General features: G+C 38.1%; 1 protein-coding gene across 1 annotated transcript; it reads left to right on the top strand.

Annotated features, from left to right (window-relative positions):
- Positions 1–4560: 4560 nt before the first annotated feature.
- Positions 4561–32567, top strand: ADAM12 (ADAM metallopeptidase domain 12; the record flags this gene model as incomplete). Its single annotated transcript, XM_009574778.1, has 11 exons — positions 4561–4650; positions 6058–6253; positions 13648–13756; positions 13865–14063; positions 16542–16619; positions 18786–18894; positions 21976–22111; positions 22750–22858; positions 23325–23507; positions 29850–29977; positions 31195–32567. Coding segments are annotated over 11 exons (1398 nt in total), but the record flags the coding sequence as incomplete, so codon positions are not given.
- Positions 32568–56125: the final 23558 nt, after the last annotated feature.

Here is a 56125-nt window from a genome sequence, read left to right as displayed (position 1 = left end):
TATTAATATAAATATTAATAGTTACATAAACGTTAATATTGCCTAGGGTTTTTTTCATTGCAGCGAGCTTCAGTTTTTAGGTACAAGACCTTTCCCTCCTTCACTATGAGATTTTTCTTTTCCGCTAGCCAATTACCTTACTAACAGAAACAGCCTTTACTGCCTCCCAAAAAGATTGCTGCTACTTCAAAGATCATTCCATTTGGTTTAGTGAATGTGTCAGAGGACTGCTCAGATCAGGAGGAGATAGGCAAAACCTGGGGGTCAAATAAGATCCGAGCCAACATCCTTATCCCTTTGGCTTCCCATGCTCATTGGCTGGGGAGCCAATTGAATTTCTCTCAGATTATCTCAATTAAATACATCATCAGATGAGAGTTTTGTTTCATGTTTTAAATATGGTTCTGCAGACAAAATAGGTCGGGGCAGTTAAAACAGCAAGATACTGCTGTATCCTGCCTATACAGTGTATTGGATTTACACAAGCCATAAGGATTTCCTGACAGTTCACTCATTCTTCAGGGTAACAAGGTTGGAGGAAGCAGGCTTATCTTCTTGTTTAAAGTCAATAGAGTGCAAGCAGCTTGCAAATGTCTTTCTAACCCAGTTATCTTTCTCATTTTCACTTTTGAATGTTAGCGATACCTTTTCAAGTCAAAGCCACTTAACGTCAGCAAGCACTGACTTGATTTGCCTCTTCTTTTTATGTTTTTCCTTTTTAATTATATTGGAAAACTGCAGCTTGGGCCCAATTAAATTAATTTGGAATTTACTGCTATAATCTGAGTGGTACCGGAAAACCCGTTAGATTAGTTAATAATTCACTGCCCAGTCATTTATACCAGCTGTTTTGTCAATAGTGTTGCAATATTTTATGGCATGGAAAGCTGTACAATAATACATGTTAGTTGTATTTTATCAGTGATCGGAATTAAATATCAGTCTGAATATGTAGATGTAGGCGGTTGGTAGGGATATTTCTCCTTTAAGCAAAATATTGGCCCCGCGTTGAGGTCTGTGCTTACTGACATTCCTTACCAGCAGGACAGCAATGGATTCATAAGGATGGAGAGTCGTGACTGTAGCACACCTCCCACCCTTCAGACAACTCTGGAAACTCTAATGCAGTGGGGACTGTTTGACCACCTCCATCCACACTCGTGTGGTCTCATGTGCATCAGGCGCTGGTCATTTTCTTGAGAATAATGGGTGCTGGCGTGCCCACCACCAGGCCAAGAGTGTAAGACCTGACCAAGGATGATATTAACAATTAAGCTCCAACTTCATTTTGGATTATATTACCAAAAATGTCTGACATGCTACAGTGTCTCTGGAAGGAGGGTTAATGTAGATTACACATGGAAAGATAGAGGAAGGGGAAAATAAAAATAAAAAAAAAAATCCTTGGTCCCCGAGAACTGAAAGGTGACAAATGTGGCTAATTTTATAACGGGCTGCAAGGGGGTTCAGAAAACTACAAATTGGTAAATCAGAAGTCAGACAAATTACTTCCAAATTAAGAGCTAGTAATTAAGAGCTAGTGCCTGAACAGCTGTGACATGCCAGGGACGAGTCAACACAGCTTTTGTGCCAGGAAATCTTGTCTTACAAACCTATCACAGTGCTCTGAAGGACTTAACAAGTCGATGCTGTTATTGCAGCCTGTTAGGAGTTCAGAGAGGCTTTAGACAAAAGCCTTTCACCAAAGCCTCTTTAGGAGACTAAGCAGCTGTAGGATGAGAGAATATTGCATGGACAAAAAAGTGTGCTAAAAGATAAGAAGTACAACCAGGTATAAATCATCCACTTTATGCAGTGGAAGGAGATCTGCTGTGATGTATCCATGAGATGTGTCCTGGGGACTACACAATTCAGCATATGCATAAACAGCCTGGGAAGGGGAATAGTCTTGAATTTGCTGATGATATTAGTTAGGATGGTAGAGATGAAAGCTGGCTGTGAAGAACTGCAGAGGAACCTTCTGAGACAGCTGGACTGGGCATTAAGATGACAAATGGGATTCAGTCTGGAGCGATGCACATTCCAAACATCACATAGGAGATGATGGACTCCGAGCTGACTCTGACCATAGAGGAACAAGACTTCATATTGCAATAAATAGTCTCGTGAAAACGTCAGGTCAGTGCTCAAGAGTGGTCTAAAAGGTAAATAGGCTGTTAGAAATTACTAGGGAAGAAATAGGAAAACAAAACAAAGCACCAGTCGGCCTCTCTAAATCTGCAGCATGCTGCGTCTGAAACTGCGTGTGCGGTTTTTCCTACCCCTCCCTGATCTCAAGAAGGATAAAGCAGAATGAAAAAGGTTGAAAGAAAAGCAATAAGGTCGTTCAAAGTTTTGAAGGGACTCTGGCTGGAAAAGGAGAAAAAGAAGGAAAATGCGGCAGAAGCTGATAAAATCGTGAATGAAATAGAGTGAGTAGGGAGCAATTGCCCCCCAAAAAGACGTTATATAACGTTAGAAAGTGGCAGGTTTCAAACGAGCAGAAGGAGCTGCTCCCCAGACTGTGTCGATTACTTGCGAGTTCCTTTCCACTGAATGTTAGAGGTGCTAAAAATATCCGTGGAGCCGAGGGAAAGCCAGGAGACGAGGAAGGTATCATGTATGTGTGTTCACGTTCTTGCCCTTAAGCATTTTCTGCTGGCTGCTGTCAGGGGGACACAAGGCTAGAAGGGTGATAGGCTGACCCAGTGTGGTCTAGCTTGTGTTCTTAGAAAGGTGGGGTTGAAAACAAGATGTTCTGTCTACAGCATCCAACATCATGTAGGCGATGCCAGAATTGCTGTTGTGTTAGTCTGAGATGCTCTGATAAGCCAAGGAGACCTACACCGAGAAACCCAACTCCCATCATTGCTGTTGTTGCTAATAATAACTAATAATAATAAACTACAACACAGCAGTAATTTCGGGTGGCAGCCTCCGAAAGCCTTGTGAGCCTTTTCTGTTTGCTTGCCTGTTTATGTTAAAACCATTCCTGACAATTTAATAGCCCAGGCACAGAAACTATTTACCAAGCTCATTCACTTCAATGAGTAATAAGTGAGTGAGCAATTGGAAATTTCAAAGGCTGCAGTAACATCACTCAAAGAGCTGACAGCAGTAATTTCGGGTGGCAGCCTCCGAAAGCCTTGTGAGCCTTTTCTGTTTGCTTGCCTGTTTATGTTAAAACCATTCCTGACAATTTAATAGCCCAGGCACAGAAACTATTTACCAAGCTCATTCACTTCAATGAGTAATAAGTGAGTGAGCAATTGGAAATTTCAAAGGCTGCAGTAACATCACTCAAAGAGCTGTGTCTTTATCCCTTTGCTTTCCATGGCTGGCTGGTGTAGGGCCAGATGATGGGGTATAGGAGCTGGCTGTTTCAGAAGTACCTTAATTGGCCTGACATTGCTTTCCTCCACTCTACCTTTTCTCAGATTGCTATTGAGGTGAATTTATAAAATGTGTTTCTGTGCAGAGGAACGGTACTGCTTAAATACAGCAGCTGCACAGAAATATTTGGGTAGCCTGCTGCCTTCCGGCATGATCAAAAATAGGTGCAGGAAGTTGTTCCACTGCTTCAGAGCAGCACAGTTAGCTTTGTATATTCAGGCAGATACTATCTAAGAAAACAGTGAAATGCCGAGAATCGTTTTGCTCTTTATTTGCGAGTGCAGTGGTAGCCCTATCTTCCAGTTGGAAAGCTTTACAAAAGCCAATAAAGTAACAAGAGGCTGTGAACATCATTCTAACCCATTTATTTTTCCTGTGTTCCCTATATTGTTAGTGATCCCTTGTTAAGTCAAACTGACTTAACACAGCTGAAGAGCAATTTTATCTATTTTTGTTGGAGAGCTGAGATTCCAGCGCAGCTGATGTAACTTGCAGCTTGTGAGCATAATCTTGGAAAAACGAATCAATTCTTTTCTGAAACTTCTTACCTAGTTCATTCTATGGAGAATAAACTTTGCAAAAGCCCACACATGACACCACCTAATCCGTAAGTGTGAAATTGGGATGTATCAGTTAGTGGTAATTCATACTTTTCTCAAAGCTCTCTTACTGGCATACCCTGATAAGAGATTACACGGAATAGCGTCATCGTCTTTCTTTGTGGCAGCCACCGCTCTCCGTGCAATCCAGAAGTCTGGTGAGCAACTATCACAAAATAGAGGGCTGTCGTGGTGATGCTCAGTAACTGTAACACAGGTCCTGGATCCTCGCAGGAGGCAATGGAATCATTCCACTGATTTTTGTGGAAATAAAACACCGTACTACTGTATCAGGATTGGTATCAGCATACTTGAGTTGTTTGTGATATTTGGGATTGGATCCATAGCTAGAATAAACCAGCCATCCTCAATGGTTTCTCTGGTTTTACTACAACTATTAAGCTTGTTGAATCTAAGGACAGACAAGACTGTTTGGATCAAGTAGTAGAATTTCATGCACAATTCATTATTTCATGCATAGCTTTTCTTGGCAGAGCTATAGGCAGCCTCTTGATTTACAGCTCATTATGACTGAAAGTTGTCTGCTCTAAATTTATCCTCCATCTAGGAATGTACAAACCGGTGCTGTAACGCAACTACCTGTACTTTGAAACCGGGAGCGGTGTGTGCACATGGACTTTGCTGCGAAGACTGCCAGGTGAACCAACAGAAACATTTCTTATCTGTGTGGGGTGGGAAGAATTCCATAATCTTCTCAACTGCAGAGCAGTAAGCAAGGGTGCAGAACAAGCAAATTGGTATCATTAAGCATTAAGACACTGGCGTTTCATGTAAGCAATTCAAAAAATTCTCAAACTGTAACAGTTATTGAAGGAGCAGATCAACAGACTTTTTTAATGGTGTCTGTGCTATTTGTAGCCACTTCATTTGCTCGTGCAAAACCTCTTCTTTTTTCATGAACTTTTATATGCTTTGATTTTTTTCATGCTTATATGGATGTTGTGCTCTGGCAAGCAGTCATTAAATGGTGGACCCTCTTTTTATGGGAAGACTCTTAAAATATTAATTCTGTCAACAGCATATATATTTTTAATGGCAGATCATCAGCTCTTGTGGACTCCTAACGTACTTGCCTCAGGCATTTGCCTTCCTGAATTCTCAGACCATCTCTTGCATAAGGGCTAATAAAGCATTCAGCAAGTTTCCATTGTGTCTGTGGCAACCATCTGCCTAAAAGCTCAGTAGCAGCAAGCTATCAAAACAGCTAGCAAATGCTTTTTAGCAAAATCAATCTTCATGTCTCTTCGCTTTTTACTGAAGGCACTGTAGTGATGCAGTTAAAATGCAGTGCTGCTCCCAGAGCACACCCATCTTTTGTGGTTGTTGTTGATAAGTGAATGTTCAGATTGGCACGTTCCACCGTTGCCTACTAGTTGCCTTCAGCTCTGAAAAAAGGTAGTAATCCAGGGAAACCAGGACAGGACAGGAACAGTTACACGGACTAGTTGTATAATTAAGTTGAAGAAGATCTTGATGCCAATGACAGAGCAACATTTCCATGAGGAAACGCACCTCCACCCCAGGAAGCCGTCAGGCAGCTGAATCCAGAGTCAGGTGGGCCGGTGGCTTTGTGAGCCATAACATAACACATAACGTAATGGTACGTGATCGGCTGGCTGCCCTGCTCACTGCATGTGGATGAAAAGGTTTCTGGTCTGACTTGGTCAGTGCTACAGAGCATCCTTCCCAGTACAGCCCAAACTGTTTCTGTGCCATGTTTAGGCATGATTGCAGGAGCCACACTGAAAAATTTGGTTCTAAAAAATTTGAAAGACTAACGAAAGGCTGGATTTACCTTCCGACCTGAGCCACGTGAGTCATGGTTGCAGCTGCAACTTCAGTTTGGCCCACCTTCCTGCCAAACCCTTCGCAACCTGTGTCAAATAAATATACTTAAAGAGCTGTGTAATCCTTATACTGTCCTTTACAGTCAGTTGGTGTAGAGCCAGTGGAAAAAGCTGTTCGTGTGCTGCATGGGTTATACCGCTGCATAACTCTTATTGATTGGAATTATAGCAGTTAAGGGGTTTTGTTTGTTTTGCAGTTAAAACCAGCGGGGATTTCTTGCAGAGAGTCAAGTAATTCCTGTGATCTGCCAGAGTTCTGCACAGGAGCCAGCCCTCACTGCCCAGCTAACGTGTACCTGCACGACGGGCACGCGTGCCACAGGGTGGACGGCTATTGCTACAACGGCATATGCCAGACCCACGAGCAGCAGTGTATCACCCTCTGGGGCCAAGGTGAGTTTGAGAACCAGGAGATCTCTTTATGAGATAGACTTGGGAAAAAAAAAGCGTGTGATTATAGAAGGATTTGGAGGAATTTTGTACAGTACCAATCTGTATCTATTCTTTTCTGAAATGGAGAACTGAATAATGAGGGAATCATTCTGTGTTTCATTTTATCCTTGATTTGCAGTTGTGTTCATTTCTCGCAGCAGAAGGTAGAGAGCAACAGTAACTGGGTTCGTTCTGCAACACTGCTGCAAATGGCTATGTGAACTTAGACAAATCATTTAATACTGACTTTGATATGGCCTTATGTCATCCTACAAAGTGCTGAATGCTCTTGACAGGTTGAAATCACATCCCTTTTCAGGCTGGTATGTAAGCTTCCTTCTGTGCTCTAAATTGCTCATCTGCAAAACATATACATCTGTCTACATCCCAAAACAGAGTTCAATATTTGACATAAACATAAGATTTTTGTATCGTTGTGTGTATTTTATTAATTGGTGTTACCCTGTAAATCTGCCTTCTGACAGTACTCTTAGCAGAGTATGAACTAAAGCAGAAGGAGATTTTATTCTCCCATGGGAATTTACTTACTTTTTGCAAAAAATCTAATAGCATGAGTTCTTGGGTTATCCTAAACAGATGATATCCCAGGAAAGCTGTTCAGCTTTCTGTTACGTCCTGTGGCCCTTCCACTGAAACATGAGTATTAACTCAGCATTTTGCCGTTATGTCCAGCATCGCTGGGGACAAGTCGTGTCTCCTTCAGCATCTCCTTTGCCCCCTCGCTCACATGGAAAAAACACTTTGAAGTCTCCTGAAGAGAAGCATTATTTAGAGCTAGATTTAACTGTTTCTTTTAAACTAACATTTTCCACTCCCTTAGCCTCTTTCAATTCAGTATCTCTCTGCCTTTAACTCTGTTTCAAAACCTATATATCAATGTAATGACACACAGATGTTTCCCTTGGTCAAAACCCTCATCAGAAGTCTATTGAAGAATTTATCTGTTATCTTCACAAGGACTTGGACTATTCAAAACTTTTGTTTTAAAGAGATCTGAAGAAATAAAGCCACTGATGCAGATAGGTTAGCTTGGTCATGTGGGTATAAGAACATGTAGAGGAGTTCCAGTTCAAAATTAAACTCCCCACGTGGAACAAACCATGCATCTGATATACTCCTCCGAATCCCACTCGCATCGTAGAGTTAACATGAGCTCATATAGGCATGTACAATTATAGCCTCCAGTCTTAGTCATACTGGGAGTTTTAATCCCCTGGATACAGAGACATTTTCTCTTGTATAAAGCAAAATCTCCTTATGAACCAGTTTCCCATGCCATGGAAAGTTACTCGGTAGGACTGTTAATAATTTCAGTCACTGAGAAAAATTCAGCTAAAGGTCAGGGAGCTGAATTGCTGCAGCTCCCTTGCCAGGTCTGTTTCCTAATGTAGCATGTCCTCCAAACCCCCCGGGCTCCCCTAATTCTGTCTTGTTTTTCTTCTTGGAGGAATATTCAATATGGGCACTGCTGTGCATGGAGTCTCCAGTGGTCAAGGCTATGGGGGTCTGCTTATGAGAAAGATGACTTTGTTAAAAACAAAGCTCAAACAGACTTTAACTGGAATACCCTTATTTGTCTTGGGAATACCCAAGGATAAAGATTTTGAAAGGGAGGATGGGACATTACCAAACCTGAACTGAAAGGCTTGATTCTGATCACATTGTTGGAAATATAAATTAGAAATAATGCCAGTAAAGTAAGCCTTCAAGCAGTTTAGCAGATAGGGTTCAAGCAAAAACCAAGGCCTATATTCTGGATTTAAAGACTAGGGATGTGAATATCCACCACTTGATCACATCTGGTTGGAGTATGAGCTGGCAGATGCAGGGTGGAACGGGAAGAGGGCTAGGTGGGCCACGTAGTTGGAAAAATACCATGGGACAGATAAAAAAACTTTCCTTCCAGCCTTGCTTGCAGCAGAAAGAGAGACTTGGCATTCTAAGATGTTGTCTCTGGGCATCGTATCAAAAAGATGCATTTGAACCTTTTACCAGACTGTTGCAATTGATTAAAATTGTTTTTAACAACTGCGTGTGTTGGAGTGGAGTGAAGGAGTAGTTGTGTGGGTTTTTTAAAAAAAATTCTATACCGTAAAGAGAAAACAGATCATCGTTCATTGACATTAATTCCTTTTTTTCTTCTTCCCAGTAGGAGAAAGCCATGCAGAACAAAATACAATAACTTTTCTTAAAATAATACTGAATTCCTTCTCAATGTCTTCTTTTGTATATCTTTTTTATTCATCAGATTACAGATGTCCAGTAGCCCAATGATAAACATCAATCTTAATATTTTTAGATCTAGCTAAAGAAAAATGATGAGCACTGTCAGAGCTTTTTACGTTAGGCTGAGCAATAGCTTTGCCTAATTAGCAAATCCTCTTTCCTGTTTCCAGAAAGAAGTACTTGCATTTCTTTGGGGTTTTTTGTTACTTTCAACAGATAAATTCAAATCAAATCGAGGAATATATTTTGCTATTTGCTATCTGCAATAGCATGGAAAGCTTGGTGTGAAAGAGGGGAGGAGCCCCTGGGGACAGTCTTGGAAACTAGCCATAAATTCCTCTTAAAGACCAAATTCATTCCCGGAACACACAAATTTCTCTTTCTCTCTCACCTTAATTCATGTCATTTTTCTCTTTAAGAAGCAACATGCATTAATTGCTTGTGACCTTTTTTGTTTCATATTCAAAAATATCGAATTGCACTGATCTGGCCTGCTGATAGCGTGGCTGAAAGACACATCGATAGTAATGCGTCTGTGTAATGTCTGGTCTCCATTGGCATTTTCTGGGAGCAACTAGATACACAGATAAAGCTACTTAAGAGAGAGAAATTATTGATTACCAAGAAATAGATGATTCTCAGCTTTAGACTCACGACTTTTTCTACATTGACGAGAAAATTATTCTTTAGGAAAGGAAAGGAAATGTTTGTCAGTGTGTTTTCCTACTTTTCCCCCAGAGGGAAAAAAGCAATGATTTGGGGGAGTCAATTGCAGGCATTGACTTAATAATTAGAACATACTTAAATTTGTTGCATAGACATGGCCATTTGTTTAGGCAGGAACAATCTTAATTTTGATGTCAATATTTGTTACAAAGGCCTGTCACTGGTGTAAGAGCTTTGCAGTTCTTTCCAGGTACAACCCTATAGGCAAAATAGATGGAATTCCCATCTAAGTTAGCTGACCAAACCATTGCTAACTGTTTTTTGCAAAAATACTAATTTATCCAAGCACTGTAAAGATTTGAATTCAGTAAAATCAAACTGTTTGAACATCACAGATTTATGGCCAGGCCTTTTCTTTTGGAGATGTGAAAGGCATTAAGCCCTATTCTTAGAGGTGCTGAGAGCTAGCATACTCCTTAAATGCAAAAAGTAACAGCTCAACCCCGTCTCGCTCTTGCACAGACTTAACAACAGGGATCACCGAGATGAAGAGAGAGGCCAAGGGGAGCTTGTGGAAAGTTTGCTTTGCATCATCAGTGCAGTAAAACAGACTTAAGGAGATATAAAATCCAGGTGCAAATCACATGACAGAGAACTGTATTTTTATGCTTATATTTATTTATACAGTTGTTCGTGGTGCTAGTTGGCATAGCCTGAGCAACAGAACTCCAGTCTGTTACTCAGAGGTTGGGGTTTTTTTTCCCCCTCCACACCCATAAACACTGTATAATGTTTTTTTAAATAAGTCTTGAGACAATGTTGGGAACTGAATTGAAATTTTCCACTGTCAGCCTGATAACGGGTGTTTCTCTGTTCTTGGAATCAGCACCATGGTCAGAAATTTCTCTCTTCTCTTTCGGGAGACCATGACAGTATTTTCTCCTTGCAGCAGGTCTCGCACTGATCTGAAATGATACAACATTTCTGTATTACTTCCAAAAGCATAGAACATCTCTTTTTTTGCAACCGAATAGGGAAGAAGTGGGGTCATCAATATACACATTTGGAGAAAAAAAAAGTCTCCAGGCTGATAACTGCAGTGATGAGCTTTGACCTTCTGCAGTTTCAAACGGCTGATTTAATCCCTTGAATAAGGCTTGGCGTGGAAAGGCTGGCAGGACCTTAATTACAGGGTCATGATACTATAATTATCAATAGCAAAGTGAAATAAACTCTGCTCATCCAGCTTAAAGCACTTAATAACCACTGGAAATCTTTCACAAATCATTTTGCCTTTGCCTGTAGAGGTAGCAAAATAGAGAAAGACAGGACTTTCTGCTTCAGTTTATGTGGTACAATCATGATAAATGGGTTTCCTCCAGAAACACAATATTACAATTCTCCTCCTTAAGCATCCTCTGAAAACCTCCTTTTAACTTGGTAGCTCCATCTGTTCAGCTTCTTACACTCTGATATGTTTTCATCTATAAAAAGTCCAAATATTGTGAGAAACCAGTCAGGAGAGAGAACAGCATCTGAATCCCAAGCAACAACGTGTTTTGGTTTGATACCAAAGACAGAAATTGAAGCTAGATTTTGGTTTCCAAGCCGCAGATGATCATTGGGTACCAGGTGTTTTCATGCACAGACTACTCCGAGCCTGGCAGGGGAGCATTTTTTTGTGCTCCATGAGATCTGTTTTCTTGTCAAGTATTATTGGTTGGCGTTAAAGCTCACCGCAAGCCCTGCAAGGATGCTGCAGATGTGTTCTTCTTCCTGCAGGCTGCTTTCCATCATGTGTAGCACACTTGACTTCTACATTCAAAAAAACCAACCAAACAAAAAAATCTTTCACCAGGTGAAAGAGGAAGATAAATAGCTTAAACTCTCTTGGTACTTCAGTGAGCCCTTTCCCCCCTTAACACCATGGGTTTTTAATAAGTCTTTGTTAGGTCACTTACAGTCAAAGCACGGGACATGAGCATTCATTTTGCTTTTGGCAGCTTTTGGAGCCACACACCACGCTGGGGAAAGTGTGTCTGTGCTCTGGGCTGCTGCTGACACATCTCCAAGGAAGCCTCCAGCCATTGCAATGACACGCCGTTGCTGAACTGGTTGGGGCACAGGGCTCCCAGCCAAGAAAAAACCAAGACCCATAGCAATTGCATATGATCATGGTAGATGGGGGGGAGGGCTTATTCCTTTGGCGAAGTAGGTCTGAGCAAGACGGTCTTTGCAGATGTGGGAGAAAAAGCAGTTTTACTTGGCCTCTTGCTTAAAGCATGTTTTTTTCATTCCCTTCCCTTCCCTTCCAAAGCTGGCACAGTATATGCACATGTTAATGTTTGTATCAAGCTGAATAGTTAATGTGCCTGCCCTGGAAAGACGAGGAGGAATCTACAGGCTGCAAATGGAAATTTTACTTTTGCTTTTTGCACAGTGCCTTGTCTGGATGCTTTTGTTGATTTTTTGATTATTGCTTGTGGTTTAATGAAAAGAAGTGAAAGAATCCTGTGTGAGTCCCTTTTAATAGTTCCAGATTTGAGAAATATTCTGAACTCAGCAAGCTTGATCGTAATCTTCCGAAGAATTTCAAGCTCTTGTCCTGCTCTCCAGGGAACCAGCAGCTCATATTCTGTTCCTTCTGTGCCTTTCTTTCTGAGTTTTGCAGTTTCAGTATGTAAAAATGTTAGAAGGAAAAGAGGGTGCCATCTTAAGCCTCACCAAGTTTTAATACTTTGTCCTTAATAGCATTAGATTGCTGTTCAGCAGTATACAGTATTAGTCAAGCTTCTGACTGTGAAATGCAGATAATTAATTGAGGCTTTAATCTTTGAGTTATTAGTGAAAAGATCCACACTAACTGGAAGTTTTACAATCATACTTGTATTTTCTTCTCCAGGAATTTGACCCCTTTTTTTTTTTTAAACCTTCTTCCTCTTTGAAGGCTTTCAAATGAAATCTTCAGGATGGTTTAAATAAATGATATGTTTTACCCACAGTTAGAGGTATACACACTTGGAAGTGGCTCAAAACATTTAAAAAAAATGTAACGTTAACTCAGGTATTCTGTCTTTGCTAAAAATCAGGGAACACTGCAGAAATGGTATATTCTCAGCCTTTAGGCTGTCACATCATTTGTTGCCAGTTCTTTTTGTTTTAGTTTGGCTGATCTGTCAAAAGTACAAAAATATATCTAGCAGATAGCTGTTAAGAGTTTTAGCCAGTGTATCTCCTTACGACCTCGTCTCCTCAAAGCAAGGCTGTCCATTGGAGTAGTTGAAATGTGGGCGATGACTTGATTGTGCTATTAATTATCTTCATGGAAAGAAAATGGGGGTAGTAAAGGGCCCTAGCAAAGGGCCTCTTAATCTTACAAAGAGCAGCTGGAAATAAAAGCCACACTTCACATTAGAACAAATGAATTGAATTCTAATACATGGACTAATTAATCATTGCAACAGTCAAACCAGGGAAGTAGATCCTCCACTTCTTAGACATTTCAGATGAACGCATGTATCTTCCCCTAGAAGATATACGATACTTGGTCGTAATCTGGGAAAAAATGGACGGGAGATTGTCTGTATAAGACATTAGAATAGATGTTCTAATAGTACCTTTTAACTTCTAAAATGTAGGGATGAGTAATCTGTCTGCACTAACATTTCCAGTACTACTCCCATCAGGGAAGTTCCTTTGCTGTTAGGACATGTCTCCATCATAAAAGGCTACGGTAGATAAGAACCAGATGCTGCCTTGTCTTCCCAGATTCCTCTTCTACCACCATGGTAGAAAAGACCCTTCTTTCAAGTCAGTCTTTCCTCGCAGGAATGAATTTACTGAGGATTAAGGTGGGGATGGGTTCTCTTCCTCTCCCCAGTACATTAGCTTGAGCTAACAGCAGCATATTCTCTTTGCCATGTCATGTGTTCGTGTTTTTAGTCACATAGCACTCTAGTTTGCAACTGGATTTTTTCTGGTTTCTTGTTGTTCTGAATTGCACCGAAAAAGGCCTTTCTTGAAAAGTATTTTCTTTGGCTTCAGCTCTTGGGCTCTCGCTAGAATCATGTGGACTCCTGTAAAAAGAAGGGAGTTAACTTACCAGCTGGCCTTTGTCTTTCTTCACCAAAGTAGATTTGGCATTTGCTAAAAGTTTTTGTGTCCTTGGAGGATTCACAAGAGGGATATCATCTAGAGAAATTCTGAAAGAGAATGAGTTCTGCATTGTCTATTGCTCAGCATTGCCAAGACAGACAAATAACAGTGGAAAACCCGCACATTCAGGCTCTTCAATTAGCATGCTGATCCAGCACAACTCTTTTGTTGTGCTTCATCAATATGCAGATCACATCTTACCTTCCCCTAAAGCATCAGTGGAATGAGAAGAAAATTATTAAAAACACCTTGTATGAGATGAAAGTTCTGATTAGGTTTTGTTTCAGGTGCGAAACCTGCTCCTGGGATCTGCTTTGAGAGAGTCAATTCTGCAGGTGATCCGTACGGCAACTGTGGCAAAGACTCCAAGAGCTCCTTTGCTAAATGTGAACCCAGGTAGGGTCTCTCCCTACGAACGCAGGAACAGATGCGAGGGATGGTGGGAGAGGGCTTATAACATTTAAAATTATTTAACTAATTTTTGGTTTTGTTTACTTCCTTCAGAGATGCTAAATGTGGAAAAATTCAGTGTCAAGGGGGAGCAAATCGACCTGTAATTGGTACCAATGCTGTTTCCATAGAAACTAATATCCCACTTCAGGAAGGTGGCAAGATTCTGTGCCGTGGTACCCACGTGTATTTGGGTGATGATATGCCCGATCCTGGTCTTGTGCTGTCAGGAACCAAGTGTGAAGATGGAAAAGTAAGGTTCTGAAATACTCCCAAACAAGGAGAACATCACTACCCTCATGCTGCAAAGTATTTTGGACTAAACTGACTGGGTTTTGCTTTGGGATTTTTTTTTTGTCCAGAAAAGAATTGTTTCTCATGCTCACACTGAGTCAGATTTTTACTCCCTTCTCCTTTTGGCCACTGTTCTGGATTACAGATTTGCAGATGCAATGCAAGTTGCTTAGGTTTATAACTGATTTTTTGAGGACAGTCCCAAGTATCTGTCCGTGTAGGCTAGAGGTTTTCTGCAAAATAAGTACAGCAAAATACATTACAGGATCATTAATGAATTTCTGAGGAGTTCAATGTATTCACTTTCCCAGTGTCTAATGGCATTGCAAAATTGTCATTAACTTCACTTTAGGTTTCAAAATGTATTATATCAACTGATTATGGTTCCCCCTCCCCCCCCCCCCCTTTTTTTTTTTCTTGCAGGAAAATCTATCTCTCTATGCACTGATAGAAAAATAAAAATATAAACCCATTGATGTTCAGCCACCAGAACCGATTTTTGCAATTGTATTTTGCAAACTTTGTGAATTATCCAATGTGAATGTAGTCCAAATTTCATATAGCTGTCTCATTCTTACTTTTTCTTTTGTGAGAAAAGGAACAGAAAAAGATGGGAGACAGCCGTGAGTTTACAGGGGGGGAGGAATGGAAAGGAGTCCAGGAACTATTGAAATGAAGAAAGTTTCCATACCCTCAGTGGATTACTTGCAAAAAGAAAAAAAAAAGTGCTTTGATAATTTGTGGTAAATTCAAGTAAGCCTCTGGATTTCTGAATGCTTTTGATTTATGTTGGATTATCACACTGCGTTGGGAACAGGTTTAAAATACATCCCTAGTGAAACTACAGTTCTGTTACAGGAAAACAACCCTTACAACATTTCTAAGTCAATCTGTTATAAAATGTCTTTTCAAAGAAAATTCAACGCTGGGAAAGCACTCCATTATGTTTTACTAATGAGTATTTAATCTTTCTAATCTATCTAATCATACACATACATACTATAGAATACACAGGCTAATACTTATGAAATTGTATGTTTTACTTTGAGGACATTAGTGCGTTTGTATTATGGATTAAGAATATGAATTTAAATATTCTTGAGTTTTCTAAGCTGAAGATACACAATTTGAAATGCAGCCATTTTAATGTGATCAAAATTCTGTGTGCTACTGCACTATGAATATTTGAATTGTGAATACTGCTGTAATCAGACCATATTCTCTACATGCGTGCATGTTGATGCTAATTCACTCCAATTTCCTTTCCATTTTTCCTTCTCCCCAGGGGATAAGTGCCCTGATTAAGCATCCCTGTCGTCTCCTTCAACATTATTCCCTGCTTAATGCTAATTATTGTGACTGACTTTTAGTACTACTGAACTGAACTGCAGTTAAACATGAGCAAAATTGTGCAGTGATTTTTTTTTTCTTTTTTTTTTTTTTTTTGTCAACATGGCATAGTAACAGTTATTCCAGTCCTAATTTCTTCTTTTTTCAGTTGTGAGTAGGATAACTTCTCATTACTAACATTTTCATCAGTCATTTGATTGTTTGATGGTATTGTTAAATAGTACTAATCTTGCTTTACCTCAATTTTCAGCTATATTGGCAGAGTAAAGTTTATCCGTAATGACTGGAAAACAAAAAAAATTGAATTTTATTACTTTGCATAGGCTATTTGTTTACTTCCATTTCCTATAAGATTATTATTACACTTTAAATATGGTTGGGTTATATTTGACACCAAAAAAACTGTTTCGCTTGGGAAAACTCTTAGAAAGGTCTCCGTTTTGCTGAACAACAATGATGAGCGCATATATATCAATGACCTCAGTTAAATATTCAGGCTGTCCTGGGTCCAAGTTCTGTACTAGCACGATAAAGTATTGCACTGCTGGTATAAACAGAACTTGCTAATTTACACCATGAGGTGACCTGAACCTTTCCTTGAGGAATCATCTGCTGCTGTGAAGACATGAATGCAGCCAGATCAGGAAAAATCCTGCTCAGTGCATTCCCAGTCCTGAAAAAAATGCACATTACTGTTTTTTAAATTGGCTTAAAAAACCCCCAAACCCCAGCGGCTCACCACTAGTTCCACTTCAGTGAAACTGTGAGTGTTTATTTGCACAAGCTCAGCATATCAACCAAATAGGAACTATGTCTGAAATTCAGTATGGGCTAGGATGCCGATCGAGAGAGAATTCAACCTCTACACATTTGGACCTAAAAGAAAGGCATAAGAAGACGACGACACCTAATTCTGGTGTCCTTATCTTTTTGTCAATGTAACGTTGTCAATGCAGCGTGTGTATTGGGAAATCTTTAACTGCTAAAAGAACCATTGATGGATGAGCAGAATACAGAGAGGGACGTGATGCCTTGTGAGCACCAGCAGTGCTGTCCCTATTAAAACTCCTTTTCTCTTATTTTGCAGATTTGCCTCAATCGCCAGTGCCAGAATACAAGTGTTTTTGGTGTACACAAATGTGCAACAAAGTGCCATGGACGTGGAGTAAGCATTATAGGAACACTTTTTTTACAATCAGTCAATAAACAATGGGCAAGAAATCATTTTACGTAATAGTTTTGGGATCTATGATTGTTTGTAATATATCAGTCAAAGTCACTACAATACTTTTTTATTATGTATTTCCATTTTCAGTGTCCCTTATATGAACTGCAAGAAATGAAATCATTTTTATTTAACGAAGAAATATTTATCAAGTAGTAATTATCTTGTTCTTAATTAGCAGTCTGTGATAAAAAGGAATTTTGTCATCTTCAAAGAATTTTAAGTCTAACCTTCCTTCATGAAGAAGTCCCATTAACATTTCAAAAAATACAGTTTCTATATGGATACAGAGAAGTTAAAATATGTATTTGAATTAAGAGTCAAATGGAAAGGCATTTCCAAAAGTATTAAAATAAAGAAAAACCATATTGGTGAGTTTCATGGTATGAAAGTGGTGCAGGATGAAAAATTTGATGATATCAGTTAATAATATCAAAGTGTTTTGAAACCTAATTTATATTATGAAAATGTTAATTATGTCAAGCTATGCCTTATTAACCTTGGTTTGGCAATGATCTGTTTGTTTCTGTGAAAAGCTGTGGCAACCACATTGGAAGAGCCATAGGAAATTCTCTGTCCTTTCTTGAGAAGGGATTTTAATTCGCTTTAACTCATTTTATCATCCGGCATTTGAAAAACTGTGCGGTGTTGGTGGTGCTGCATGTTATCCTTGTGCTGGAACGAGCATCAGCTTAGACTGGCATCTTTATATCTGTACAATGGAGAACCTCTGGTGACTCCTGAGTAGCAAAAAATGACCTTGTGGAATTGTAGATGGGAACTCCTGTAGTGCTTTAATTTAAAAAATAATGCTTAACGAATTATATTTTTAATTATCTTACTGTATTTGAAAAGTAAATCTTTTTTTTTTTTTTTTGCATTTTACATGAGACCATAGCCGGTCTGAGCTATGTGAATGATATTTTAATACTCTGCAGACACAGCCAGTATAGTCTTTCTGAAAGCCTGCCGGCTGACCTTGCCAGAAAAATGCATATTTGCAAACTTCTGTGAACTAACTAGTGTCTTACTGAGAAACCCGTTTATTAACCTATTGTGGGGTTTCTCCATGGTGGTGATAGATCAGTGATGATTGGTGTTAGCGCAGAATTTAGGACCATATTGACAACTAGCCCTAAGGCCAAAAACTTTATTTAAAAATCAGTTTGAGCATCTACATGTGACTGTGCCATCTCTCTCCTGTGCAACAAAATTTTTGGCCTGTCTGTCGATACAGCACGGAGCTTTAGCCTCTGTATTAGTCACCTAGCCACTGCTTGGGTGGTAGCAAAAGGAAATCAAAAGCAGCCCTTCTTCTGATGGGTGTTTGGGACTGTGGGACCTCCTGAGGAAAAAGCCATGAGTCTACCGGCTCCTTCTGCTCTGTGCAGTGGGAACAGGCTGATGTTAATGATGGACTCCAGTCCTTTGGAGCTCTCTTATTCTGCAGGGAGCATTTGGTAAATCAGGTCTTGCTGGTTGTTCGTTATTAAAACCACCAGAACACTGAGGACCGTATCTTTATAGACAGCGCAGGTGTGGTATCAAAGGGAGGGTTTCCTCAGCCCTGATTCCAGTTTCACATGTTCTTCCAGCGACGGATTCATCTTACAGCTGGGGGATCTGAGCAGTGGAAAAATGCGTATGCAGGCTAGTGCAAGCCCTTGATGGATAGGAGTGTTCAAGTGGGCTGACAAAGCTTTACAGCATTAACAGCGTAGAGAGACTCTTGTTCCTATGAAGGCAGAAGGAACAGAAGTTAGAAAGCAGACGACGTTGCTGCTGGAGGCAAAGAGAGAATAAGACTTGAGTTGTGTGATTATCCTTATATTATTGAAGTTGTCAGCTGGTGCAACTCAAACAATTACCTGCCAAATAAATAATGCTTTTTTAGGATCCCTGTTGCTTCATGGTGTCTCGCACTCAGAGTTGCTCTATGCCATCTCAGTTGTGCCCATAGGCAGATACCAGCACATCTCTTTTCTTCTCTGAGCTTTATTTCTTTTAGATGTGTCGCTATCTGATTAGGAGGCCTTATCAGCTGCTGCTGTTCTCAGGTGTATAAGGTAATCCTTTCCACATTAGGTCTTTTGTCTTCTTTTGCAGGTCTGCAACAATAAAAAGAACTGTCACTGCGAGGCTGACTGGGCCCCCCCGTACTGCGACAAGCCAGGGTTTGGTGGCAGCGTGGACAGCGGACCGATTAGGCAAGCAGGTTAGTAGTAATGCATGCTTTGCTTGTTGTTTCCATGATAGAGAGTGGAAACACAAAGTGTCGTCTTGTAAGCAATGAGCTTACAAGATTGGGAAATACGTCAGTAAATCAAATAATAGCTTAATCCAAACGCATTGACACCAACGTGAAAATTTCGTGAAGCAAAACCAAGGCTAGCTGAGTGCATCAATTTTCTGGCATAACTAAAGGCACAGTGGTCCTGGTGGGTTCTTTTCTTTGCCTTGCTTTACCTTTCGGTTTTTTTCAAGATACATGGTCAAGTTTAGTAGCTCACTGCAATAAGTAAGAAATGGTATTGATTTAAGCCGAGGATGAGGAGCTAACTCCCACACTTGAGCTAATCCTGTTGCCATGGTAGATGAATATTGCCGTACTCTTGGATTCACCTTGAGATACGCCAAGCTCCAGTGTCCTCCACTGAGTGCATCGGGATAGAACTACCTTGTTGTACACATAACCTGCTTCTGTAGTTGTGTGCCTAATGAAGAGCAGATGTTGCAATGATTATAAATGCAAAATTACTGCATAATCAAAAATCAAAAATATATTTGATATTGTGCTTCTAAGGAGGATCTTTTGTATTGTGGAAAAGAGCAGATTTCTGACCGTATCAGATTAAAACTACATTTTATAGATAGCTTACACACATTTACCAGAAGTTGCCCTCACCTATGATAGTAGTAGGAGACGTGCATTTTCTGTAATTTGTACTTCAATTTCCCCTTGTTCAGTCTGCAGAACATTGGCTATAGTATCTTACTTCACCTTTGGCCAACCTCAGAAAGAATTATTTCTACGTATTGTGAACTTTATAGGATTTGATAATCATCACGTGCCAATTTTTCTCCAGAGCACTGTAATTTTAGTGACTTCCAGTTTCTGATTTATGTCTGAGCAAGGGAAAAGACAAGCAGTATACTCACATATACATATATAAACTAAAACTTACTGGAAAATTATCTGCATGTTTTCATACGAATAATGCTATTCAAAACCAAAATGGATTGTATTCTCTACGTGCCAGATCCTGCAGTGAATTGTAATCCTGGATTTATGACACCATGGTCATTTCCACGACAAAGCTTCACATTATGATTTCACTGTTGAAAGATCTTTTTTTTTAAGTACCTACAAGTCGGTAAGATAGCGAAGAAACCGTGCTCAGGCCATGAACAAGTGTGATTACCTGTGTGTGAAATGTTTTCTTTTAAGATTTGCTCTAAAGCATTATAGTCTTTTTTCAGCTTACCTGAAAGCTAAGTATCCATGGAGCTACAAAATATATTACAATAATGTGCTGCATAGACAACACTAACTGGAGAAGACAAATATAGGACATCTTTGCTAATTCTTGCATTTTGTGTTTTGGAAGCCAACACTTCAATTTAACAGAAAATTGTTTTAACAATAGTTTAATGTAGTGTGGTAGTTTCACCATTTTTCTTTAAAGACAGTGCTACATTCGGTAATACTGGGAATAAACAAATATGGAAATTGCTAGAGGACCTAATTTTCTATCGCTGACACTTGGATTTAAATATGAACACTTGATGGGGTGGTTTAGATTATGATCCAGAAAGTTTGCACATCTCTAAATCAAATTACAGAAGGATTAGCTCAATAAAATAGTTTCATCTTAGTCAAACAAGGCACATGGTCTCATTAGTATTTAGTAACTGATTTTACCCCCCTGACTTAGAATTAACGTATGTGTTTGACACGCTGTATTTTTCTTACAAAGAAGCCTTAAATATTTGTTAGGTAGAGAAGTTAATTAATTTAAATTGCATAATCTTAGCGTATTAATTTCATTACTCTTTTAGAGATGGTGAGGGATTTATTATTCTGCAGTGCTCTAAGGTAAAAAGCATAGCCCTTCGTGCCCCATCAAGCCCCACCTATAGTTTGTTCAGCCGGTGTTGCTGACTCTGTTCACCAGCATCCGAGTGAGCTTAGGCCAGTAGACGAGAGCCAGCTGGCTGAAAATCAATCAGGATAAGACTGGGACAGTGATGATAGGTTACCAGAGCAAAGATTAAAGATGCTTCTCCTACTGTGGGAGTCTGCGTTTTTTAGGTCAGCAGTCCTGAAGAATCACGTCGTCTCCTCCGGGCAATGATCATATCACATATCCATAACCATCAGAGCTGCTGCTTACCTCTTCCTAAAAATAAGGTTTTCTTTCAGCTGCAAGTCGTCTACTCAGGGTTCATCTCACTGTTGTGCCTCACTTAGGTCCCAGCAAGGTACTTAAGGCAGCTTAAAGCACTCTGAAAACTGGAACAGGCAGAGAAGGCTGCAGCCCCTCGCTGAGCAGAGCATCCCTCTGAGCACACACCACCGATGCTGAGGGCTTTCCTTCGGCTCCTCGCTTGCCTCAATTCGACTTGACAGCCATCGGGGCTGGACCACAGTACTCCAGATTTCAGACTGTTTGCCCAGCGTTAAAGCACAATGAAACCCTTAAAATTATAGGTTATAAAGGAGCTAAGGTTACCGCTTATGTTTGAAAGACAGAATATTTAAAAGTTCTCACTTTACCAAACCATGATCTAGGCATTTCTGTCCCTTTTCTCACCCTCAGGCTCTGTCTCCCTCCCACCCTGGCAGCCCCTGAAGAAGGTACCAGTCGGCATTGCCACAGCCATCACCCTCTGGGTGTCTGGATGAGGCCGACAGCCCATCCACCTTATGGCCCCATTTGCAGGTGACAACCTAAGCAGGACCTGAACATAGGTGCACAGAGAGTACATGGAGATGTTCATGTTTGGACCCAGATATCTGACTAGAATAGAATAGAATAGTTCAGTTGGAAGGGTCCTGCAACGTTATATTTTAACCAATTTTTCCCCAATGTTAAATACCTTTAAAACAGACCAAAACTCAAGCATCAGTCTAAAAGAAATAAGAGTTTATTAGTCTTTAATTCATAGTTTATTCACTTCACCTGCATTGCAGTTAGAAGCACAAGCCGGGCAGCAATGTCCTGCTCCAATCCACATAACACATTTCAGTAAATATGCCTCTTGAAAGAAGTTAACTCAATGTGTTTTGTTGCAGATAATAAGAGTTTAACCATAGGAGTGTTGATAACTATTCTGTGCCTTATCTTTGCTGGATCAATCATGTATCTGAAAAGGAAGACTTTCATGAGATGGTTGTTTACAAGTAAAAAAACAACAATAGAGAAACTAAGGTATGACCATTTTCCCTAATTATACTTTAATAGATATTAGTAGGAAGTAGCTGTAAACATGGCAGCTCTCATCTTGACATTCATCACAGAACGGTGTGAATACGTTAGAAAGAGCCAGCCTTAACGAAAATATTCACCAAGTATTAACCGCGGTGTTTTTCCTGGTTTAGTTTAACTTTATTGATTGTCAGTAAATAATGTAGGTTTTGGTTTAACTATATACCTCTTTTCTTCTGTGGTAAAAAATAAAGAAGTGAAGGAAGTATTACCTCTATTTTCATTTGCTTGAAACAGTTTCATTACATTGCATGGCTTTTTATCTAAACTCAGTCGAGGGAGCTGCAACTTTCATATTTGAGGTCATTACTGTTTAAATGCTAGATTCATTAGAATAGTCTCTTGGGTGTTACAAAGCTGCATTTCCACAGATTGCAGAAGCTAATTTAACAGACTATTGGTTTCCAAAAAATCAATATTTATTTTTATTCTTGCAGGAGCACTAGACAATTTTTACTTTCCTTGTTTACTATGAAAAGTCAGAAAGTCCTTGCAAAATCTCATTCTGAAAAGAGGCTACTGTTTAAAAAAATGTTATAAAATAGAATGTTGTGTTCAATAAATATATGTTTGTATTGCAGGTCTGTGACTCCAGCAAGACCTTCAAGTTCATCTGAGCCTAATCATGTTCATACCACATCTCTCAGTAAAAATCTCATCATGAAGCCACAAAATACAAACATACAAAAAGTGAGTCCCTAAATAGTAAAAAAAAAAAAAAAAAAAAAAAAGAAGAAAAAAGTATACTATATATTTTGGATCTCATTTAAGTAATTTATTATAACACAATTATTACATGATCTTAATATCATGTAGAACTAACAATATGTAAAATGGGAGAAGATGTAGGCTTCAAAATATGTTTATGGCTTCCAAGTTTTAGACAGGTGGAGATGTCAAGTGCAGAAAAGAAAGAGTTTAGTCTCCAGGATAGAGCCAGCCAGCTTACACCAGAACACTACAGCTAAACGGTGAAGGATTAGCACTTGAGAAGGACTCTGGAAGCTGTTAATTGCTTCTCTGGTTGCAGAGGTGTTGAAGGTAGATGAAAGCAGAGTAGAAGAGAAAAGCAAGTGAATAACATTTTAAAGTAGTAATGCTTATGTCAACTCTGGATGTTTATAACTTTTTTGTTGGGGTGGGGCTGTTTTTATAGAGAGATGGTCCGAGACGACCACTGCCATATCAGATCATTGACATTAGTAACCCCGTGAAGACACACGATTTGCCACAATTAAAAACACCGCAGCGGGTCCTTCCGCCCCTTCCCCAGCTGCCATGCCATCACGCTGTGCCTGAAAGACCCTTGCCAGCTAACCCTTCGCTGAGGTTTGCCCAGGTAACTGCTGGTTTTCTTTTAGCTTCTCTTCTATTTAATGTTTAGAGTGTGAATATCTGCATGTGGTGAATAGGAATGAAGTGTTTTCTCATCTTTCATATTGGCCTTTTTCCACAGTATTTCCTTTATACTTTGTACAAGTTTAGAAATGTGTGTAGATAATTTCACAAAGATATCTTAAGTTCCCATTTTGCTCATGGAGATTATATTGGTTTATGCCAACTCAGGCTGTGATCCTAAAATTTAGGATCCTGAACTCTCTTTTCACCGCTCAAAAGACACAACAGAATAAACAAGCTCCATATTTCAGGCAAACACAGGCTCATCTTGCTAGCTGCCCAACCAGAGGGGAAACTGTACCGGTTGTTAGCAACTGCCAAATACAGTGATATAGTTTAGGAAGTCAGGCTGCAGATGTCTTGAGCAAGAGCAAAAGGTATATTAGCTTGATGCGCTTCTGTTCTGCCGAGGGGTGTATGAATTGCTTTTTTTTTTTTTCCCAGAGCGCAGATCTGAAAAGCAGACTTGTAATTACCCACACTATTTCATGTAGACGTACCTCTCATTGCAATGTTTAAATAGAGCTGGTAACCCTTTTTTTTGTAATAAGATGCATCTCAAGGCGATGTTCAGGGTAGATGAAGTTGTCTGTGCAGTTGTCTGTATTAAATTGACCCTTTTCTTGTCACTGGCCTCTCTCTTTTGGTTGCATTTGTAGCGTGACTGTGTCTAAGCAAAGGAATCAGGCACCCAGCTATCTCTGTTTTGTAGACATGGTGCTATTCTGGATACAGTACCAGATTAAAATGAAGCGAATGTTGTCATCACCAAGCTATCTTAAATGAGTATCCCATTGATTTGCACATACTGCAAACCCGTACTGAAATAGCTGGGTCTTGAGTGACTGTCCCTATCCGTAACCTCGCCAGGATGTCCAAGGACAGAGCACCGTCTTCATGCAGCAACCTTGTGAGCTGCATTGAGACACCTTCCCAATGATTTACAGGAGGATATGGCTATGAGAAACTGTTGCTGCAGTGCAGTGCTTTGAAAAGTGTCGTAAAGAGAACACAGGAACCAAGAGGGATGAGACAGTGCTGAGCTGCCATGGCAGTGTGCTTACGTATTGTGACAGCAGAAAAACTGTATCTAGTTTTGATTTTGTCCAAGTCTGAACATTGAATCATTCGGGTTAAACCAACTTTTATAAGTTTATTAATTGCTTTGGAAGTATTTAAGCTTTTCTTTTCTTCCCTTTTCCATCTTGCTGGCCATTTATTTTCCATCTCAGGGGAATGGGAAATACCGATTATTTCTAAAATCAATTTTATAGGAAATCTGAAGTATTATTTGTTTGTGTTTCTTTTGTCTTTAGCTCCAATGGTTGTGTTGTTTATTTTCTCGTATTCCTTTAAAAGTTCTGCATATTTCACAGTGGTCAAAGTTAAGATTTTAAGTACAAGTGCTTTTCTGTTTCAATCAAATAGTTCCTTTAAAAAAAAAAAAAAAAAAAGAAATGTCTTCTTTTTCTTCTTATCTAGCAACTTACAAGCTTACACTGTCTCCCGCTAGCAGAAGACAGATGGAGAAAAGGCTTTCCAAGAAAAAGCAGTCATTTCTCATTCTGATGGTGCATCTGTATCGCCCCAGCCTGTCATCGCACATCAAAGCCGCCCAATGCACCACTACAATTCATGTTCCTAAGTGCCCTCCCCTTCAAATCCCACATAAAGGGCAAGGTAGAATACCAGATCTCTAGTACTATCATTACCAAAGATGACAGATCTGAAACTGCCAAAAAGCTTTTCAGTTTGGCAGTTCAAATTAATTGTGACGGTTACTCCATCAAGCAAAACATCGCTGTTTTCCATTTTCAGTTGCTGCATGAAACAGAAGTAGGACAAACAGGGGATCAACTCAAGGCAACCTAGTGAATAAGCAAGAGTGGCTTCTTTCAAAATTATGTCCATAACCTCAATTCCAGGTTGTCAGAAATAGCCACTTTTTATATCTTAGGGACACAGAAAACACTGTATGGGAAGAAAACCTTTTCTTCTGAAGTTAACGATTTTACTCCCTCAAAGCTTGGAAGAAGTAAATTAACTTGAGAATAGTTTTGGTCTAGTTTATATAGATACTACTTAATGTATTGCTTCAGCACTCTCTTGGAACTGCATCCATCAGGTCATCAAGAGGAAGCATTTTAAAAATCATTGCTACATTCATAATATCATCCAGATGCGCCGTACTGCAGTATAGTGCTGAAGAAGAGTATCTGAAACCATTCACTGTTTCTATGGCTTCGCAGCTGCCTCCTTCTGCTTCTCCCTTCTGAGAGGTATATTTAAGCACGAGCTACTTTCCTGCTGCTCTGGGCTTACAGCAGTGAATAGCTGAGGCACAACATACTAAGCAGACTCTAAGACAACTCTTTTCCCCTCTAGTGGCTGTTGAGACTAGATTATTATTTTGCTATAAAATTTCCTTTCAGATGCAAGTAAAATGGTAAAAAAACCCACAACAAAACCTAAACAAAAAAAAAAAAACCCACACTTAGCAAATGAACTGCTGCCAAGTTTAATATTTAACAATCTTTTAACTGATAAACAGCTTTTTCTTCTTTCAGATGCTCTCGCAAGGCAAACATACTTTATTTATGGGCCAGATTCACAGTCAATATAAATCAGCACAGCACCATTGAAATCAAGGAAACGGTGCAGGTCTATACTAACCGTGGGTTCAGTCCGTGCATTCCGATTTGAGCTCTTCCACATGGTCTTGTTACTGTTTGTTAGCATTCAGTTGCTGCCTCAGATACTGTCATCATCTTATTACCAAAATATATCTCACATTTTACAGGTCATCCTTACTACTGGAAATATAGCTTTGTATTTTTGCTTTTCCCCTAGTAAAATTGAGCTGGGCTCACCTTGTGCTCATTCTGCCACAGTTATTCCTGTGAATACCTCTCCTATGACGCCTTTGACTGGCTTTAGACACTGAGGGCTAACACAAATTAAGTTCCCATCTAAACAGATTGAGGAAGACACCCCTTCTCACCCAGTGCATTTCAGGCAAGAACCTTATTTAAAAATCAGTGAAAAAAATTAAAGCTTCATGCACCTGATGTCTTTGTAGCTGCTCAATATGAGAATTACATTTTTCTTCCTAGCAGAGCTGTAAAAAGAGATCATCACAATATTTAAAACAATACTTCCCCAAATAGAGACAGAATGCATTAAGTTGTTGAGATAAAACTGGACAAATACATGCATCCATAAACTCTTTGTATTAAAGAGCTGAAGCTCTGTAGGGGAAAAAAATAGGCTGGGAGAAAGGAGAGAGAGATGAAGCAGGGAAGCACAGCCATGGTGGTACTGTGAGCTGTGCTACGGACTTGCCAGGACATCAAAGGCTACAGCAAGTTTCCACACATCTTAACATACAAAGCTGTATCAATTTGGATTCTCCTGTGGCACATAAAGAATACAGAAGACCATCCTATAATCAGTTTGGGGGAGGGGGTTTATTGCTTAAAGTATTTTTTCCTCTGCTTCTAAGGATGTATGTTTTCCTGGTGGCATTTTCTGGTGCTGGCGTCTCCTTTCTATGAAGTGCTCCTCCATTTTACTTCATCTCAGCCATTACACATTCTCCATCTCCATTTTTATCTAAATTCCCTCCCTTCTTTTTTTTTCTTCTTTCTTTTACCCCTTCTTACTAGCTTGCCATATTAGACTCTCTGTCAAGCCACTTTGCTGCTTCCTCCTTAAGGATATTAACTCAAGGATGACATTTTTACAAGCTCGGGGAAAAGAAAAAAGAAGTGAGGTGTTGGCCTTGTGTACCCGTCAGAGTTATATTTATAGTATGATTGCTGTTTCGACATACTTCCTCACGTGGATGTTTCTTCTGGAATAAGGGGGCCTAAAGAATTAGTTTAGCTTAGGCATCAAAGATTATCTTAATGCTTAGCTGTGAGCAGATGCTCACTCCACAGCTGAAGAACTGTTCTAGACCAGCACATATGGATTAGCCATTTCAGCTAGCTTCCCCTGCAAAAAGAGGGGGGGGAGAGGCAACTGATAGGGTCCCATTAATACCTAGCTGCTCCGAGCTTCTCGGAAAGTCAATCCTTCCCTACTATCAGGTGTGGCAGGCGGTGATTAGACATAGGACACAGCTAATGAACACAACCAAATAAACAGGGGCAGTTCTCTCTTTTTGTTCATTCATCCTTACCAGATCTTAAGCTCTTCAGACCTTTGTTTCTCTAGACTGTTGAACCTGGATTGGTTCCTCTTCCCAACTGGTACCTAAGCATTCTGCCAATTGAAGATTAAATACAAATCATGCAATAACAATTAGGGACTGATCGAGCAAACAGCTGAATACTCATGTGATCAGACTAATTCACATGATTAATCCTGTAAAAGTCCTTGAGGGAAAAGGCCACTTCTATGAAGGCAGTCAAGGGAATAAAGCCTTTATGGTGTTCGAAGACGCATTTGTCGTTTGCTGTCTTTATAATGCTGCTGTCTGTGCGTTGGTTACAACTCTTTTTTTTAAATGCTGTCACACTCGAGCTGATGATGCATATACTCTCCCATGTAATATACATTATGACTTTTAACAAAATTATTACAGAAGCAACTTAAATTTATATTTTACTGTAGCGATAATTCAGTTATTTAAAAAGTATCAGTTTCTGCTGTGATCTAACTTGTTCCAAACTGGTATATTTCACTTCAAAACACACACATTGAGATTTCATCGTGTAAGAAATGTAGTGCACAAAGTAAACTTCAGCTAAGAAATCCTGATGGTAAGATTTCTTCTCTTAATAGTTTTAAGGTTCTAGTTCTGTATCATGGGAAATGATCATGTTTTGAAGAACTTCCTTTGCTACTGTTTAATTAAACGCTGTGACTTTCAACAGGATAGCCCTATGAGGTAAAGCTACATCAAGTATTTACAAGCATGCCATTTATTTCATCATTTTCCAGGCCTGATTATCTCAAGAATATTTGCAATTATTTTTACCCCCAAAGACAGAGCTCACAGACAAACTTCTTACAGCAAGATATGTTTATCTTGATTTAGAGGAAGTTCTTGTGGAAGATAGTCAAGACTAATTTTTATACTGACTATGAGATTTGGCTATAACAATAAGTTAAAATAAGAAATTTTTTTCATGTTGCTATTTCTGATTCACTCAAGAACTAGTACGTGTTATATCAAGAGTGAAAAAGAAGAGGGACGTTATAAAGTCCCTCTTTTTAATAAGACATTATTAAAAAGAAGAGGGACAGCTTTAAAATGTAGTTTGTGGTAAATCTGAAATGACTGTATATGAGGTTTACTTAAGCTCCCATATTTTCTTCCTTATCAAAATGCCTACTGACAGAAAACCTGCACTTCCTTCTTGAAAGAGCAAACATTTGCCATGAAAAGTAAGAAAACAAAGGGATGCTCAAAACGAATACTGAAAAGTTGTACTTTATTCATGAGCAATTCATGCCTCTGATTGCTTGTTTTGATTACATCTTTCAGGGGATCTTTAACCAGATTACGCTTGTAAGCTCTTCTTGTTTCTTTTTGGTCAACTTTACTAATGATAGTTATGGCAAACTAATAATAAAGACCAAAATCAGTTAGAAAAAGCATGACTATGCTGTTCAAATAGTAGAAGGATCTGAAGTGAAGTTTTGGATATATTGGAGAGTTTTTGTGTGCCCTGAGCAAGTCACTTAATCTATCCCAGTTCTTCATAATGAAGACCACAAATAGACATGTTACCATGTTTGCAGTGTTTCAAGGACCACACAGAAGAGACATTAGCTCATGCCTGACAGCAGATGACTTCTGTTCTTTATTAATGAATCATTTAATTCCACAGAATGAAAGCACAGCAGCATCTCTAAAAAAAATTCCACAGATGCTACCAATTCAAACTGGACTTGAGCAGTTTGGTTTTGTAGTCATCTGAATTTGCATTTTAAAGTCATTTCTAGTATTTCCATCTTTCTGTATAATTACTTTTACAATGTTATGTATTCAATCTATGTTGTTTTTGTTTACCACCAATTAATCATTAACTCCAGTATAGATGCACCCAGTATTTCCAGAGTAAAGAATCAAAAGAAACCAAATCATTAAAATATAGTATTAAATCTTTGTTTTAAAATATAAGTGCCTGTTTATTAATAAGTTATGGCTTACTCATTTAAATATATGTGGTCACAACTACTCCAAACTTATCTTCAATTTATCTCGGTTGTTCTTGTATTAAGTATGTTATGTCAATTCCAAAGACTAATATGACCTTATGCTTTATAATAGGAAAACTCCAAACCCAACCCTCCTCGGAAGCCTCTACCAGCAGACCCTCTGAACAAAGCGCGCTATAACAGTGCATGCACAGCAGTGCCTGGACACACAAAAGCTCTGCCTCACGTTACTCCCGTAAGGTTGGTTCTCCTAATCAAAATGGCTTGATTTATAGCACTTCGTTCAATGACAGGTCTAAAATGTCTTGAGTGACTATGCTCTGCTGTAACTATTGCTGCCAGCTACGCAACAACCATTTTCTATTTGCTTATATCAAAGCACGCAGTATCAGACTGATTCTCTCTGGGAGTACATCAGCACAATTGCACTGACTTCCACAGAAGTATGAGAATTTATACTACATATGAAGGTTTGACTGTAAGCATCTGACCGTGTATTTACAAAAACTGCCCAATAAATACAGTTCCTTCTGAAAGAAAGGAGTTAATAAGCACCAATTTCAAGAGAAGCAAAGCTCTTGCAGAAAAAAATTGCCTACTCAGACCACCTACAGAATTAGGCTGAGAACTGAATGCTGTTAAGATCAACCACCAATAAAAGCAATTTTCCATTCACACATTTCACAATGGAACATCAATTTATATCATCTGAAAATAATACCCAAAACTTTCAGAAAGCATACAAATTGTACAAAAAAAGGGATGTTGAAAAAACATAATCTGGAAGTGAAATAACTATGCCCAATATTAATGGGCGTAGTCAATGATATTTTCTTACCCAATATTCTTGAGCTTCCTACAAATAAAAAGTGAGCTCCATGGAAGATAAAAGTAGTATTTTCAGCGACAAGAATTCCACTAGCGAGGCACTTAACATTGCTCAGAAAAATTAAAAATAGAATCAAGTTAGTTTCCTAATATTTCTAGCAAAAAGACTGCAAGAGTGAACTTTGGTTAAGCTCCTGGCTGTCCATTCTACTAAGATATTCTGAAAGTAATAATATTTCAAGCTGACTGCTACAACTTTTTGAAACCAGCTGCCACTCTACAGCATTAAGTAGCATTTTTGAACAGATGCAAAATTGATGAGCACCCAAAGAAATAAAGAGTTTAAAGAACAACTGAGATAGCTTATCCCACTGACCAAGCAGCAATTAACACCTGAACCAAAAAAAAGGAGTCTGTTGGTACCACTTACGCTTCTTGATGGGACTTGTCTATATGGTAACGTCTGATCTCCTCCCAGTACGAGAGTCCTACGCTACGTGTCTGACGTTAGCTTCGATAACTCTCTCTAAGAGGTTTTGCCATTCATCTTCATGCCACAAGCATGATGCTGGCAGTGAGAACTAACAAAAGTTTAAATAACAATTTGCTATTTTCTTTCTTTCCGACAGACCTGCTCCTAAGCATCCACCACAGGTATCCAGGTCCAGCAACACTGCTGATGTGAAATGACTAGAAAATCTGACACCTTTATTTTAAAAAGTGAAGACAGAAGTTTGCACTATCTTTAAACTCCAGCTGGAGTTCATTTTTATGACAATACTTAGAATTTTTAATGTTTAAAACAGCATTATTTTTAAGAATTCTGAGCTACTGCCTTTGGTGCTGTGCTGTGCTATGGTGCTCTGTATACTTGCTCAGGTACTTGTAAATTATTAATTTATGTTGAATATTTATTACAGTGCAGTGCACTGTAGTAGATATTTTTACCATAGCTGAGTTTTCCTAAAAAGGAAGCCTTTTTTGTAATATTTCATTGAACTTGAATAATTCTGCTCTATTGGTCCTATGTAGAGTGTTTAGTTTTGATCTATTCTTTAAGGAGTGCTGATACTCATGGATAAATCAAATGTATAAACAACTCAATCTCAATGGTTCATAGGAAACTTTTGAATAAATATGTCAGGGTAAAAAAATCTCTTCTGGAACATGATGAAATGCCCGATATCTGCACACAGATGTGTAACACATGTATTTAACCAAAGTATCACTCAGTGTTAGCAGTTGTACTGTAATTTCAGTTTTCACATCACTGTTTGAAATCGTCGAGAAATCTGTGCTGAAAGAGGATGTATTCACTTTGGACAAGTTCTCTTACTGAAGAAGTACTGTATATCATAAAACTGTATTTTTTTTAACCTCATTTGCCTCGGACACAATATGGTTAGTACATATTAATGCAGATATCGGGCCTTCCAGTGTCATTACCTTTTTGATGCTTTGGTAATTAAATTCAACTATACTGTGTAAGGTGGTACCATCTCACTATGTTGCATAGCTGTCCTGGTTAGACTGACAAAATATTACACGCAGGGGGTGGGGGAAAGCCCAGCATTACAAAGAATTACATTTTAAGAATCAACTATTATACTTATTTCTTTTGCCTCATCGCTCTGCTTATCAACTGTATTTTGCATATTTACTACTGTTTTGTATTTAACTTCTAGAATATTGTTCTGGGTTTCTTAATTTTCAAATCAAAATGCATATTTTAATACATAGACTTTGGTTATAGTAAGACATGGAAAAAAAAATTTAATGTCTTTGCTATGCGGTAGCATTACATCTCATCTCTTCTGTACCTTCTCAGTAGCACTGTATTCTCAGTTGAATACAGTTGTTTCACCTATGCTGTAATAAAACCAATTTTCAAATATCAGTTGAAATAGAGGGAGAAGGAACTATTACCTTATATAGGTTAGTTTCTTCATTGCTTGTAGTTTTTGTTTCTTTAAGCAAAAATAAAAGCATTGATAGAAACTTGGATCTCATTTCAGTAAGTGTAATTGTATTTAATTTTCCCAGTTATTCCCCATTGTAGCAATATAGCACTCATGTTTACGGATAAACTAAATAAACCATAGTTTAGTTTGTTGATGAATAGCAAAATAAAACACAAGTAAATGCTTCACAAAAGCATTTCAATTCTTAAAGCAACCCTGATAGTAACAACAGTGCCTTATGAACGGAGAATCACTACAAGAGTATCCTAGGCTTGGCAATGCAGTTGAAACCAAAATGATGCTTTTTATGTATATTAGATATTTTGTATTTAAAACACTAACTTCTTCCTGTCAACAGTAGCTTTATCTCTAAAATGGGGGGGTGAAGGGGGCATCTCAATTTGAAGTAGAGACATGATCTCAGTTTGCTTGTTTGAATACTTGTCATTTTTAGAATGACAAGTCATCATGCTGTATCAAAATGTGTCTGATAACCACTGAAAATCATAAGATGAAACTGTAAGTAGTGGAAGAAGAAGGTGAAATTAAATGGCTAAAAAGTTTGTAATATCTGTTTGCATCAGCAGTTCTAACATCTGAATTTAATGGCACCAGCTCAGGTAAGACTTAGCACATGTACAAACTTAAAGCTTTAAAGTAAGCTTTAGGTTTAAAATAAACGTGACCCAGCTATGCAGTCTTACGGAAATAGAAATATCCATACAGGGCACCCAATCCTATCCCTGTAATTGCAAGCAGCCATCTCACCAACACTGAGTCCAGAACAGTCCACAGACCTGTGGACCCGAGCACAGCAAAGCTGGAATGCTTCTCAGGTGATGCTGAGAACCTGTTGGACATACAGGTGAGTGCCTCTTCCCTTCTTCCCCACCACACACACAAACGCTTCTTCATGTATGGAGGAAGACAGTGGAAGAATGATGATAAGGACACTGCGTAGGTGTCCCCAGTCCCAGCACAGCAGAATTTTTAGATTAAAATAACCTGGATGGTCTTGCCCACTGGCTTGTATCCCTCAGAGAGCCCCATACCTGGCTGTTAGCGTATTCCTGAGCTGAAGAACAGCACAAGGATCAACACACGCTGCCTGGTATCACATATGCTGTTGCTAGAGGAAGAAAGTCCAGCCATTCATCGTGGATGAGGTGTGAGAGGACATCCCTGGTTTCTGCAGCTGAGCAGCAGGAGCCCAGCGGCACTAGGGCATCATTAATGTAGTGCCTTTTACTGGCTTTAACAATTCAACAAGAGAGACAGAGCGCACACGCAATCTGGGAAAAAATATATTTGTGAACAAGGTGTGAACTAACTGCTAAAAACTGATCACTAAGCAGAAAAATTTATTAACACTTTTCTAAAACAAGCAGCTGAAGCATGTGTATCCAGTGACAAGGAACGTAGTTTTACACTTGAGTGCATGGTTATATGTACATACTATCTAATGAAGTTACTATCTTATGTTAGACACAGCTAAAGGTAGAGATTTCTAGCCGTTTGGAAAAAAAATCATAATTCCTATCTGAAACAAGGGCAAACAAACCCGAACATCCTGTAAAAATGACTACCATTACTTGAAACCAACACAAGGTTATTTACTGGCATACTACAAGCTGATTTTTTTTCATAGCAAAATGGATGAGTAGGTGCAATGTATACAACAGTCATATAATCTGGAATCTCTCCAATTAGCAGATATGCAAATAGATTTATACATATTCAGACGCAAAATACTACAGGCAGAAAAAGATCTGTAGCTTTTAGAGGGGGAAGAAAGCCAAACCCAAGCTATCAAATACTTCTTTTGTTTTGGTGCAATTTTTTTCCCCAGGATGTGAGTAGTAGCTGGCTGTGTGATGTTTTCATACCAAATTAGTGTCTTTATGATTAGACATGCAGATGTCATGTAAAATTCCATTGTGAAAACCAGATGAACGGTTTTACATTCTTAAGGACAGTGTAAGCAAACAAATTACCATGGGATACACCAGGGTGTGAAATTCAACATTTGCTACTCTGTGGTAGCTGCTCAGTGTATGGACCTCTAGTATCTGGTTATAAAGAAGTGCTGTCAGCACAGGCTTTAAGTCCTGTCATAATATATTCATCTATCTTTATGCTCAGCAATCTAACTTTTAAATCACCTTTACGAATTAAGAAACATCATCCTTTAAACCCTCAGGTTTTTATACTGTTCAATTTATCTTTGTGGGAGAGATCTTCTGAACAGACCATGCTGATATCTACTTTTCCATTCTGTCTTCTTCTTCCATACACATATTTCAGCCTCCTGCCTACCCAACATGAGACACAGATCTAGGCAAGTCCCCTTTCCAGAGGCAAGGCAAGAACACAGTGTGCTCTCCCTAAAGCATTGCATGACAATGCTGCTATTATGCTAATCGATAGAACAGTAAGTACAAAACACCATCAAAGAAAATGAATAAATATGCAGCAAACAAAAAGAAAATTGCGTATTTACCCTCTTTCTCCCCATCAAATCTCTCAGCTTCAGTATTCCTAGATTTTTTTAAGAGCTATCAATTATCAGAGTAGCAAAAGTTTTTTCAATTTCATGGAGTATTTTTAGAGCCTTTTCAAAAGCTCAGAAAAGAAACAGATACATAGCTTTTTTCTTAGTTTCAATTCTTATTTCTTTTGATCATTTGAGTATACAATACTAATTCTTCCAATCCAATAACAGTATTTTTTAACTTAACTATAAATTACCATGTAGCAGTAAACAAATTCATTCTTTATCTTACAAGCATTCTCCAAAATACAATTTTCTAAACTCAGTAATGCTAAAACTCATCCTGCACACAGACCATCTTTCCAGATAACTATACCACACATTACCAAAAATTAAAAATGCCCCATACATTACAGGCAGCTGCCCTTTTCATATAATACTTTTAAGAGAGAAGCATTAAAAATTTAGAGCATATTGAGATAAAGTTTTGAACGCTTGGAATTCAGTTAACTCAGAAATTGAATACCCAACATCACCATCACAACAAAGATTTGTTTCTTTTCCATTATCCTCTTTTTTTTTTTTTTTTTTTTTTTTTTTTTCTGAAGCAATATGCAGGTATTGTGTGTATGTACAAACGAACAATAAATTTTTAATCTTTACTACATGTCTAAACTTTACATATCTAAATTTATATCCTTTAATGTAGTTATGAGTACAAAACTTTCTGGTGCATAGCATGAGCACAGGAATAATTTTACATATTTTTAAATCTAACATTACAAAGTGTTTCCTGTGATTGTAAATAATCAAACTAAGAGAAGGAACAGAAACATTTTAAAAGCACTTTAAGGCAGGCTATCTAAAAATACAAAGCATATTTTTCATTTGAAAAGGTGCTACTGTTAAAAAAAAAAATTTAGGAGTGGTGCGTAATTAACAGTTTAATAGGTCACTACAGACTGTTTGTGGTATGAACGCAGGTAAACCAGCATACCATTTTTGTGAACCATTCATTTACAATCATTCAGTTAAACTTCAGTTTGCTAAACTTTTCACAGCCTATGCTATACAGCAGTTTTTTACCAATGCAGCAGGTTTTAACTTACGTGTGCATTTCTAGTAGAACCTTCCACTTGAAGGTGCTTCAAGCAAACACAATCTGGTAACTCGACAGCTGAACTATCTGCTCATTCTTAAGTACTATCTCTCAATAAATACATTCTTAATTATATTTGGTGTTTTGCCTATGTAATTACCCAAACGGTTAAGAAAATGCCAGAATTTCCTCAACATAAAATAAAACGTGCTAAGAGAAAAGGGCATCTTTCTGCATGTAAGTTCTCACTGCTTCAAGTATACATATCAAATTAAAAAAAAATACTATGCAATAGATTGCCACCTTCTTGTACGTACCTTTCATTGGCATGTCACTGATATTTATATGTGCAGATATTCCCAGGACATTTTTCTTCAATTAAACAGCACTGAAAAAGGAGGGGATTTGCTAAATAGAAGAACATCAGTTAAACCAAGAAAAGCATCCCATTGAGAAAAAAGCCATTACCTGCATTGGCTATCCTGCAAACTGAAACCACAGAAAGAGCTGGGCCCAGAAAGAGCATGTATAGAGACACAGAACATAAAGTGACTACCACTAAGCAGAAAGTCTCACACAGCAGCCTTTGTTCAAGTGATTACAGAGCAGAAATTTAGTACTGCAGAAGTAGCTTACCTGCTTCTCCACAGGCCAGAATTAGCTTTGGGCAAGTACACTAGACAGGTCACTTTTCAAGATTTTAAGTATATGCATTGAATGGCCTCGCATTAGCTGTGGTTTTGGCAAATTTGCAGGAGCAGGGGAATCATTACCCGCAGACCCTTTTCATTGTAGAAAATGTAAGCAATGTGTACATACTACTACTTTTATTTCACACTATTTCCGTGTGAATGACCCTGTGGGGAAAAAATAAATACCTGATTAAGCTATATATTAGATAATGCTTTATTTGGAGGAAAGGACCGTATTTTTTTTTAAAAAAAAGCAACTTCTTTAATTTTGCATTTTTCAACACTTGACTTTGCAATCTTGATGTTTCTTGGTAGAAAAACATCCAAGACTACTTTTTAAACCCTGCAAACACAGGAATCATACCTTGTGGCATGCCAGACTCTACCTGATCACCCTTGTTTGTAATAAGCAGCAGCAATAGATGGCCTTCCACAAGCAGCACTGGGTAGAAGACAAAGCATGTATTTGATTATCAGTGTCACAAATGCTTGCTGCCAGCAAACGGACCACAGAAATCCTGCATCTTTGTTCCATCACAGCCAGAATGACTTTCTGACTCCCTCCAGATCCCCGTGACACAGTCCAAGTCTCTTTGCCTGCCATTCCCAAATTTGTCCCTGCTCTGAACGAATTGCACTCCTTTCTCCCCGTCCAGGTTTCTGTGAAAACTTCCTAAACTACTATAGTTTGAAGTCTGCATCACATAAAGAAGAATTAACAGAAAACTAGGCGCCACCATTTGCTGTGGTTTCTTTGGAAGGTTTTGGTTGTTGTTTTTAAAATGCTGAGTTAACAGAGTTTTCCTTGCAGATACTATCCCGAAGTAGAAGGAATGCTAGAAATATTTTCTGATTTAAAAATGACCTAAAGAAAAAGGAGTAGATGAAAGCATATCCTAGAAATATGGTCCCTTTTCCTTTTTCTAAAGCCATCTATACTTAAGAAGCAGATGGTAAAGTACTATCACAGGCAGATACTAGTATATTCCCCAGTAAAGTAAAATGTTTCCACAAGAATTTTAGAAGCTTTCTTCTTGTAAAGTGTTCAAGTAACTTATGGAATTTTTTGTAATTGTATTTAAATTTCTACTTTCAATTTTCAATAGTCTTTTTCTTTGAATGTATTTGTTTTTCTGGCAACATATCCACATCATGGCTTAAAACAATGATGTCTTGAGGACTGGTAGGATAAGCACCTTTGGGAAGAACATAACAAATAAGAAGTAAAGAGAAAGCCACATGGCATGTTTCATTATCATGAAAGGTAACAAATATTGACTAGACTTTATCAAAATATGAAAGTAACAACTTCTTAGAGCAAACTGTGTATTTTGACATACAGCTACCCTATACAAAAAAAAGTTTGCGCAAGTTATTCCTTGGGTGCCGGGTAGCATGGCCATTTCAAAACAAAGCAAGGACCTGAGGGCACTACAACATTTCATTTTACAAACTGGAAAGAATTACAATGTATTAAAAAAATGTTTTAAATGCTATTCTATGCATATTTCATGCTATAATGCGCAGACAGCCATCAAATAACAGCTGTGGTTAAGGTGAGTTAACTTATATAATTTCTATGCCCTGTTCTCAAAGTTTACAGCGTCCTATTACCTTCTACGTGGTCCTCCCACTGTGAAAATTTAATGCTATTCGTATTAAAACACAAATATTCCTCACTAGTCTACAGGAATTAACCACTATTTCTCTCTTTCTGTGGAATCCTACATGGCCTCCTACTAAAAATGTGTTGATATAAAAGTATCTTCTCTAAAGTTTTGTTCAATGACTCTTTCAGGGTAGGCTACATATAATAATACCCTACATACAATAACGCAACAATTTAAAGTAAATTAAGGCGTTCTTTAATACCAGGCTAAGTCAATTGCAAAACTAAAGGGTTTACATCTTTAAAGGGAAAAGTATCTTTTTCTGAGTAGAATTGAACAGTGGCAATTCATTTTTACCTTCCCATCGGTGTCATTGTCACACAGATCCAAAAAGACTTCAGATCATTTATATCAGATTATTTTACTATAAAGTTACAAATTACTTTTTAATTCGGAAAGTCAAAAGCTGAAGTATATTTTTTTACAAAGATACATCAGGTTAGTTGTAGCCTAATACACTTTCTGAAAAAATATTAGATGCCCTAACACCTTGAACATATTCTTCCCTTCTAGAGCCGAAGCTAAATTTGCTGCACAAGCATTGTGCTCGTAATTTGAAGTAAAGAAGCTTCTCCTTGGAAAATTTAAAGATGAGTATTAACAAGGTTGGGTAAGAAATGCTAATTTTTTGTTTATTAAAGGGACAGTCATGAAAGTAAAAAAGATCTTGAAGAAGAGAGGGAAGCAGTAGAGAAGAAAAAAAATAATTCGGCATTTAATTTCCAGCAGCTTAAAGACAGTTTGCAATACCCTCAGGGGAATGCCAAAAAGCATGTTTGTTTATTTGAATTTCTTGCTTTACATCTAACTCTGCATGCAAGAGGTTTTTGGTTTTGTTATAAGAAAACAGTGACTGTAAATCCCATAGATATACTTAAATACCAGAGAACATGCTGAAGAGGAGGCTGAGCTCCACAATTTAATGAGTGCCAAGGACCCAGAAATACTAGAGGTGAAACAGGCAAGTTACAGCACGTAACTGAGGTCCAGTATTCATATTTTCACTTTCTTGGTGGAAAAACCCCACCCTCTTTCAGTTATCTGAGTCACCCATCTCTGAGCTAGAAGATAGAGAAATAGCAGTTTTTCTCTTAGTTTTTCCTTCTTGTCTTCTAACAAATTGACCAAGCTCCAAACAAACAAAAATCATAAAAAATGGAGAACGAAATACGTTTTAAAAAATAAACCCAGAGCCAGAAAATCAATATTTAGAAATTGTTCATATCTGCCTGTGAAAACTTCCAGTCTTTCAGGAGTCCTTTACAATACTGAAAGACAAAAACAATAGCATATTCCTTTTAGAAATAAAAAAGAGAGAAAGCTATGTTTACTTTAGCTATCTCATTTTTAACAGCAGTTTCTCCTCCACTTTCCAGCAGCATCAGAACAAGTTTTCCTTGATTATTTAATACTGACACCTGTAAGTTTTAAGAAGAGCACTTCAGAGGAGTTGCATTATGTTACCTGTCACATGCCAGCATGCATTCATACTGTGCATCCCAATCATGACTACGGACTTGAAGGAGAACCATAATAATCAATACTTTGCAGAATCATCAACATTAGAAATAAGATCCTAAAAAATACCTGAGAAAACAATCTCAACAGCTAGCTGTTGCAGCTGCACTCCTGGGAAATTTCTCCAAGGAACACATACTGAAACAATAACCTTAAGTCCTGTTTGAAAGGTATAATCTACATCCTCTACCAATCTAATCCGGGGTGCTGGTGACGGGCATTAAAGTATGGACTGAGGTTTTAACAAAGCATAAAGTACCAAAGCACTTTAATACCCCTGTTGCTACTTACAGCCCACACAAGGATGCAATGCAGAGTCATTAGATTGGTACAGAAACCGTTAATTTGATGTTGGCAGTAAGTAAAGCCTAGTAACTTGGAAACTGCATCAAACAGATGGTCTGAAAGAATTTTTAGGCAATGCCCAAGTAGTCTGCATGAGACTTACATATTTATATAAAAACATAGGTCAGGAACAGCTGCAAAAATTAATCAAACTCCTCCTTGTTTATCACTAGCATAATTTTGAAGTGCTTTAGGAATGTACAAAAAAATCTATTCATTCAATGAATACATTCAGTGCTTACAATTCTTTTCCCTAAAAATGTATTTTGGAAAAATTTTGGACTATTCCTTCCTTTCCAATTATTTTCAACCTATTACCTTAAATTACTAACCTAAATTAAAGAAAAATAACAGCTCTGAAGACAGAAAATCCTCTGGATTTACTAGAGCAGAGAGATTACATAAAATTCCACTATTCTCAAGCATTCAATAAGACATAACAAACTACAGGACAATAGCTTTAGTGGTTCGTATGTTTTTAACCTTCGGAAGATTGCATTTCCACAAGCGCAGGTATCCCTACCCATCGCCTGAGGGAGCGCACATGCTGCAAGCCGCAGGTGAGCCCAGGGAAACCTCTGTCTTAGCAATGCCCATGTAGCCCATGTGCGCACCTGAGCAGCCCTGCGATAAGCACATTCACTGAATTTTGCTATTCAGTTCTCTTCAAGATAGTCTGTACGATCTTGGCCCTTCCATATCCAGCATACCCTTTCTTCACATATTCCCTCTCTAACATTTTGGGGTCTTTTTCTGTCATTCATGCCTTCTTTTTGTTGTATCCTCTTTGTGCTCTGTTGTCTTTTTGACAGAACTTACATCTCCCCTAGCCAATTTTATCTAGATCCGCTGGATGAATGAGCTTCTTTTTCCCATCTTATTTCAGCCAGGCCTGTCTTTTGAGCATTATCTTTGTTTTTCCAAGGCATGCGGATTTAAGTCATTCCCACGGCAGCACTGTGCCTGGCTCAGATGGGCACACTTGGTATTTCTGTAAGTGAGGAGGGCCCCAGGTCCCTGGAAGCACACTGTGGGTACAGCTCATTTGCTATGCCAGGCCAGAGTAAAAAGCCAAACTCCAGATTTACTCCTTGAGTAATTTCCAGTGTCAGCTTTCAACTCCAGAGTACAGCAGCACAAATTTTGCTGGGGCACAATTCTCTTGCCAGACCATTTTTTTTCAGCCATTCAAGCTGATCCCAAACCTAAAGGTGATTACAAAGGAAGATCTTATACAAGCCTCTCTAAGGAATCTCTTCTTTTTTTCCATGCCCCCCTACCCCCCGGCTTTTGTCTCTAGTTTCTGCCATGAAGCTTTGCAACCTCAGATGTACACTAATAATCTCCAGAAGCACTATCATAAATAACAGGAAAGATAGTTAAATGGATTGATTGGAATAGATGAATTACACTTTCAATATGCTCACATTTCAGATACCTCTTCTCCTACAGCTTTGACTTTTCTAGACTACCGAAATTCCCTGAGACCTTGTTTCTTCATTCTGTGAAGCTGCACCTGAACACAGTCTCAGCACTGACTGTTTACATTCTCCCCATCGGGAACGTACTGAAGTTTCTGAAGGCTGTAATCAAAACATTTTTTCCCACAAGAGGTGTGGTTGCTCCTGGAACTTTAATTTAACCTTACTCACTTCTTATTTCACCACTTCAGCCAATGATGACTATTGATAATTCCATCTGTCCGAAAAACTTCATTATTGCAAAGCCAGTACTTTTCCCAGCACCAAATTCTAATCACAGATCCTTTAAATTGTTTTTAGTGTGGATAAGGTCTCCTTGAGGGCTCAATTAGTGCTATCAGAAACTCATCCAAGTAAACATGTTCACCATCTGACTCCTTTAGTATGGGTACAGCTACAAGCCCTCCACACCAAAAAATAAGGACCAACTTTTCTATAGAAGTCTATGAAGTGGCCAGAGTGGAAATCAAAAGCCATAACAATCTCTACCCTGAGTGACAGTGTAGTCACTGAAGTCTTGGAATGCTTTAAATACGGATACAAAATTGGTTCAGCAATCTTATTAATGGTGAACAGAGCTCATCTCATCAGGTACCAAACAACTTCAATGCCTTTCTTACAGAATGTGCTTATTCCAAGTACTGAGGATGCAGAAATGCAACAATAAAAACATTATGGCTGCAAGGAAGTTCCAGAGAATGTGAATTTGGTACTTTTCCAATGGATATTCATCTCCAATAGCAGACCAAAATCAACCACAATAAACAAGAAAATAGGCAAAAGCTTACAGAAGAAAAGTTATCTCCCAGTGCAGTACAGTTCTTTGAGAGGCGCTACCCTGCATCTTGCTCTTCCTCTTCAAAGTCTCTTGACTTTTGAGGAACAAAAAACATTACTGCCTTTTATACTCCAGAAACAGCATGAAAAAAGTAAAGACAAATGCCTCTCAGCAGCTACCTTTAAACAGAAAGTTTTCCAAACTTCACCTCTCACATGTTAACCCACAGCAGAACACGTCCAGGGGGCAATGCCTCCCAGGAAATTGCAGTTCCCAGTAAATAACTTTTTCTTCCTTCTCATCTAAAAGCATCAAACCATAAGCATGAATAGCATGTTGTACTGTACAGCATTACAAATACATTAAATAATAAAAATTATATAATTATAAGCACCTTAGTCATAAAATTACTAGTATAACAAATATCCAGCTGCCTTAAAGCTATTAAGACAGAAATTCTGGTAACCTACTGATGGCTGAGACAGTAATACCCAGTAAATAATGAGGGTGCTCTGCTCCATCCTGCTCTCCAGAGCTGGGACATTGCTACATACACCAAATCTCCATTTCATAGTTTATATCCTCCTACCCTCTTCCAAAGCCAGTCACGCAGCATTTCTCCCTCACCCCAGAGAACTGCCAGAACTGAGTAACCGTACACTTAGGTTAATGCTGGGAACAGAGTGATACGAGCTGAGGGACAGAGAATCTCAGCACAAGTCACAGCTCCCAAACAAGCCGGTTCTGGGAAGAAAGGGGATTTGTAAGGGGAGAGGAAAACCCAGTGTCACCTTCAAGTCTATAAAAGAAATACAAGATTAAATTCTATCCCAGAGTATACAAGTTTTGAGTGACACCTATACTGTTATAACACATATTAACCTGATTATCTTTAAGAAAACCGTTAAGCAAAACTTAAGCTTATCCAACACATACCCAGTCTTCTCTTGCCCCTTGCTCTGTCTGCACTCCTGCAGGAGCCTCTATCAATCTGATTTTTTTCTTAATCTAAGCTTGTTTTACAGGTCATCAATTTAATTTCTCAGTGCTTTAGGTTCTCCACTATTCTCAATTAGAGTGACGTTATATCCATCAATCCCTATCTCTGAATCTTCAGCTTTTCATTTAGCCTCCCAGCAGTCTTGAGCAGAGCTTTTCAACACCTTATCAACTGCAACCATGTTGATTAAATTATACCATCCATTTGCTAATATTTACTGAGCCATTACTAAATATGTCCAATTTTGTTTGCTAATGCACGTTTCTCTATGATGTGAAACCAAAAACAGGCAATCCTGCCTATCTCCTGTTTCATGGAAGCCTGCAAATAAAACAAAATACCATACTTTTATTAAAACTAAAAATGTACAATTATAGGCAAGGAAGGTTCCTTATTATATCCTGTATCAACTACTAATGAGAAAATTTCCCTTACTCCCTGTGCCCTATTAAGGAACTGTTAGTTTCCCATTAATTAAATATAGCTAAAGAGGAGAGATCTAATTACAAAATCGCTATAATGGAAGCATCACTGTCCTAAAGTCTTAGAGGTTATTCTATTTATTGCTATCATATTAGCAGGGTTTTATCTACTCCTCCGTTTTTCAGTCATTTTCACAGTTCTTCACTCTTCTGAACCCATGCCATTGTCATCATCCTTTCAGGCAAATAAGTTTCCATTAGGCAGCAACACTGCTTTGCCCAAAGGATTCAGAAATGTATCAGTGCGGGACTAACATGGGCATAAAAGATTAACCTCTTCACATTTGGGACAATGCTGTCTTTTCTGCAAAATGTATAGATAAAATGCCTACACTACAGCCATCATCAATCATCCATTCAATTACATGACAATGTCCTCCGCCTGCAGCCCAGTGCAAATCTGTACCGCCTCCCAGATCTCTGGTTTCCCAAGAAGCACCTTGTGATCGCAGGTACTTAACCGTATCCAGGTGACCAGAAAAAGTAGCTAACATCAGGCTATAATATTAAAAATACAGAAGAAAAAGGAATTAACCTGCTGCAAAACCAGGACATCATTACCACTGTTCAAAAAAATTTAAGTGTGTTCACTGCCACGTAAATTTCTGATAAATAAGAGTAAAAATGTACCAATGGTAGCTTAGGTCTAATATGTGAGAGAACTGAAAATACTTGACCTTGTGAAGACAAGGAATAACACCATAAATATATTTTTAAAGCTTTCTGAGAGAGCTTTCTGAAACCTCTTGAAGGGTCGCCTCACTTTAGAGGAGGGTAAGAGGACAGGCAAGAGCGCAGAAACAAGCGCTGAGAAATCTGAGAAATCCACATTCGAATCTCAACTCTCCTACTGCCTTAACTATCCATTAGTTCAGAAAGGGGATACCATTACAACATCTACATTTTACACCAAATGTCCTTCTTCTTCCTACTGAATTCTCAATTCCCACGCTGGTGCAAGGGTGTGACCTTTGTATTTCCAGATAATCTGCTGGAAACTACTAAAACCTAAAGGATCTGGGCTTATGCCTCTATTCCAAAAGAGACAAAGTGTGGCTCTGAAAATACATTTCTTTCTCCTTGGGTAAATTCTTAGAACACCCTTTTCATACTTAAAAGGCAAAGGTATTTAAGACGGTTTTATTCTCCAGAGGTTTGTTACTGCATTTCTGTGCCACCTATTGCTGGAGGTCAGTGGTACTAACTACTAAAATAAACCCAGCAGATAGGTCTCTCCGATAGTTCTTTGCATACTTCAATACAGTCAAGTGTGTGTGCCTGAAACAGCTTTCACCAGCTGTTTAATGTCTCCATCGTCTCTCTAGTTAAGCATTATCTCCAGCACAAATGGTAAGATCTTAAGCTCTGCACCTTTTCTCCAGTGAATGTCTGGAACTGCCTTAATCATAGGATCATAAAAACTGGTAGGGACCTCAAGGAGGTCTCTAGTCCGACTCCTGCTCAAAGCAGGGTCAGCTCTGAAGTCAGACCAGGTTGCTCAGGGATTTATCTAGTTCGGTCTTGAAAATTTCTAGGGATGAAGACAGGGCACAACCTCCCTGTGCTACCTGTTCCACTGCTTGGCAGTCCTCATGGTGAAGAGCTTTTTCTCATGTCCAGCCAGAAACCTCTCTTGCTTGAGTTCATGTCTGTTGTCAGGTCATCGGTGGACTTTAAGCATCTATAGGATTAGACTGACAGAAGGTGTCAATGAAGTTTAAAACGTTAGACTAACAACTGTTTGTCTTGCATTTTCACCCTCATCTTTTCTCTCTTTTTATTGAATAGTGTGCTTCAGATGCTCCCAACAACATCATTAACTCTACTAGCCACACCCATGCTTCTTGGATGATCCAAATCTTCATTTAGTTTAAAATCATTCTGGTTCTCAAAACCTTAACCATAATAGGAAATGAAAAGAGATACAATAATTTTTGAGCAGAGTAATATAAATAAAAATACTGTGAAAGAACCGTGTAATATTGTAGCACTCCAGCTAAAGAAATATCTCATCAGAGATTATTCTTTCACTTATTTTCCTAAATGATGAAAATATCAGATTGTGTTGATTTTCAGCTGACATCCTCTGCTACTATGACTCTTCTCCTGTCCCTCAGTCAGCGTGGTTCCACAGCACCTCTCATGTGATACTATATGTTTATATACGCATATACATGTATCTTAAAATTTAAGAATGCAGGACTTAAAGAGATCTTCCAGGTCATTAAGTCCAGCCTCCTGCTATTACAAGCAACCATATTATTTTATGCCTTTCAAAAATTTAGCACATACAGTCCTCAGTGTAATGAGAATTTTTCCCCTGCTAGCTGGATAGTTACTCCAAAAATCTCACTGTACTGATGTAGAAAACCTTTTTTTTTTCCTGAGACAGATATCTTTTTTCGGTTCTATGTATTACAGTCAGACCCAAATCTGATTGGTGCTTAATTATCTGCATTTATCTCTCAGAGGTTACAATTAACAAAACTGTAGGACTCTCTCAACTAATGAGTCTTCAATGCAGTGCTTGGCCAAATAACACTTCTGTGTCAATCATGTCAAAACCAAGCTCCAGTTACCAATAGTTGAAGTTTTCTGTTTATTTTTTTTCATTTCTAAGTGAGAAATCATTTATATTTATCACAGTGCTTTTCCAAGTCCTAGGATGTATTCATCCCACTAGTAAGCAGACCAACTGCCATGGAAATGAATATGCAAAGTGTCAGCTATGTTATGGTTAAATTTGCATTAACAGGCTTGTTGTTTTGGATATAGCAATGTATAACATGATTCAAAATACAATATTATACTGGCTTACCCTGTCACTGATCTAATAATTCTACACCATATCAACACATTTACTAAATATGTAGTAAAAACATAAATAAAGCAAATTAAGCTCAAAGCAGAATGCAAGTGTGATCACTGTCCGTCATCCTCAAACAGTCAGCCGTAGAGTCACTGTCCAGCTGACACTGCAGAAAATGGATTTTTAGAAAGAATTGCACGTGAGGCCCATGGGACAGTGTTGAAAGCATGTCACGTACCCTGCTCAAACAAGCTGGCTGAGTAAATGCAATCCACAGTTCAGATATTTAGTCTAAAAACATTATCTCAGCAAGCAAAAGTAACTCTCCTGTTTTACAATACACTGTATCCATTGAATATAGACTTCCACAGTGACTTTAGCAAGAAAACTTTAAATACTTCATAGGCTCAGAAAGTTTTCAAACCCTGGCTCCTTGGTTGCAAATATGTACTTTGACAGAGATGAAAACATGACACAACACATTTTTTTTTCAAGCAAAGACAGTAAATCATAAGATCCACTTCTTCAATGAATGCAGAAGAAAGCTTAAAAACTTTGGGACAATATGTGTAAGAAAATATATATGAAAGAGTGAGCCCACCAGTTCTTGAAACATTTTAAGCAGTCCAAGAATGATGGGCAGGTGATGAAAGAAACCAAGCAACACCATTCCCTCCTGCACAATTTATCAAATTTCCATGCAGGACAGCACAGCCACATGTGGAGCATAAAGCTGCCCAGTAAAACCAGCACTGTTTACCAAAATAATGGGAAAATCAGCAGAAGGTAGTTGACAGACACATGGACGCTCCAAGAGAAAGACCTACAGGAGTTGGGTGGCTGTCCCACCAGATAACTAAATACGACAACACTGCAAGAACATGCACACAAGTTATTTACTAAAGAGTATCAAGCTACAGTTAGGAGAAATAACTTCTGCGGATGACCAGAGCCCTAAGAAGAAAAAGCCAAGACAGCAAAAATCATCACAAGGAATACAGGTTTTAAGCACAGGATTGCTGGAGGATAACAACAATTTTATCAGCCTCCCCACGATCATCAGTTCTGTGATTGCCAACCATCAGGGTTGAATAGGTGTCAAACAATGCAGCAATCAGCACACAAGGAATTTTATGGATTTACAGCTTAACTAAGAAACATCTGCCGAATCCCAGAAGAAGTTCTTTATGCTGACGTTCTGTAATTTAAGCCATTGGACTACCTAGCTGATGCCCTTTAACACACAGGATGGAGGTGGCGTTTAGTAACAGCCTAGAAATTAAAGACATAATTACCCACCTACAGAACCCTAGACCTAAAATGACATTATTTGGATGGTACCATCTAGTCTGCAGAAAATTCCTTAAATTCTGTAAAGGAAGAGCAATGCCTAATGCAGCTTAATTTAATTCAGAGTCACCTCCCTCTTTCTTCGGCATATGCTTTTAAACAGTGCTTCTGCACATCCAGCACACTGAACTCACCTACCTGAGCTACTTAACTGCAGCTTTTTAATCCTTCAGTAAAAGGGACTTAAAAACTGACCTACAACAAACAGAAACTGGCATTTGACTACATATTGGATTTTCAGTGAAAATAGCATAATACTACTTTCAGAATAGAAGGGAAGATATCAGTAGGACATACAGCACAGTGTACAGTGATGTACGGTGATTCTTTGCTTTTGAATATGGAGAAATAGGTTTTCTTCAAGCAAATCCCTCACAAAACGTACATGAAGTGGAAAGGTCTGACAGAGAAAAGGATGCTTGCTGATTATCTGGCAGTGCTCCCGTGTTATGTGAAAGGCTGCTAGAGTTTAGCTTGGGACAGATATTTTTCAGTAAAGATATTAATTTTGTTTGATTTCTTTCTTTGCAAATCTAAGAACAGAAACATGGATTAGTGAAGGGAAAAAAAAAAAAAATCACTATTGGTTAGAGCCAAGTACATGCGGACCTTCAATAATACATAAAGAATACATACAGCAAAAGTTTCCTCTCTTTAGATCCCATCTCAAAAGCATCACTTCTGACCTACAGCGTTCAGTGCTCAGAACTGAGGCAAAAGCGGACTACCAAAGCCCCCCAGTTTCCTGAACAACACGGACATGAAGGCACAGACGCACAGTTGTGCTAGACACAGCTGCAGGGCTGTGGGCTATCATCCCTCGGCTGCTTGATACCAATTCTCTGGCTGGAAATCACCATCCCCTCCAGACAGTCTGCAAGCAAACTCTAATCTACTTCAGTGCAAGTTCAACCAGCTCCAACCATATTCACTGGATATTAAACTAAGTGGCTTAAACTAAGCAGATGAGAACCTGCACAGTGCCATGCATGGGCTAAGGGAATGGTAACCTCCAGCCAGGGGTCTGAATGAGCATTTAATTATTTTCACCTTCAACACCTATAGCAAAATCTGGAAAATATCAGACAACCCAAGACAAAAATTAACAAGACATTTTTTAACTGTGATCTAAACTAGATTATAAATCACAATCTCCATGAATTGGAGATTCATGCTTATGAAAAAGCAATGACATAAAAATACATCCTATATTTTAATATAGATATTGATATCATTCTAGATATATACAGCAATGTTTATATGTCATAAAGTTTCTATGTATCACATAGGAAATATATTCACACTATACCTGTCTTTTCCACTTCCATTCTTCTGTTGCTTTTGGCTTCAATATGAATGCTTGCAGAGTAAGTTTTAGCTAAAATTTGCAGATATAACAGCTAAGCCTTTTGTAAAAGAAGATACACTGATAATTGAATTTTGAAAGTACAAGAGCATGTCATTTATGGTATTATAACATTATAATGGCAATTATAATGTAAATAACATTTACAGAACATTGCATAACATCATTATTTAAACATCTAAATAACAAAATAATGCTATTTAACACTTCTAAATCTGTTCCTTTAGATCAGAACATTTTCTTACCCTCCTTGAAAAATGTAAAAAAACTTCTCTACATCGTCTACACTAACAGCCAATGGAATTGTTCTCCATTCATTGGTTCTCCTACAGAAAGTAAAGCACAAAGCATTTTTTCCAAAAAATAGTTCGACAAATTCATTTTAGTTGCATAGTATTAAGCTACTGCTGGTAGATGATTAATCTTCATGTTTCATAATACAATGTTTGCTATCTTTTAGTTTCCAGTTTACTTACTCAAACAACAGAACCCATATCACAATTTTCAGTTAGCTATGTTTCATGTCATATATTATTCAAAGTTGTGATAAGAACTGATATTAATACGACAAAATATTTCAGATATGGCCTTCTTTGGCCATTCTTTGAAATGGCTTCAGAGTCTGTCTTAAAAATGCCTTCTAAAGGAAACAAAATAGGATCAAATCAAGAGTTTGTATCCTTTTGCTTGCCCATTAATTTTAACTTATTTTATTAAAACAAAAACAAAGCTTATGTTTGGAGTTTGCATTTTTATAGTTCTTTGTGTTTATTAGCTAGGTAACACAAAGCAAATATTTTTCAGGTAAATACGTAACACCGGAACAGTCTCGGAGGAGGAGAGGAGAGGCCCCCAACAGCCACTCCATGTGTGAAGAGAGGAAATAAGGACAATGAAGGGTCAAAGAAACAAGCTGCAAAACCAAAATATGAAGAACAAACCTAGAGGCCAGGGTAAAACAAAAGATAAGAACATAACAGTTGAGCACAGTGATAGTGATTAGCTGCTAAAATTACTTGCAGGGAGGAGGAAAAGAAAAGGAGATACAGAAGAGAACAAGACGAGAGAAAAAGTATGAAAGAACAGGAAGGAAAGAAGAAGAAAACACTCAAAATTCTGCCAAGTTGAATTGAAGTCTTATATCTTCCCTGGAATAGTTTGCAACTTGGCTGCAAACCTGCAAATGAGAAGTCAGAAAGTGGGAGTAGGACAAAATCCCAATCCAAAAGAGAAGCTATAAATTAAAGTAACAGAGAGCTCGTGGAAAATAAATACAACTACATGAAGACCTCTACATGAAGACCTATGGAGAAGAGGAAAAAGGAGATAAAAGGCTTAAGATGGAAAAGGCATGTATGGACTGAATGGGACAGAGCCAATAGATTGGGGGGTGAAGACAGGGTCAAGCGACAGGTACAAAATGTTTATATCCCTTTTCCTCCTTGATTTATAATACATTTCTTGATGAAAGGTAGCCAGCAACGTACCAAGTTAGTAGGTGAAGTAGTTGAACCAAACTAACATATTTTACAGTCTCAAATCACTGACATAACAAAAATGGACAATCAGATGCAATCACCATTACCTCCTTGTACTCACTATTGTGACTGTCCTATTTATACTGATGTATCTGCACTTAAAAATGGCTTTCAAAACTATTTTTTTCTTTCAAATCACCTCTGCTAAACTTCCTTGTAAAGGTCACACATATCTGCATGCTGAGCCACGTAGTTCCCACAGTCACCATGGCATGGATTCACAGAGGCAATTCATTTGAAAAATAAAAGCCACGGTTGGATACAACACTGGTGATTAGAAATACAAGGACTAGGACAATAAGAAATTAAGTACAAGAAATACACTGACGTACTGAAGCAAGCACAGCACAGGGCCACCAAGATGACCAGGGGCTGGAGCACATGGCTTTCCAGGAGAGGCTGAGGGACCTGGGCTGCTTCTCTTTAGCAGAGGAGGTGAGGAAGGGACTCTAAGGGTGCCTTCAGCTACTGACTGTAGGGTGCAGAGAGGGCAGAGAGACTCTTCTCTTAAGTGCACAATGGAAGGACGGACGGTAACGCATTCACCTTGGATGATGGGAATTTCGACTCAATATAAGGAAACTATTTTACCATGAGGTGGTAAAACACTGGAACTGGAGCACAGAGAAGCTGTGGGATCTCCATCCTTGGAAAACTTCAAAACTCAACTGAACAAGGCCTTGAGCAACCTGCTGTAGCTAGGTCTGATCTGAGCAGAAGGCTAGACCGGATGACCTCTGGAGGTCCCTTCCAACCCACAAGGGTCTGTGGTTCTACATGAGAATCCTTTTTCAGATTCAGAAATCTTCACAGTTTGGTATAATTTTTAACAAGAAATTAATCTTTCAGCTAAGGAGATTAAATGTGTTTTTCCCTTGGTTTCACACAAGAGATCTGACCTTTCACAGGAAATGTGATTATTAGATGAAAACAATGAATCTGTGAGGGTGAAGGTCACATATTTGTCTTTTGAAATAAATTCTTCATGTATTATCTGAGCTGCTCAGTTGCAAATGCACAGGCAGTCATATCACATGGTGATAACACCTTTATTTACAGAATTTAAGGCTGCACTGAAAATAGTGAATAAAAGAGTCCATTGGTGATTACATTCACCAATTAAGAAGAAGCTGCTGTTTGTCTTCTTTTCTTAGGGTACAATTGATTAAAATTGCATGCTTCATTTAAGCAGACCTCTCTCGTACTTTACCAAAGAGGGAGAGAAAACTTCTTTCAAACAGAGTAATTTCTTTTCTGATTTATTGAACATCTTTCCAGCTGAATACAAATTAGAAACCTATTCTGTTCTGTGGTGTATAATATGCAGACACTGTTTTAAAAATCAGAGTTAAAACATTTTGAATGTTAATCAGAAATAAACTGTAACAAAAAACAGTTGGTGCAACAAGTTATTTCAGGCTTAAACCATACTTCCTTTTCTACTTAGTCCATGTGTGTATATATACACAGATACAGACACAAACACATGTTAGAAACACGCATGTATATTAGACAGTACAAACCAACATGTTAGTATTAAGAGTTTCTGGATGTTAGATCAAGCACAGGACAGCTATGAACCAGCATGGTCTAATCTGCAATGCAACCAACCTACAGCAAAACTACTTAAAGAGATTTTGCTTTGTGCAGTTACGGAATATAAAAGCTTGAATGCAATTAGAAAGTATCTAAACAGGGAGCAAAAACTGATGATGACATCTCAGCTCTTCAATGTAGTAGGCAAAGGCAGAGTAAGATGCATTGACTGGAAGCTGAAACTAATGAAGTATACACCAGAAACAAGGTGTACCTTTTTAACAGAGGTAATTAATCTCTGGAACAATTTACCTACTACTGTAGTGGATTCTCCACAATTACTCCAGTTCAGCCATGAGCAAGAATTTGAAAAGAAAATCCTATTGCTTAGGTTACGCCAGAGATTAGATGCTGCCTATAATAATCTGGGCAACTTGTACAGCAATGCTTTTCAATTAAAAAAAATATTTTAAGCAAGCTCTGATTACTTGAAAAGCTTCATGCATTTGTTACAAATGCACGAAGAAATAAGTCTCAGCTTTGGAATATCTGCTTCGAAATAAATGAATCTGCTTAAGCTTACTTTACTGCATCTAACTCTCTCAAATATTCCATACAACAATTCTTAAACACTATCAGTTTTAAACATCAAAAGCATCTACAAAAACATATGTTCACATTTTAGGAGAGCTCTCCTTTGCTGTGGAAAAAACACCTGCAATGCCAACTTGGAGATTTAATGAAAAAGGCTCATGGTAAAAAACTAATTCCTGAGGTCATTTCAGGTGTCATTTTAAAATACGCAAAACTAGAACTTCTGAAAAACTTGAAAATTAGTTGCCTGGTTCCAAGCAGACATTATTCAAGCCTGAGAATGTTTATAAAAAAAAAAGTATTTATTATTTTCATCTTTAATGATTTTTATATTATTCTCATGATAGCTGAACATCTGCCAGTTACAGAAGTTACTCTTGCTTCTGTCTGCTTAAGAACGCCCTTTCTGTAGTTGGTCTTACCCCACTAAGCACCTCCGACAGCAATTTGTAACAACTTCAGAAGTACAACATGTTCAAGGCAAGGTATTCACTGATCAGTGTTTCGGACCCCTGAAAAGAAATGTAACATACTCTCAATAAAAAATGCTAAGTGAGTCACAGGAAAGAGCATGCATGTCTACACTTTCATGGATAGAAACATTTCTGGTATCATAATCATATTCTTCCTATATCCAGAGGGCATGAGATAGGCTACATAAAAAGTAAAGAGCTGCTTTTCCACCTGCTTACCTTGAACGACCAATACTTGGCTAAGGAAAAAAGATTCTAAAACATAATTAAAAAAAAAAAGGAAGAAGGAAATCAAGTAACGTTTTAGTCTTCATTTTTAAAATTATGTTAGAGAGCACTCTAGAGACTATTATAACTATAATTTAATCTACAGAATAACTTTAGTCCATATTAGTTAATTTGAGTATTAAAGTAAAATTATGTGATTTCCCCAATGTCTGCTCAGAAAACACATTTTTTTAAGCATTCCTTTTTTTTTTTTTTAAATCTGTCCCAGGAGTCCTTGAATTAGTCACTTCATTACAATTTAAAATCTCCACTATTTTCTAGTAGGGAACACAGAGATTACTGGACTATAAGCAAAAGCTCCTTTAGGGCTACTGACCTTTAATCAATACCTGTAGGATATTCTTGGCTCACATGCTGTGTAGCATATCTTCTAAAAAGAAAAGAAAGTCTCATATGTTCCTTCAAATATTCCAAACACTTTCCAAACATTTCAGCACATAGCAAGTGATAGGAGATGGTTCTACAATGTTTTCAAAACATATGCGTTACCCCTCAAAATAAAATGTCCTCAAGTTCTGCATCACTGCTCCCATACTGATGCATCTGTCAAATCTAGGCATCAAGATATAATCTATATTGCAACATAATGATTTTTTTCAATATAAGCTAAGTCATAAATTAAGACCAGAATACAAATGGTATAATCACTGTTTTTCCAATCAGAGCAGAGCTTTTTCAGTTCTGCTTATGTCCCCAGCTAAAGAGATTTAAAATTGTCCCACACAGGAAAAACCGATTTTGAAAGTAACCTTAACTGTGCCTGTAAATTAGCTGTTCTCATATGAAAAATGGCATTTAGAGACAAGAAAAGACATTTGCACACATAAATACCTCATCTGCACATGTAGTTAATGCAATATCTGAATATTATACATCTTTGGAAAACACCAAAGGGGAACAACATGTTTTCATTTACAGATCATCTATAAATTTGAATACTAAAATACTTCTAAAACGTGAGAGTGAAGATTTTAGGAGAATCTGAAGGTTTTATCACAGATCTAAAGTGAACTATTAATCAAATATTTACAACAATTCTGAAGTCCAGCATACTATACCTGCTATTTTAAAAAAATACTCCTTCAAGAGAGCTGCATTTATTAGAATTTATTTTAACATTTAGGTATTTTTGAATTCTGGGTATAGTCAAAGAGGTATTTATGGGATAGAAAGAAGTCAACAGGACAAATCTTAAAAAATGTTAGTACTAATACAGTCTAATTCTGCCACCTAGTGACAAACTTTCCTACGTAGATTTTCAAAGGACATTACTATATGTGTCACTAGAAAACACATTCATCTGTAGGAAAAGGACCAAAGCATGCAGCCTTTATAACCGAACCAGCAAACTCTGAATTTTACTACCACCACCACTTCATATTTAATTCAAAGGAAAGGGAAACAGAGTGCCTCTGTATTCATTTGTGATAGTACCTAAAAAGTGAATAAGTTATCTAAGCCTGTGGAAAGTATTGGTTTGTTACAAGTGACTCCAGAATTGTCAAGAGCTTATTTGGGAGATACCTAACACATAAGCAGGATAAAAAAAAAAAAAAACAAAAAACAAACAGCCCCAGTGAGGTCAATAGAAGTTGTGCATGTTATCCCTCCATGGACTGACTCTCTCTATATAAGAAATCACACCATGATAGATCTGAAGAAAGAAGACATGGCAGATTCCTAGGTATGCAATAGCTCTGAAATTATTCACGACTTGCAATGTCCCCTTCTGAAAAAAAATCCACATGCAGTAGAGTACAAAAATATTCCTTGATAATATTTACAGTAAAAATGGTATTATTCAAGAGATTTATTAATAAATTACTTTAAATGTTAATAATATAATGCAAAATTCTAATTTTACATTTTACTTTTGCAAAAGATACATTTACAGCAAATATTCAGCATTTCAACCACTCTCAGCTTTAAAATGCTTTACAAATCTGAAGACACTGCCACATTAACTTTTTATCTATGTAAGGGTCTATAGAACAAGTCTTATGAGGAGCGGCTGAGGGAACTGGGGCTGTTTAACCTGGAGAAGAGGAGGCTGAGGGGAGACCTCATCGCGCTCTACAACTGCCTGAAA

This window comes from Fulmarus glacialis, unplaced genomic scaffold, assembly GCF_000690835.1.
Source record: "Fulmarus glacialis isolate BGI_N327 unplaced genomic scaffold, ASM69083v1 scaffold16003, whole genome shotgun sequence".
Taxonomy (NCBI): Eukaryota; Metazoa; Chordata; class Aves; order Procellariiformes; family Procellariidae; genus Fulmarus; species Fulmarus glacialis.
The sequence above is the reverse complement of the archived record's forward strand: the minus strand, read 5'-3'. Positions and strand labels throughout refer to the sequence as shown.